This window comes from Onychostoma macrolepis, chromosome 14 (assembly GCF_012432095.1).
Source record: "Onychostoma macrolepis isolate SWU-2019 chromosome 14, ASM1243209v1, whole genome shotgun sequence".
In the NCBI taxonomy this organism is placed as follows: Eukaryota; Metazoa; Chordata; class Actinopteri; order Cypriniformes; family Cyprinidae; genus Onychostoma; species Onychostoma macrolepis.
In genome coordinates, this window is record NC_081168.1 from 30,580,746 (window position 1) to 30,652,834 (window position 72,089).

Below are 72,089 nucleotides of genomic sequence, written 5' to 3' on the forward strand. Positions count from 1 at the left end.
GTAATCAACCTTTTCCCTTCTTTAACTGTTTTGTTCTTAAATTTGATCTTAGTTTAGTTATTCAACACTTTGAACATTTACCCATAAACCTTAAACAACTTCTGAAAAAAACACCCAATAAAACAAAATTACATTCAGTCTGAACACTTCAAAATTGATCAAGAGTCCAATGCCTGTGATGAACACTCAGAATGATTCTTTGAGGAAAACAAAATAAAAATAAAAATAAAAGTGAGTTCATGAATTCAGTCCAGGAATCCAGGAATTGATGAAATCTGCAGTCTCTAAAGTCTATGCCGAAATAAGAAGTGTGATATGAAATTCCACTCCTACCATTTGAAGATGTACAAGTTCAATTTCTGTGTTCTTTCAAAACAGGAATGTTCACAGGCTCCAGTTAACGGACAGCTTGCCAGTCCAACTCCACCGTTACAGACACAGAAGACAGTTGAGACAATTCCAGGACACTTCACTCGATTCACATCCAGAGCAGACCACGTTCAGCAGCTGAACGTCAAAAGAACATCACACGGAACCAAAACAAGGAGGACAAAATAATAATAATCTGGCCAAGGAAACTCATTCAAATGTACATATGAAGCAGGAAAACTCCTGATGGTACACGTTTGAAGATATCACTCTCAGACACGATCTGCTTTTCTCTCAATCGTCTTTTATATTAAATTCTGAAACACTGAAGGACATCTGCTCTCATCTCAAGTTCACAGAGAAAAGAAAGATCTAGAACGCACTGCGTTGTAAAATTGCAGCGATAGCAGAAAGCGCAATGATGTCATTCAAAACGCGATTTCATTGGATGTGATTATAACCCTCAATACTTTACATTTATATATATTTATGTTCATAAATAATGTATTAAATCACAGGTACATATTTATTCTGGCAGTACTTTTCATCCTTTTGATGTTTTTATTTGCTCTATTATTCTGTCTCTGCTACTACCCACTAGTAACCTGGGTTACACAAGCATTTCTGCAGACTCTGTTGATCTTCTCCTTCATTCCTTTAACTCAAAAGTTAAGAATGTTATTGATGAGATTACTCCCGTGAAAGTCTGCAAGAAGAAATGGCAGACAAAAATCAGCTTGGAGAAAATCAACAGCAGTTCAGAGTATGAAAAGACAATGTAGAAAAGCTGAGCAGATGTGGTGGAAGATGAAACTCGAAATTCACTATAGCATCTACGAAGACAGCCTTCATGCTTTCAATGTGAAACTAGCCACAGCTAGACAGACTTTCTTCTCAAACCTTATAAACAGTAACTTAAACAACACACTCACTCTTTTTGCTACTGTTTAGAGACTAAGAGAGATTTACCTAGCCTTATCTCCAAATGACTACAGCCCCATTGACTCCCTCTGCCAATGCATTGATGGAATTAACAGTTGGATGTGCCAGAACTTTCTTCAGTTAAACAAGGAGTTAAACTGAAGTCATTGCATTTGGAAACAAAGATGAAGTTCTCAAGGTAAATGCATACCTTGACTCTAGATGTCAAACAACTTAAAAATCAAGTCAAAAATCTTGGGGTGATTCTGAAGACAGACCTTAGTTTTAGTAGTCATGTCGAAGCAGTAACTAAATCAGCATACTATCATCTCAAAAACATTGCAAGAATTAGATGTTTTTTTTCCAGTCAAGACTTGGAGAAACATATTCATGCCTTTATCACCAGCAGGGTGGATTATGGTAATGGTCTCCTCACCGGCCTTCCAAAGAAGACCATTGGACAGCTGCAGCTCATCCAGAACGCTGCTGCCAGGATTCTGACTAGAACCAGAAAATCTGAGCATCGGACCACACCAGTCCTCAGGTCCTTACACTGGCTTCCAGTTACATTTAGGATTGATTTTAAAGTACTTTTACTCGTATAAATCACGCAATGGCCTAGGACCTAAATACATTGCAAATATGCTCACTGAATATAAACCTAACAGACCACTCAGATCATTAGGATCAAGTCAGTTAGAAATACCAAGAGTTCACACAAAACAAGGGGAGTCCGCTTTTATCTATTATGCCGCCCGCAGTTGGAACCAGCTTCCAGAAGAGATCAGATGTGCTAAAACATTAGCCACATTTAAATCCAGACTCAAAACTCATCTGTTTAGCTGTGCATTTGTTGAATGAGCACTGTGCTACGTCCGAACTGATTGCGCTACGTATAATAATTTTCTATTCTTAAATATTTTAAATTCTTTTTAAATAAATTTTTAAATCACTTTGTTTTTATTGTTGATTATTATTATTTTTAATTTCTTGTTATTATTATTATTATTTTTAATGACTACTGCACTTCCTTTTATGTAAAGCACTTTGAATTACCACTGTGTATGAAATGTGCTATATAAATAAACTTGCCTTGCCTTGCCTTGTATGACCATAGCTGGCCCTATATGCTGGACCAGATCGGTTCCACGTCAGCCTCAACAAAACCATAACCAAGCCACTTGATACACACCCCTCCCAGATGAATAGTCACAACAACGACAATATTCTGAACAAATATTTAATCATGTTTAATCAGCAAACCAAGTTGAATGAATCTCATACCTAACATACAACATTATGGTCAGTTCACAAAAACTATAAAAAAACTATTAAAAAAAAACATGCTTATTTGTTTTGCTTGGTCAGTGTGTTCACCCTGGTGGAGTATGGCAGTGTGAATTGGCTTTTAGGTGCTTTGGAAAACAAAACAAAAAATAATAAAATAAATATATATTTGTTTAATGTTCACGCAATTAACACAAAATTCTTAAATAAGGTAGTTTCTCTATTTTTGCAATATTCAAGTGTTCATGTCCCTGAATAATATCTGTATGAACCCAAGTCTGAAGAGTACACATATCTAGTAGACAGCAATCCTTGTGAGTGAGAAGTCTGGTGTGGAGGCTGGATCTTGAACTGACTTCTGTCCAGGTTATCCGTCTTCACGAACTGCCCTGAAATACAATTCAAACAAACAAACAATGTAGTTTGAGGCTCTTACATTCACAATGCTCATTTCGGCCTCGGTGGTGAAGTGTGCAGAAAATTCTACTGGACTGAAATTTAGTCTTTAGTGAACAGTCTTCAAGAATGCAAATAATATTTTAAGTTTTAAGTATCTTTCAGGTTTGCATGAGGTTTCCACAAGCAACAAAGTCTGCTTGAACAAAAACTTCACTACATTTAAAGTTTAGAAAATAATATACATACAGACCGTTACAGTTTGAAGTGAGGTTCGTTCACAGTACTGTGGTTCCATCTTACCGTTATTAATTTTAATTTCAAATAACTTTTTTATTATCATCTGATGAACGAACGACTCAAACCCGAAGACTCGGGATACGAACTAATCAATTCTCTTTCCGGCTCTGACTGCATAGGTTTAGTTTATGATGCTGTCACGTGATGAACGAACGACTCAAACCCGAAGACTTGTCAGATAAGAGGTGAGGTGAGCTAATAATAGACAGACCCAGGTAAACAATTAATTAATCTTTTCTGTTTCTTTTAGCATTAGTTTTGTATTGTTTGTAGTGTGATCAACGTTTGCATAAGTAGTAGATGTGTTAGGGAAGTAGCATGTAACATTTTAATTATATTTTGCTGAAATGAACGAAATGACTCGAAAAAAGATTAGTTAATTTTGCTGAACGACACTCAAAGGTCCGAGTCAGTAAAATGATCCGAACTTCCCATCACTAGTCGGAGCCTGCGCTGTTATCTCCGCCTACTGGAAACTTTTTCAGGCTTCTGATTGGCCAACATGGCCTAAAACACAAAGTTATGTATTTACATAAATAGTACATACAAGTCAATTAAAATGTCCTGAAACTTCATCATGTATCGTTTAGTAGGCCTACATCAAACTGTAAATTGAATGAGAATATGAAAGCAGTGAATGCAAAACATTGTTTGAAGTCAGTTAAATAAAACAACAGGATATATTATTCTATATTATAACATATAATATCATATCATATAATATCATATGAGGCATGAATATAATTTCACATGTAAACACAATTAAACACAATATGAACTTTATGTTACGCATTTTAAAAATATATTTTCAAAATGTATTTCAATATATTTAACAGTGTTTCACCTTTCTGAATGGGAAAACATTGGCATTTTACGCAAAACTATTTGAAATGGATTTTAAATGTGGGTCAAGATCGGCAATACTTATGTGGCCCACATATCTATATTTGACATCTGGCCCATGTCTTGTGTGCCGTCTTAAAACCACATGCTATATGCCAGTGCTGGATGAATGGCAGCTGTGCCAAATGCATGCCAAATCTGGGCCAAATTTGTTTGCTGACTGGGGAGTTGGCTGTATACACCTTTTGTGATTGTTAAGATGATTAGCTGACGAGCTCCACCTGGGCCAGACTGATTATCTGATCATGCTCCTCCCGAACCTTGTTAATAAAACATAATTTAATGTTTTATTGGAGCGTGCTTTAGCAAGCATCAGACGTTTGTCCCTGAGACAACTTTGTATAAGTGTTATGCACTAGCTGTAGTCAAGGCTGTGTTTTTAAATGATGGTAATGTAATACAGGCAAAGCACCAACCACTGCTTGATGCTTTTGTGATGCGTTTCCAAAGAGTGAACACCCACGCTCACATTTCTTTTACTCAAGCCACACACACACACACGCTTGCTGTCTCCGGCCCACACCGCCATCTCTGCGGGGCGGCCATCACACGCTTTCTTCCAGAATTAATAAGGCCACTCTTGGCTCCATTTATCTGTGTGATTATAATGTTCCCTTTGAATGCCATTAGTGTCAGCTTTCCTTTCAGCCAGATTTGACCAGACCAAAGCTAAAAAAAAACAGAACACACACCTATTGAGATCCCAACACATTTAGATCTTTGCAGGAAGCAGTCAACACATTTCCCACCATATGCAATCACAGAAAACATTGTCAGGTTGTTTCAAGACAGCATTTATTGGCATATCGACTGAAAGTCAGGTGCATATTAGTAATTATCCGTCACCTTTTATAACTTGCTGTGAAACAACTAGAAATGTAGATTGTTTTTTTTTTGTTTTTTTTCATCCATCCATCCATCCATCGCTAAGTCTGACTGACTAAATTTTGGATTAAGTTCAGATCCCGTAACAAGAATTTATAGTTTTTGTTGTTGTTGTTGTTGTTTTAATAACTCTGTCAATGCAGATAGTATTTTTATTTATTTATTTGATAATACAAACAATGTATTGAGAAATTTTATTGTACCTATGGTGTAAGCATTGATGAGTCTGTAGTCAGTTGTTCACATCTGGGGCCTGTACCATGATGGTGGCTGAACAAACTCAGTGTTACAGGATTAGTTTTGAGTTGACAAAACCAAATCAGTCCAATCCGGCTTTGTTGGTACCATGAAGCTGATCATCAGCTTTTTCTGTCAACTCAGGCTTGATCCTGAGTTAATGGAGCACATACACATGGAAGTTTGACATCAGTAATGAGTAATGCCTTAAAACTATGATTCACTTCTTGTGAAAGAGTCAGTGCGAAGCCGGTTTGAAGCCGGTTTAGCTGGCTAGCCAGGTAAGTTTAAGTTTAGTTTGCGCCAACTCTGGGTTTTAGGTACCATGAAAGTGGTTTGGCTTTTAGCATTGTTCATCGCCATAGTAACTTACGCTCCACAGCTAACCTGCTCCGGGGCAGGTTATGTTCTGGTTTAGAGAGCTCAAACCGAAATTTGACCAATCAGCTTCAAGCAAAGTTACGCAATAAAGCCACTCCTCCAGTTTCTCTTACTCAAAATTAAAGGACGCTACATAGTAAAACACTTTTAAAAGATAAAATCATCAGATTTTTTAGAGATGATTATTTTTTATAATTATTTTATATTATTTATATAATTATTATACCCTTAATTCATTACACAAGCCAGCTTAGTTTAATAGTAATTATTAAGCTTTTATTTTAAATCAGTGTAAACATATAGGTAATATGCAATATAAATAAGTTTTAGAATCAATAGCTTTAAGCATGACTACATATGAGCTTCGATTTTTAAGTGTTTTTATACCTATAAACATTATCAACTCTATAAACTAACTTTACAACTTTTACTTGCACCTATATGGTAAGATTTGTTCTTTAAGTTTTCCTCATTCATGCATAGATCGTTTCATGATCGTGCTGTGTAAATGTGTTTAAATTCTTCATATTGTTCAATCTTTTAATCTTTGCACTGACTCTCTCACAATAAGTGAATCACAGTTTTAAGGCATGTGATTGGCTGCTCATTACTGATATCACACTTTCATGTGTACATGCTCCATTGACTCAGGATAAAGCCTGAGTTGACAGAGAAAGTTGATGATCAGCTTCATGGTACCAACAAAGCCGGATTGGACTGGTTTGGTTTTGTCAACTCAAAACTAATCTTGTAACCCTGAGTTTGTTTAGCCACCATCATGGTACAGGTCCACATGGTGGAGGGCCACAGCTCTGCACAGTTTAGCTCCAGCCCTAATCAAACACACCTGATCCAGCTAATTTAGGTACATCTTCAAGCTCTTTAGGATTACTAGAAACTTCCAAGCAGGTGAGAGTTGGAGCTAAACTCTGCAGAGCTGTGGCCCTCCAGGAACTGAGTTTGAGACCACTGCTATAAGGTATATTTGATATATCTTAATATCGTAATGCTGAAGGGATCAAAATTGCATCTAAAATGGGCTTTTTATGTGGTTTTGACTGTTTTACGGTTTCACCCTGTTTTAAAAAAACAAAACAAAAAAAACAGCATATGCTGGTAAAGTATGTTTTGAAGAATGGCTGCTGGTTTAAGCTGGTCATGAGCTGATTTAAGCTGGGGCCTGTACCATGAAGCCAGATTAGTTAGCTAGCCAGGTAAGTTTCAGTTTAGCTTGCGCCAACTCTGGGTTTTAGGTACCATGAAAGTAGCTTGGCTTTTAGCTGCGTTCATTGCCATAGTAACTTACACTCCACAGCTAACCTGCTCCGGGGCAGGTTATGTTCTGAGTTAGAGATCTCAAACTGAAATTGGACCAATCAGATGTGAGCTAACTGACACATGTCTGACACAAAAAAAAGTCACTCTCCCAGTTTATCTTGCTCCAAATTAAAGGTCACTAGTACAAAAAAAAAAAAAAAGTTGGTCTGGCCTTAATGATAATTACATTATTTTATATTATTTATTTAATTATATGATTTATATTATTATTAATCCATTACACACAAGCTATTTTAGTTTAACAGTTATTATAAATACTTTATTTTAAATGAATGTTAATAGATACAGATTGTATATAATATAAATAAGTTGTAGAATCAGTAGATAATGCTTTAAAAATGACTGTGACCTTACATGTTCGAGTCTCTATCGCTGTATATTTCCAACAATATAAACTAACTTAAGTTTCACTTGTGACTGCACTGATAAAGCAAGATCATTTATTTTATTTGTCCTCTTTCATGAACAAGTACTTTTTCATTGTAAATGCATTTAAATGAATCATATTTTTCAATCTTTTAACCTTTAGCAAAATCTTTAACTTTTAACCAAGGCTTGTGATTGGCTGTTAGCCACTGATGTCACACATTTATGTGCACATGCTCCACAAACTCAGGATCAAAGCCTGAGTTAACAAAGAAAGTTGATGATCAGCATCATGGTACCAACAAAGCCGGATTGGGGAGGTTTGGTTTTGTCAACTCAAAACTAATCCTGTAACTCTGAATTTGTTCATCTACCATCATGGTACAGGCCCCTGGTCCTTAGCTGTCCGTGTGCTGGTTTAAGCCTCAGCCTCGTCCTCACTTGATTTTACCCAAACACTGTTACAAGTAATTGCACCATTGTTACAGATACAAAGCCGTTGTGTGAAGCCCTCCTCATGTGAAGACTGAAGAGTGTAAAGACCATCGACTCTACCGTGCGACTCCACTGGACGGGAAACTGACAAAGGATACAAGTATCGCTTTTTATTTCGCATCTTTCCTACTACTTGTTTCACTTCTGTTTCAGTTTTTTATAACCATTTCTTACTACGTGTAAGTAAGTTGTTGCTCTTTTTTTTTAGCATGTGTGTTTAGCTCAGTGTTATTTTTTAGGATTACTGATAAACTAATGCAGTTTGATTTGTATTTGTTTTCTGTTTTAGTTTCAGTTGTAGTAATGTTGTCATTTTTATTATTTTATTTTATTTATTTTTTATTTTATTATTTTTTTTTATGTCTGCATAGGTTTTTTATTAAGTTTTAGTTTTATTTAATTTGAGTTATTTTAGTACTTCAACATACTAAATGGGGGGGGGGGGATAATATATGTGTGTGGCTTTTTTGTGTGTGTGTTTGGCTTAGTGTTATGTTAGAATCATTATTATACTCATACCTTTTGTTTTAGTATTTTGAGTTGTTTTTAGCTTCATTTTTTTTTTTCCTTTAAATGTGTAGTTTTGAAATGTTGTTGTATGCATTTGTCACTTTTAATTTATTTTATTTATACATATAAAAATAAATTGGTATTTATAAAGTTTGAACGAACTTTTTCTTATTTGTAAGTCACTTTGGATAAAAACGTCTGTTAAATGATTAAAAGTAAGTAAAGCAAGATACAAATACTGACTTTGCATAACAACATACTGAAAACCAGAAAACATTGTAGCAACTACACACAGCTCTCTAGCATTGTAGCGGTGAGTTTTGCACGGTCAAGCATCACTCACATTTTCTTCAGAAAATATACTCTAGGTTCATGCTTTTATTTTTACCCGGAGGAATATGTATTTTATTGCAACCGCATTCAACACATGCTGTTTAGTTGCCAAAACATCTTGCACCACTGAGAGAAATGTTAATGTTGTTGAGTACACATTTGCTTTGTAAAACAAAAAACCCTCTCAACCAATCTGTGAAGATGAGTTTTTATGGATATTTGAATTACACGTGCAAGAAGTGTTATATGCCAGAGAGCGCAATGACGTTAACAATGCAGCATCCAGCAGAGAGAAGCAAACGATTGCATCAATTCAAACGGAGAAAGTAAAATTAATATTCTTCCAAGGTATGGAAAAGTGGCACTTCGACGCAATCATCCCCAACTGTCTGCTGCACAACTCAGAGAAATGGGCAATGAAACAGTAGATATAAAATGGATCTATAAAGGTGAATTATAATGCACTCTTTCAGGCTTGAGCTGCCATAGTTTGCAGCAAAGAGTCATGGGCTGTCCTGCTGTGTAAATGTTTCTGTGGTGATCAATTAGGAGATGTGATGCCTGTTGTGTTGTTGTCACATCATCCATCAAACAGCTTGCAAGACACGGATGACAGACAAACACTAACAAGATGAACGAGCGGATCTCCATTTGGCATTTATCAGAGATGTGAGACTCTAGCTGTGTGCCCTCTTGTGTCTGAAGCAGATGCTAATATGTTTACCCTGTGATGTGATTAAACCATAAATCTCACACTTCAAACGCTATTTATATGATGGGGTTTAAAGTTCAGTGTGCAGTTTGACGTCACTCAACAGTTTGAACACTCTTACTGTACTTATATGCTTCAATAGTAAATTTTATCCAAATCTTTGCTGATTCAGTCTTAAAGGGGTCATGGCTTTTTTTTCCAACTTATTTTTTATTAAATTATATGAATATAATTCATATATATATATATATATATATATATATATATACACACATACATACATACATACAGTGGGTACGGAAAATATTCAGACCCCCTTAAATTTTTCACTCTTTGTTATATTGCAGCCATTTGCTAAAATCATTTAAGTTCATTTTTTTTCCTCAATGCACACAGCACCCCATATTGCCAGAAAAACACAGAGTTGTTGACATTTTTGCAGATTTATTAAAAAAGAAAAACTGAAATATCACATGGTCCTAAGTATTCAGACCCTTTGCTGTGACACTCATATATTTAACTCAGGTGCTGTCCATTTCTTCTGATCATCCTTGAGATGGTTCTACACCTTCATTTGAGTCCAGCTGTGTTTGATTATACTGATTGGACTTGATTAGGAAAGCCACACACCTATCTATATAAGACCTTACAGCTCACAGTGCATGTCAGAGCAAATGAGAATCATGAGGTCAAAGGAACTGCCTGAAGAGCTCAGAGACAGAATTGTGGCAAGGCACAGATCTGGCCAAGGTTGCAAAAAAAATTCTGCTGCACTTAAGGTTCCTAAGAGCACAGTGGCCTCCATAATCCTTAAATGGAAGACGTTTGGGACGACCAGAACCCTTCCTAGAGCTGGCCGTCCGGCCAAACTGAGCTATCGGGGGAGAAGAGCCTTGGTGAGAGAGGTAAAGAAGAACCCAAAGATCACTGTGGCTGAGCTCCAGAGATGCAGTCGGGAGATGGGAGAAAGTTGTAGAAAATCAACCATCACTGCAGCCCTCCACCAGTCAGGGCTTTATGGCAGAGTGGCCCGACGGAAGCCTCTCCTCAGTGCAAGACACATGAAAGCCGGCATGGAGGACTCCAAGATGGTGAGAAATAAGATTCTCTGGTCTGATGAGACCAAGATAGAACTTTTTGGCCTTAATTCTAAGCGGTATGTGTGGAGAAAACCAGGCACTGCTCATCACCTGTCCAATACAGTCCCAACAGTGAAGCATGGTGGTGGCAGCATCATGCTGTGGGGGTGTTTTTCAGCTGCAGGGACAGGACGACTGGTTGCAATCGAGGGAAAGATGAATGCGGCCAAGTACAGGGATATCCTGGACGAAAACCTTCTCCAGAGTGCTCAGGACCTCAGACTGGGCCAAAGGTTTACCTTCCAACAAGACAATGACCCTAAGCACACAGCTAAAATAATGAAGGAGTGGCTTCACAACAACTCCGTGACTGTTCTTGAATGGCCCAGCCAGAGCCCTGACTTAAACCCAATTGAGCATCTCTGGAGAGACCTAAAAATGGCTGTCCACCAACGTTTACCATCCAACCTGACAGAACTGGAGAGGATCTGCAAGGAGGAATGGCAGAGGATCCCCAAATCCAGGTGTGAAAAACTTGTTGCATCTTTCCCAAAAGACTCATGGCTGTATTAGATCAAAAGGGTGCTTCTACTAAATACTGAGCAAAGGGTCTGAATACTTAGGACCATGTGATATTTCAGTTTTTCTTTTTTAATAAATCTGCAAAAATGTCAACAATTCTGTGTTTTTCTGTCAATATGGGGTGCTGTGTGTACATTGAGGAAAAAAAAAATAACTTAAATGATTTTAGCAAATGGCTGCAATATAACAAAGAGTGAGAAATTTAAGGGGGTCTGAATAATTTCCGCACCCTCTCTGTGTGTATATATATATATATATATATATATATATATTCATCTTTTTTTTTTTTTTTTTTTTTGTAATTACAAAGTATTTCGAGTATATATTTCCCCTCCGTAGATTTCACTTTTTTTTTTTTTTTTATACTGAACAATCTTTTCTCTGCAGTATCAAATACCACATTCCAAAAACTGTCTAGTTTAGGGAAAGTCCGAAATATACTGTACGTGTGTGATTGGCCAAAGCCTCTCAACAGTCTCTCCAGCAATGATCCGTTTGGTTGAGGTTCATCATGGGTACCACTGCTGCTGTGCTAAAAAATCAGACTGACCCTTTCCAGCTGAATTCCCTCCATTTAACTGAACTTTTGACTTTATGCAAGTCAATGAAAATATTTTTCCAAGCTTCCTCATTTATTTCCTTATTAAGCTCATTTTCGCATTTGTGCCTAACATGCTCAATTTGATCTATTCTCATGTGAGACAAGGCCTGGTAGATAGTAGATACCAGTTTACCTGTAAACTCCTTAAGGTGAATTGTTTTTAAATGTTCTATTGGTGATAATTGTTTAGGTTTAGAATTCCATTTGAATTTAGGTGTTTGAAAAGAAAATTTCTGAATGGAAGATATCGGTAAAAGTTGGCTCCTGGTAAACCAAACTCTAGTACCATCTGTTTTAAATGTATTACGAGCAAGAAGCTGATGAATAAAATGTACATTATACAGTTCTTTAAGTATGACATGTCTGACAGGGCAGCGTCTCCAGTTTCGCTGCACTTCTCTCCATGCTAAAAGAGTAATCATTGTCCGTCTCTCTAGACTGCTATTCCAGGTCTTTTCTTGACAAAAGGGGATAGCTGACAATGGCACACAAGAGCACTTTGTTTTCCTTTCAAGCAAGGGCGACCACAAAAGAAGATAGTCGTAGACTTATATCACAAAAATAAATGTATTAATACAAATAAACCAATAGAACGAAATGAATACAAACAAAATACATCTTATAACAAAACATTAATTTCCCCTCAAAAAGGATATTAATAGCCAGCCAACCCTCCATAAACCCCAACACAATCCAAGCTTCTCCACACAAAATAATCCAAAAAAGAAAGAAATTACATAAACCCCTTCCAATTCTTGCTACATGTAAAAGACACCTCACTCAAAAAAAAGTACTCCAAATCAACGGTTAATTTCACTGCAAACATAACTCTCATGCAAATAAATAATTTATGTGTTCTAAAGCATCAACAGGTATAACGGGTACAAAGGTTGGCTGGCAACATGAGGCTGGGAAGTGTTATACAAACAAAAAAACAGAAATAGAAAAATAAAAACACTCTGCTAGCCAGTCCAGTTCACAATAGTCATCCAAATCTTAATGGCACTCGAGGCATACAGCGCACATGTACAAGAACCAGCTAGCTGAAGACATGCAACATAACAAACAGCGATCAACTAAACCTAATACAAAAACACAATTAACAATCCATTCAAAGGAAAAATGACTCCAATGCTTAATTTTAATAGAATTAAAATAATAAAAACAAAACGCTTACAAATCCCGCAAAGAAACGCTGCAATTACCTGCAACACCGCCATCAATCCCAAACTACTTTCCAAAGGTTTTCTGGATCAAAAAAGAATGAACGTGACCATCAGCAAACAAATCCACGATGCTTACATCTACATTAAAAACATAATACCCTACTTTAATAAAACAAGGCTTTGTTAGCAAAACAACCTATGTTCGTTTAGCCTACCTGCTCACCCGGACCATGTGCACAATCAAACACAGGGGTACTACACGTACAGAGGACAGCACAATGTTTGTGTCTGCATTAAAAACAGAATAACCTAATTTAATAAAAAGCCTTGTGAATATGACTCAAAGCAATCGATATTCACTTAGCCTACCTACTCACCCAGACCATGTCTGTGCACCAACGAACAGGGAAGTGCTTCCATACAAAGAGATCAGACCCCGTCTCTAGGCATCCTTTCAGGTGCCTGCTTAAAAGCTCATATCGTATCAGACCTATCTGATACCCTCACTGTCATGGCTCTCAATTGACATGCTAACCAGTAACCTATATAATTGTGAAGAGTCCAGCCTCCCTGCGATTTTTGTAGCTGCAGAACTTTGTATCTCATTCTGGGACGTCTTCCCTGCCAGATAAATCAGGAAGTTAATCTGTCCAACAGTGAAAACATGTACTTTGGAAGTGTGAGGGGTGATACCTGGAATAGAAACAGCAATCTGGGAAGGATATTCATTCTTCCAGCCATAGAAAGGGGCAGCACCACCTGTCCAAATTACTTAAAGAGGTGGTTTACTGCTTTTTTCCTTTGCTTGATTGTGCTTATGGGGTGCAATATAACATGTCTTCGTGTTTCGTTTGTTAAAAAACGCCTTATTTTTCATATATTTCACCTTTATTGTAAGCCGCTTTCTCCTCTGTCATTTGAACGACCGGTTGACTTCCTGATTCTATGAAACCACTCCCTCAGAAACAGGTGATGGGCTCAGATTGGTTATGTAGGGTTTGATACATAAATATAATTTAATTTAGCTCAAAGGGAATCATTTATGATTTTATAGGGAATTTGAACAGAATCACTGTTTTGCAGCTGATCACTGAGTCGGCAGCGATTCACTGAACGAGCCGTATAACATTAATTCTGCACTGGATATTAAAATCCAAAATATAGTGAAAACACTAATAAGCACAGTAACAAGATCGGCAGATTAAGACATTAACTTGTAAGCACAAAACACAAGATACTTCTCTTTTCAATATAAATAAGACTTTATTTATATAAACCTAAGACATAAACTAATCTAACATGAACACACGTATTCACACATTCACACGTTGCAGAAAGAGAGAAAGGATGAGTTTAAGAGAATGAGAATGTGAAATCCCAAGTTTATAGCAATATGTGCTATTGCATAGACCTGAACAAACCATCAATCACTTAATTAACCCTCGCATTGAGTTTCTCAATGAGGCTAACATTTATATTAAATGCACCAGTTCAGTTAGAATCTGGAGTTGTTTTACTTGCGTTGCCTTTGTGTTACAGGGATTCCGTTCTGTCGTCGTCGTTGCAGGAAAGGGGTTTTCCCGAGTTGGTGATTGGCTGGATGTTCAGTAGTCTTTGAAGTGATGTCTTGGGAAGCCAATGGTTGGGCGTTGGCTGAGGATGGTTTGAGTCGGTTGCTGGTTGAAGTTTGAAGCGGGTGCAGTCGGAGCTGGACTTTGCGGCAAACTTAACTTTTGAACACGAGACTCAACGGAAAGAAAAGAAACTAAAGTAAAAGAATAAAATGAGTAACGAGACTAGGTGGGTTTTCTTCTCATCGTGGTGTTAAGTGGCAACTAGCCTGTAGGCCAGAGCACGCTCAAAGAGCGCTAAAACAGCGTCAAAACGCGGTGGCGAGAAGAAGAAGGGAGAAGGGAAGAAGGGGACAAAAGAGGAGAGATTTGATGCTGTCCTGAGATTTTAAACTCGGCTTTTTGGACACATCCCATCTGGTGTCTTGACCAATTAGATAGGCTATTATCTTAGCTAGGGTTGTTCCTTCCATCATAAATCAGCATGTTATCAGTCACATGGTCTGAATTTTACACACTCTGGCAAAGTACACTTTTGGATGTGATTTCTATAACCAGAATATGATACATTTGACAAAGAATCAATTGGAAGAAACGTTTCAAGCTAGAATTGTCAAGCTCATACATACCAAACACGAATAAACCTTAAAGTCATTCAATAGTTATTAAAAAGACATACATAATATGTGCTTAAAACATGATAATCTAATGTGTGGGTTACATACATAATATAGTGTTATGCCTAGAAATGTCCTTTTAGGATGATTTTATGTGCATATGGAAAAGAAAGTCTCTGTGTATTTCTGTGGAGACCTAAAGACATGTTCTTTGGACAAAGGAATTTCAGTCTCAGTCTTTGTCTTGTATGTGTGGGGGAAAAGTCAATCTAAAGAAGCTCGTGATTTCTCTTGTGGAACACATGTGATGGCCATCTCTTTGACCATTAATCTTGATTACTTGTCCCAAATTTGACGATCTCCTTCCTGCATTGTACTTATCAATAAGTGTTCTTTTGTCTTAATGTTGCAAGCTGTTCTGTGAAAGAGGCTTGTTGGTTAGGCTTGCTCCAGAGGTCAGAGATAGGCATCTTTACGACGTTGTCCTGTTTCCTTGGGCCTCTCCGGAATTTCGGCTCCTCATGTTTCGATGTTCTGATCGAATCTTAGTTTTGTCTGACTCGTTCTGATGCTAAAGTTAGTTGGGCCGGTGTGTTGTGATTGGCTAAACTGCGTACTGCACATTGTCCGGAAACTTCACGCCCATTACCTTTACGTGCGACAGTTGCATGTGCTGCGGTCAAATGTAAATAATGGTGTCAATATTGCCGTATCAGTTTGAGCCAGAATCAGACTCAGAAAGCGTTAATGAAGAGAGTCAAGCAGAACTTCCGCAAGCACGACTCTTACAAACGTTTCTGAATGGAAGTTTGCTGTCGTGATTACATATAATTGTTTGAAGTTTGTACACGTTTGTTTATGCACACAAAATAGCATCGAACTAACTGGCTACTATAACCAAACAGCGTTGGCTTGTGTTTACGTTCTTGATCAAATCGAAAAATTACATTAGAAAATATACATGGAAAGTACATTTACAAAATTAGTACATAATTACAAATTCGGGTCCAAAATGTTTGTACGCGTTTGTCATAGACACACGAAATAGCAATTAACTAACTGGCTAAAGCCAGCGTTGGCATTTGTTTACGTCCTTGATAAAACTAAAACATTACGTCTGAATTTATACATGCAAATACATTTAAAATTATGAAATCTTACTTACAGGTTGTGGCTCTACAACTGCTGCCTCTGGTTTTAAAGTTGGAACTGCTCCATGTTTTAGTAATAGTTTCTGTGTGAATCCGGCATTGAACTCGTGTAGATTCTGGAAGCTGTCTTCCGTAAAATGCGCAGCACAGAGAGCTAAATTAGGATTGTAATTGTCAGGAACATAATCAAACATTCATTTTAACCATTGTTGACGAACTACAGCGTCCGTAGGAAGCCCGAACACAGAAGACCTGACAGCTGGGTGAAAATAACACCGTTTCGACGGCATGGCTACAACTCTCCACTATAACTCTTCCTCTTCGACAAAGCCACAGAACATGGCCTTGCCCCCTCTTTGGCATGTTCCGGAGGGAGGGGTTGATGCAAATTTATGGGTTTTTTACGTATGCAACCCGGGAAGTATCTCGTTGTAGTCCCATATGAGTCGTTTTTGTAGGCATTAAACTTCCTGATTTTTAAAAGACGATATCTCCGCTTACGTTGAACTTTCAGCGCAGCAACTTTGCAGATACTGTTCATGCACCAACAGCAACATTACACACTATTTAAAATGAAAAAAGTGAAATCGCAGTAAACCACCCCTTTAATGTTGTTGGCCTCATATACAGTATAGCTTATTTAAATGTGGGGGGGATTTTTGTTCCCAAGTACGTTATGCCTTCTTTTGGCCATCAAAAATGAAAAGATGCTTTAATATAAGGGGGAAATGTGTGCATTTAGAGCTTGTGCTTCAGTATTATTCACATTAGTTCTGTATCCAGATAACTTTCCATATTGTTCAATTTCCTCCATTAATATGCACTTAGTGGATCTGAAACATATGCTGTGAAACGTATCACTCTGACTATATTCTGTGGGCCTGTGTTCATGAATTTAGGGCCAAATCCAAATTTCTCTAACACCCTAAACAAAAAAGATACGTGATTGGATGTTTTCTCCGCATCTAACGTTAGTGCCATACAGGGGAGATGTTGAGAGGAAGTATGTGTCATAATATTGAGTAGCCTATGGATATTATCCTGTAAATGCCATCGTAGATTAGGTTTGTTCTAGATTTATCAGATGTGCATCTATTCTCTTTATATGCTTAGCCAGTTTAGAAGTTAGCAATTTGAAATCAGTGTTAAGGAGGGCAACTGTAGGGTGCTTCCCCTCTTTAAAAATGACTGAAATTATTGCCTCCTATTTCACCTGTTTCTGTAATATGGGCATATGTCCTTTCTAATAAAGGACTTACATTGTCACTAAATGCTTAATAAAACTAATTTGTGTACAAATCTGTCCCGGGCCTCTTATTTTACTTACGTTTTTTAATGACTTCCTTTATTCCTTCCATTGTTATGGGGTTCTCAGTTACCTTCTGTAACGCATGATCAAAAGAGAAGAAAATCCAAGTGCTGTAGTAAAGATTTATTTAAACAAACACAAAGTACAGCCTGGCATGGCAAGAAACAAGACAAATGACATGGGCACACATGACAGGCATTAAGGACAACATCAGACAAAGAACCAGGCAAACACAGGGTATTAAATACACAGGTTAACAAGCTAACAACGGGGGAGGAGTAAATGAATCACCATGACAACTATCAAGGGTAACCATGGGAAGTAACAAGCCAGGCAAAGGAACAAGAGCTAAACCCGGAGAGAACATAGAAACAATGGGAACAGAAAATACACTTCAACATAAAAGTCCTTGAACACATAATGGGGTAGAACAAGACATGAATCGTGATTGGTCATAGAAGTCCAGGACGGAGGCGAAGTGGAGGCGGAACAGGGGGAGGGACGGAGGGCCATGTCCATGTGGCAGACCGTGGAGCTGTGGAGGAACTGGACCATAGACCAGTGGCAGGTCAAGACCATGGAGCAGAGGGCCATGGTACAGTCGTGGACCTGGAGCTGGCATAGTAGGAAGCCATGGCAGAGCTGGCAGAGCAGGAAGCAGGAACATAGTGGAGTAGAGACATGGACAGACCACTTGACTGTGACCGAACAGGCAGAGAGTTCTTGAACAGCCTCCATAGCTGCAACAGATCAGACTGAGAGTTAAAAAGTTGGCACCACCTCTGGAGGTTCTGCAGCATACGCTGACACCTCTGGAGGCACTGGAGCAGACTCAATGACTTGAGCAGGCTCTGGAGTGAATTCATGAACTGGAGCAAGCTCTGGATGAGATTCATGGACAGGAGAGGCCTCTGAAGTGCAGTGTGCAGCCCACACACTCAAAATGGCGACCACCAGCATGGGCAGTGCGGTAGATAGTGGGATGCCTGTTGGACTTGAGAGTGTTAAGACCACTGGGATGCCAGCTGCTCGCACTGACATCAGTGGTGGGTTCATCACACTGGCAATCAATCTTGTCTGTCCTGGACCAAGCTCCCCATCCACAGGAGCTTTGGTACTATAGTCTGCAGGCCAGAGTTTTCCAGCCCTAATGTAAATCCTTTGTTTCTTTAGTCTGGAGTTACACATGGCATTGCAGAAAAGAAATGCTGCATCTTTGCTTTTGCAAGCTGCTTTGCCAGTATTTTCATTGTAAAACTTTCAGCAATTACGGAAATGGAATCCAGGGATAAGTTCTAACTTAGCGATCTACTGCAAGTATCATTGAAATCTGACTTTTTATTATCCATTAACTATAAATAGGGGCATTACATTTTCGTATGTTTTTGTTTTTAATTGTTTTTTGTTATACTGTTTTATTTAATGAATAATTACGATGTTTGTGGGTCAAACTGGTTTTAAAATAATTCACCAAAAGTCACACTGTAAAATATGTTAAATAGTAACCAATGCAAATAGCAAACATATCAAAACAATATTATATTATAGCAAAATTGTGACTTAAAATATGAAAGTTGCATATAACATTTATTTATTTATTTATTTATTTATTTATTTATTTATTTATTTATTTATTTATTTATTTATTGTAATCATAAATATTTTCATATTCACAAACTGAATGTATACAGCAATCCAACTGTGAAAGTAACTCATGCAGTATTACTTGAACATGAACTGTTTGTCTAGGAGTATGATTCTTGATTTAGGTGTGACAAATAACGGGGGCAGAGGGTTGGGTGTTTGTTGAGGGCTCAGTCAGGACCTACCCTATCGAAACCTAAAATACTATCTGCAAGAAAATTCAATAATTATAGTATGACCACATTGTGTTGTTGGCAAGATAAAATGACAGAGAAAAGAAAACCAGACAATTTTTCAGTGCACTAAAATTCCAAGTTAAAAAAAAAAAAAAAAAAGTCCCCATATTAAAGCAATATGGCCTTAATTAACGCAAAACATCTTTGTGTCAAATTGCTCTTGAGAAATTTTGTTTATTGTCCCCTCCAACTGTTAGATGAAATTTATGCCCATGGGTGTGAGATGTCCTGGATTCAAATTCTAAACAAGCCCCCTTTCTACTTTGAATCTGATAATGACAAAATGCTCAAGAAGACTTTTTAAACATGCTAGGCCTAAAATAAAGAAAGTGAAACACTAATATGGCATACACTGTAAGACATTTAGCATATATGGCTTTTCGCACACTGAAAGCTGTATAAGTGACTGCTAGATGTTTTGCAGATGTCTGTCGCTGTGCTGAGTTTGACCGAATCGCTCACGGCTCTCACCGACAGATAAATGTCACCTATATTTGCACCTAAAAATCTTCACAACAGATGGAATACTGGTTCTATTTCTATTTAGTATTTAAAATTAAATGCAATATTTTAAATCACAAATATTTAAATTAGTGCTGTCAATCGATTAAAAAATTTAATCGCGTTAATCACGGTCATGGACTGTGATTAATCATGATTAATCGCAATTTTTAAATACTAGGATTTACCTGTAAATGTGTTGAAAAAGAAATGCATGACAAACTAGTTTAAGGAAACAGAACCTTTCACACTTCCGCCAGGTATGAGACATAATCCTTATTATTCTTTTGTTTTTATTCAGCCATTATCAGCCTTTATACTGGCAATAAAACGTTTACAAGCCACATCGCTTCAGTCCCAGTATACATTTACCCAACTATTATCAAAAGTATTTCTAAATAAATACAGAAAAACATTTCTTGCGACCTTACATGAAGTATTATGACAAAATGCATTATGAAGAAGATTTAGACCTGTTCTGCAGCTGCATTAGAGCTAATATTAGCATCATGCTTCATAAGTCAGTTTATGAGATTAATAGTACACTTTTACTCAGAACTCACTTCAAACCACCATCGATAGTTTGTAATAACTTCCTTTTGCGATCACATGTTGAATTTGGTCGTTTACTGTTGTTAAAATATGCTATTTATAGCCTTTTATATCGCTGGACAAATTAGCATTTCAGATGTACACATTAAACTCAAGAAAATCACATACAAATATCCTTTCGTAATCGTGTGTTTATTATCTTATATAATATATAGTGGCTGTTGTCATGTTTATTTCTGCTGTGTAAAAGCCTTAACATGTATGCTCTGCTGAAACTCACGTTGTGATGTTACAACCGCCTCTCCATTCTTAAGTTGCCAGGGATACATTCCAAGTATAATACACATTAGTAAAAGGATCTATTTTAATTTAAATTTGTCTATATACACTTTGGGCAGCCGCGGTACATTATAAAAGTAGCACAAAAAACCGCAACCCACGGCTCTGTAATTTTACCCGCAACTGTATTTTCAAAATAGCCCACTGGTGCTGTACCCTTATCACTCAATGATAGATAACCTTCCGCGCTGCGATGATGGGAAGAACCTGGGGTAAAACCTTATCAAATGATTAATGTGCGTTAAAAAAATATTAACGCGTAAAAAATTTTTGATTAATCGCATGCATTAACACGTTAACGTTGACACCCCTAATTTAAACAAAATGTCAAGAAAAGTAACAAAATTGTACTTTTACATTCCAAAAAAAAAAAAAATTCCAAAGGAATTGAGACATTACAACATCCTTCTGGAAAAAAAAAAAAAAAAAATATATATATATATATATATATATATATTTGAAGGTGAAAACAAAGCTTCACAACACAATTTGTATTTCCCACAAGTTGTTCCACGATGTGGTTTATCAAAACTCCAGCATGCTTACGGAAGCACATCAGACCATGAAAGCGAGCTTTCGCGGCCATCGTGTTTCAATGGGTCTATTTTTACGAGTGGATTCCAATCCTTCAGGACAGTTGAAATGCCTAACTGTGAGGCTCTGTGCATTCTTAATGTTGATATGTCAAAGAGCAGATTGAAAGGAGCTGCTCTACTCACGGCTCAGCGGCTAAAATTAGCCTCCATCTCAATCACGCCAGCAGATCCAGTCTGCCCGCTAGCACAAACACGTTATCATGTGCTTCTGGCTGTTCCTGGCCTGTCCAATCATGAAAACACACGGTACACAGGGAATAGATGATACTATAACTTTTGCTTTTATAACTTTTATGTGAGGGATAATCTACATGACTGCTATTTCCGGCATCTGATTCTGAAGTATGCATCTGATGAACACTTTACTGTTCCATGAGGCCATGGCAGAGAAGATTTGGCAGTGAAGCGAAGTCACATGTCAGTGACAACATGAAGAATGTATGTCCGAATTACATTCGTATTATACAGCACATCCTTTTTTAAATGGTGGCTACTTATTAAAAAGAAATAGCAAGGGCCTGTCCAAATACCCACACTTGTGCTCTTGGCCACTTGTGCAACAGGAAGTGAGTGCTTGAGACAGGTCTTAAAAACGCTTCTTGAAAATCTTGAATAATGTTTCAGAGGCTAAGCATATCCCATAAAGCATATCCCATAATTTTTGATAAATTGTGAGTTCTTGCAAGATGTCATGGAAACCTTTCCGGTGTAAGTTCAATATTAATGGGAATTAGATATGACATATAATTTGGCTGTAAAACATGGTGTTGCACATTTTATTGGTGCAGAATGTTTACAACATTTGCAAATGCTTTTTATCACTTAATTAGAAGCACCACAATTACTACATTGTGTCATCTGTTATAGGGACCAGTAAACAGATATTTAGAAGTTTATTTTAAAATGCAAAGTTTTGAAAATCAGAATAAAGATTTGGAAACACTATAAGAAAGTCCTTTATTATTTCCCTTTTGTGATAGTATTTAAAAAAATAATAATAATAATTTACAGCTAATTTAATAATGTATATAATTTTATTCATGATAATTTATTATTAAGGACATTTTTAGCATTTACTGGGTGTCCAAGGTGTGGCGGTTATCATACCCTGGCATACACACGGATGCCCCTGCATACAAAATAAATGGATATAACATTAAGTTGAAACTAGTTTATTATGTAAGAAAAAAAAAAGAAGAAAGAATGGAGTGTTCAGGAACATTGAACTCTCTTTCATGTGGGATCGAGCCGTCTTTATGACAGGTGGTGTTCACTGAGAGATGAGAGTAACTTATGCATGCTATGACCTCTGGTGCTTGTCACAAATTTACCTATGAAAACAGCTAAAAAATAGATATATAAAAAATCAATCATAGAACTTTTTGGTAACACTTTATAATAACTGCACACTATGAATCATTAGTTAAGCATTATAGTCAATTCATCCTTTATAAAGCATTGTTCCAACATTAATAGGCATTAGTAAGCAGTTTACTTGAGCATATCTATAATGGTTTAATAATTGTATTTTCATACTTTATTAATGATCAATTTATCATTTCTAAATTATTATGTTATTTACAAACCAGTTATTTAGGAGTTGTCAGTGGTTCATGATATCCTTTAGAAAGTGTAAGTAAATAATTAATAAATTATTTAAATGTACATTTAGAAATCTTATTATGTAGACACATGATAATAATTTTTCAGTGTGTTAATAAATGCTTTATTAACACATATTCCTGCTGTAATTCATGATTAAGTCAGGTAGTTATAAAACATTTAGTAGTTGCCAGCCATCTATTTTTGTGAGCTCATCTAAAGTGAGGACACTTTATTCCTTGTAAAGCATTTACAAAGCAGATTTAAAGGCTTGATCATATCCCAAACAGAAAAGTTAAACAAACACAACACAGAGGGATACAGAACACAGAAATATTTATTTTTTCAAGATGCAAAAAAATGAAACCGTACAACTGTACACTTCATAAAAAATAAACCTCTGCAATTTCATAGGGGGAAAAAAATAATAAAATAAAAAGTGTACAGTTGTACAGGTTTTTTTTTTTAATCTTGAAATAAATATTTCTGAGTTCTGTTTTCCTCTGTGTTGTGTTTAATTTTTTTTTTTTCTGTTAGGAAGATAACTGAGCCTTTAAATCTCCTTTGTAATAGATATGCTTATAAATCAAGAACAAGGCATTTATAGCTGTATTTATAAACTGCTTACTAATGACTATTAATGTTGGGACAATGCTTTATAAAGGATGAACTGACTATTTACGAATGCTTACCTAATGATTCATAGCGTGCAGTTATTATAAAGTGTTACCAGATAACTGAGCCTTTAAATCTCCTTTGTAATAGATATGCTTATAAATCAAGAACAGGGCATTTATAGCTGTATTTATAAACTGCTTACTAATGACTATTAATGTTGGGACAATGCTTTATAAAGGATGAACTGACTATTTACGAATGCTTACCTAATGATTCATAGCGTGCAGTTATTATAAAGTGCTACCAGATAACTGAGCCTTTAAATCTCCTTTGTAATAGATATGCTTATAAATCAAGAACAGGGCATTTATAGCTGTATTTATAAACTGCTTACTAATGACTATTAATGTTGGGACAATGCTTTATAAAGGATGAACTGACTATTTACGAATGCTTACCTAATGATTCATAGCGTGCAGTTATTATAAAGTGTTACCAACTTTTTTTTTTTTTTTTTTTTTGTTAATTCTTAACAGGTGCAGCAAAATAGTTTTAATTTAATCTTGGACCCTGTTGTCATGTAACTGCAGAGCAGGTACTAGTTCCAGCTCATCTTGTTCCTGACTGACATTTTAGCCATCACGTCTCAGTTTAGCACAGAAAATAGGACAGATGAGCATTCCCTCCAACACAATCGGGGCCCTTTCTCTGGCGGTCTCTCTTTTTGTTTCTTTTTCAGCGGACCTTCTTCCATTAAAGGTTATCCATGAAAGACAGAGCTATTACCACTTTTGAACACACTATGTTTATTGAATTTCAAAACCTTCTGCTCTGACAGGCTCTTGCTCAGTGAAACTTGCAATCCTTCATTGAGAGACACATGGCAAAGCCTTAAATTCTATTTACATGTTACTTACGGAGTTCACGGCTCCACAAGTGATTATTATGATTCTGGATGCACCTGTCAAAAAGAGAACAGGTTGCTCTGGCCAGCCAGATCAGGCCTGAGTTATTACACTGATGGATCTCCATGGGCTTCTCCTTACAGTATAATGCTTCATTCTTCTGTTAAGATTATCACAGTGTGACTCCATTATCTCAGCTAATTACCCAATCATTCATACCCAGCTATCTTAGCTGTACCAGTCCATAAAACCATTATAATCATACAGCTGAAACAAGACAGGGGACATGTTAACACTCATGTCCTTCAAAAATGTGAGGAACGAGAAAAAGTAAAAAAAAAAAAAACTGATGGTTATTATTATCATTCATATTCTTCAAAAAAAAAAAAAATGTTGCAATAGTTGCTTTATACAGGTGCATCTCAATAAATTAGAATGTGGTGGAAAAGTTCATTTATTTCAGTAATTCAACTCAAATTGTGAAACTCGTGTATTAAATAAAATCAGTGCACACAGACTGAAGTAGTTTAAGTCTTTGGTTCTTTTAATTGTGATGATTTTGGCTCACATTTAACAAAAAGCCCAGGTTTCTTTGACAGTGGCCTTCAGCTCATCTGCATTTTTTGGTCTCTTGTTTCTCATTTTCCTCTTGACAATACCCCATATATTCTCTGTGGGGTTCAGGTCTGGTGAGTTTGCTGGCAAGTCAAGCACACCAACACGATGGTCATTTAACCCACTTTTGGTGCTTTTGTCAGTGTGGGCAGGTGCCAAATCCTGCTGGAAAATGAAATCAGCATCTTTAAAAAGCTGGTCAGCAGAAGGAAGCATGAAGTGCTCCAAAATTTCTTGGTAAACAGGTGCAATGATTTTGGTTTTCAAAAAACACAATGGACCAAATCATCACAGACTGTGGAAACTTAACACTAGACTTCAAGCAACTTGGGCTATGAGCTTCTCCACCCTTCCTCCAGACTCTAGGACTTTGGTTTCCAAATGAAATATAAAACTTTCTCTCATCTGAAAAGAAGACTTTGGACCACTGGGCAACAGTCCAGTTCTTCTTCTCCTTAGCCCAGTTAAGACGCCTCTGACGTTGTCTGTGGTTCAGGAGTGGCTTAACAAGAGGAATACGACAACTGTAGCCAAATTCCTTGACACGTCTGTGTGTCGAGGAACCACAGCCTCAGTCCATTCCTTGTGAAGTTCACCCAAATTCTTGAATGGATTTTGCTTGACAATCCTCATAAGGCTGCGGTTCTCTCGGTTGGTTGTGCATCTTTTTCTTCCACACTTTTTCCTTCCACTAATCTTTCTGTAAACATGCTTGGATACAGCACTCTGTGAACAGCCAGCTTCTTTGGCAATGAATGTTTGTGGCTTACCCTCCTTGTGAAGGGTGTCAATGATTGTCTTCTGGACAACTGTCAGATCAGCAGTCTTCCCCATGATTGTGTAGCCTAGTGAACCAAACTGAGAGACCATTTTGAAGGCTCAGGAAACCTTTGCAGGTGTTTTGAGTTGATTAGCTGATTGGCATGTCACCATATTCTAATTTGTTGAGATAGTGAATTGGTGGGTTTTTGTTAAATGTGAGCCAAAATCATCACAATTAAAAGAACCAAAGACTTAAACTACTTCAGTCTGTGTGCATTGAATTTATTTAATACACGAGTTTCACAATTTGAGTTGAATTACTGAAATAAATTAACTTTTCCATGACATTCTAATTTATTGAGATGTGATATGTGATGAGATTTGTGACTGACACTGCAAAACCTTTTAAGATTCTAATATATATATATATATATATATATATATATTTATATTAAAAATATTTTACAAATATTAGCTTCTTTTAACCATATTCAATTCAACCATTCTGCATATTTATTTAGGCAATAGGGCTAAAAGACAATTTATGAACAAAATTGATTTACTTACATTATTTAATCGTTCATCCGTGCATAATTACCTGCACATAAATACTGATTAATAGTGTTAGCAGTATCTCTTGGACAACATAAAAAGGTTTTATTAGCACCACTAGAGTGGAGACAAAACATGTATAGCAGCTCTTATGTGACTGACATTTTGTGTGTCCTAAACAGATAACTTGTGAGTTTGTGTGGAAGATCTAATGAATTCTACAGATAGATGAGATTCAGCAGATAACGCCAGTCCTGATTTAAGACTCTCTAATAAAGCTGGTGTAAATATATGATATACCACTGATCAAATCATACAGACATGCTTGTGTCTGTGGTCAGAAAGATTGCAAGATTCTTATGGCTCATAAGTCATTAACCTTCATTAAATCTCACTGAACAAAAACTGATTCAAAAGTAAAGAAAATATTTTGCATAAAACTTGTGTAATAAAAAAAAAAAAGGAGTGACAATGAACAAGGTAAACACATAGATATACTGTATATGCACAGGATAACGAGGAAACAAGAAGAAGCGAACCAAAAGGCAAACAGGATGGGAACACAGAAACAAAAATGTGCAAATAAGAGTACAAAACACAGGATGGGGGAACCCAGGCTGGGAATCAATAATTACTGGAGGGCACTGGATATGATGAAGACATATAATGTTTCACAGCTAAACATCAGCAGTAGCTTGCATAATTATTTTTTTAACGAATGAAGAAGCGTCGATTGCAAATTTATTTTTGCTGGAGTTTTTCCCAGTCTTGGCCCTTCATTAGCCACAGACTCTAATATGTTTTCATTATGGGGGAGTTTGTAGAATCATGTACAGTAGTAAAAAGGCATACTTTTGCCAAAAAGTAAAACGTCTGGGCTCTTTACGACTACTTGAGAAGGAAAACAAAAATGCAGAAGTTCAATCTGTAGCTTCACAAAAGCCCTTGAACTGTCAGAAGTCTTGCTTTGCTGACAAATAAACAGGGATATTTTGGCACAGGTAGCATGGAGAACACACTGGTTGGAAATCGACACAGTTACTTGTACTGTATGTGTGATGACAGTGTTACCTTATATTCTCTAATGTTAAAAATAATAAAAATAGACAAGTGATTGGACCTTATTACATCTTGTCTGTCATTCTTAATAGGCAGATTAATTGGAGAATTGTCTGAATTGTCTTTGTGTGTGAGTGTGAGGTTAAATGTGTGTGTGCGTCATGTGATGGACTGGCCGTTCATCCAGAGTGATTCCCCGCCTGTGGCTGAAGATGCTGCGAAAGCCACCAGGCCTCCTGTGAGCTACAGAGAGTAAGGGGTTAGGAGGATGGAGGGACATAGTCATTTTTGGTGTATGCCTAGAATGCAAAAATAATATACAAAGAGTAAGCTAAAGGAAGATTCCAAGCATACTTGCAGTATAAAACAATTAAACTAGTAGTTTTACTGAGAGTATACCACAGAGTGTACTATAAACTAAAAAAAAAAGTGGGCTAAAAGTATATAACTCGTAAACTAGCTGTATAGCTTAAGTTAATCTGTATAGCTGTCATACTAAAGAAAAATGTAAACTAATTTACATTTAAATGTTTACTTTTATAAACCAAAAAGTGGGCCAATTTAGTCCCAGGAAGTATTGAAATAGCACACGTACAAGTATACTATATCACATACATTTTGTGATCATTTATGAGTTCATAATTGTAGTTTTGGTGTCTGCAGGAATACATTTACATGATTTAAAGTTCAAAAACCATACTTTTCATATTTCATACAGTACATTGCTGTAGCACCTCTTTTCACTCTCTGCCTGAAGCACTTGTTATAGTACCTGTCTTTTTAAAGCACGCCTTTTTAAAAAAACAAGTCTGCTCTTACTGGTCTGCTGGCCCAGTCTGTTGCGATTGGTCAGCTGTTAAGAGTGTGTGTCAGCTTCATGAGCAGCTGTAAATATTTTTTATATCTATGGTAACTATGGCATTGGAGGGTTTTATTTTTTTATTTTCTCCTCAACACAGTAAAAATTACTATGTAAAATGATGTACACAGGTATAATGGCAGGACTACAAACAAGGCATTTCAGGCAAGTGTTTTCAGTTGGAGAGATGAACTCCCTGTGGCGTGGAATTTGTGCTTTGTAACTTGCAGACTGAATACACACACAAGCAGCTATATTACATACTAGGTACAATGCAAGGTACAATCAATCAATCAATCAATCAATCACATAAATAAACAATTAAATAAAAAATACAATAACATAAAGCAAAGTAGGTTCCTTTAAGTTGTCCAAGTTTCCCAAAAATGGAAATTCTGTCATCATTTACTCACCCTCAAGCTGTTCCAAACCTGTATGATTTTCTTTTTTCTTCTGAGCACAAAAGAAGATATTGTAAAGAATGCTGGTAACCAAACGGTTTCTGTTCTGTATTGACATTCATTTATTTTTAATTAATTATTTATTTACTTACTTACTTACTTATACTTATACTTACAGTAGGTGGCCAACCAGAACGTGCTTTTTACTGCCGTGAGCGCCGCCATGTCTGCAAAAAGCATTTGAAGCTTTTGACTGCTGAGTGGCGCTTTAACCACAAGTTATCAAGTGAAAGCTTCAAAGTGCATTTTCACAAATAGCCGTCAGCTTTGCCTCGCTGATGTGTTACCTTTGACGGATGCAGTTGGCTGAAAATAAATTTGTCACTAATACATTTTTTAATTTATATATTAAAATTCCTTTAATAAAACAGCATGCATTTTTGTCACGCACATACTTTGATATTCGTTACCTGTCCTTTATTTTGACAAATAACTACGTGGGAAAAAGATGTTCACTAATTAAAGATTGTCATCTCATTCTTCTGTTATATTCTTAGAACTCTCTCAAGAAACCCTCCACTGTAATGATCTCCTTTGCGCGTATACTGGCTTTCAACCAGCAATGTTTCCCTGGTCCGATGACCAATAACATCATCCTGCTGGCAGTCAGTGGATACAAACGAGCAATCATGTCTGGGATGTGGCCTATGTCCATCTTGAGAAAGCCATACAACTACAAAAAATCCAGAGTGACCAGCGATGTCTGCCATTTGTGACTGCATCCAGGGCAAAAAGTCTGGCTCTCTTCCCAGGACCTCCGACTCAGTCCCTGGAACATTGGTCCCTTCAAAATTCTCAGACAAATTACTCCTGTAAGATATAAACTCTTACTCCCTGCTCATTATCACATTTCTCCCACCTTTCATGTTTCTTTGCTAAAACCTGTCAGAGGTATTGGCCGTCAACCTCTGCCTCCACCACCTCTCGAGTCTTGAGGGACCAATGAATGTTCGAGTTGACTGGGAAGGTTATGAGCCAAATTGACTCTCCAGATTATTTGCCAATGACAACCTTTACCCTGCCCTCATTACTCAGTTCCACCCTGGTCATCCGGATCGTCCAAGTCCCAGAAGCAGACCATGAGTGACTCTTGTTGGTCCTCGAAGGGGGCAGTTCATTACCGTCCTAGCACACAAGGGTGCCATCACCTGCATTTATTTATTTATTTTGTGGAGGTAGATACTTTGGACCTTGGAGTTAAGGAAATGCTATCGCAATCAAGAGAGGACAACAAACTCTATCTATGGTGCTGCCTTCTCACATTGCCTCAGATATGATATGGGAGATTGTGAGCTCTTAGTTGTCAAATTGGCACTCTAGGAGTGGAGATTTTAAAATCATACTTTCTAAGTTCTTATTGAACATCAGCCGTTGAATGACCTCTTCATGGACTTCATCACAGGACTCCCACTATCCCAAGATAACACCCCTGCTGAACGTGCTATAAACCATGATTTTTTGAGTCTTCGGTATTCCCAAGGACATTGTTTATAGTCTTCAGTTTTCCTCCCGGTTCTGTCAGCTGTCAGGGTCAACTGCGAGTCTGTCTTCTGGTTTTTCTATCCAGATTCCAATGGACTGATGTAGAGGGTGAACCAGAAGCTGAAGTCCACCCTCAGGTGCATGGCTGCCAATGACATGGTCCTCCTTTATTTTATGAATAAGCTCACAACACTGCACTTGTCAGCTACTGGGATGCCTAATTTCAAGTGTCAGTTTGGCTTTTGTTCCCCAATCAGGAGGCTGAATTTGGATTCCCTTCAACTCAGAGGTTCACCAAGCACTACTGGCTAACCTGGATGATGGCTCGGCTCAAATTTCAGTGTCGACCTGATCCGCCTACATGCCACCAACCTGTTCCCTATCAAAAGCCACTCTCGATGCTGCGTTTCAATAACGCATATGAGAAGATTCTTTGTTTGACCAGTTGTAAAGCATGTGTCAAACACGTCAAAAATTGGCTTAAATAACCTTGGTGGGTGATGTCATTTGATTACATGCACCTGTGGGGTTATAAATAGAGGTTTAATGGACAGAACTTCAAGTTTTCTTGTCTTCAGAGATCGCATTTTGTGTGTGTGCATTGTGTCCAGTGTTTCACTGTTGTGGAAAGACAAAAATAAATATAAATAAGTAACCATGTCTGTCAGGAGTAGCTTGACATCCTCGCTAGTGGGGAAGGTGTTCCAAGCAGCGGGTCAGGTGGTTTTGCAAGTGCACCAGGCTAACCTGCTGAAAGACCTTAGTGAGGATGTTATTTCAGAGATGCGCCGAGCCACGGAACTGTCTCTTTGCGCAACCAAGCAGACGGCCCGAGCCATCGGCCGTTCTATGGCTGCTATGGTTGCCATTGAGAGACATCTGTGGATCAAACTCACGGACATCATGGAGAGGGACATTTTTGGCCTATTTGGCGGCTCCGTGAATACGGTCGTCAGTAGGTTCCAGGAAGCCCAAGGACACGCAGAATCTTTTGATAAGTTTCTCCCCCGCCATTCTCAAGTGTCTGGGCTGTTGGCCACCCAGCCCGGACCCAGTCCGGATCTTCTGTGGCAAGAATTGCAGAGGCAGAGAGTGGCGAGTCGTGTGCCACCTTGTAGGGACTGGGGAGTGGCTTGCCCCTCTCAGCAGCCCAGCAACAGGCCAGATCTGAGGACGATCATTTCCAAGAAGAAATCCTAAGGGTTGTGTTCCCGGGATCATGGGGGTGTGTCCCCCTGGGGAGGGGCGCAACAAATTCCAACAGAGAGTAGAGGTTCCTGTCCCTCAGGGTGATTTACATTCTGGGGCGTACGAATGTGGGAGCAGATTTGCTGTCCAGACAAGCTGTGACACACGGGGAAAGGAAACTCCACCCCGAAGTAGCCAGTCAAATTTGAGAAATATTTTACGAAGCAGAGGTGGAACTCTTTGCTTCACAGGAGACGGCACAATGTCCCTTCTACTTCTCTCGGAGTCCTCCAGTCTGGTGTCTGGATGCGATGGCCCATAAGACTCCTATGTTAGAATGCTGTTCATCAACTTCAGCTCAGCATTCAACACAATAATCCCACAACAGCTCATCAACAAACTAAACCTGCTGGGCCTAAACACCTCCCTCTGTAATTGGATCCTGGACTTTCTAACCGGAAGAACTTAGTCAGTGCATGTCAGCTACAAGACCTCGAGCACTACCACACTGAGCACAGGTGCCCCACAAGGCTGTGTGCTCAGCCCGCTGCTCTTCACACTGCTGACCCACGACTGCACTGCCAAGTACAGCTCCAACCACATCATCAAGTTTGCTTATGACACAACAGTGGTAGGTCTCATCAGCAACAACAATGAAACGCACTACAGAGAGGAAGTGGTGCAACTGGCTGAATAGTGTGGCACTAACAACCTGTCCCTCAATGTGGGAAAGACAAAGGAGGTTGTGATGGACTTCAGGAGAAACTCCATTGACCACCCCCCACCGACCATTACAAGCTCGACTGTGGAGAGAGTCAGCAGCACTAAATTCCTGGGGGTGCACATCACAGAGGATCTCACCTGGACTACCAACACCATGTCACTCTCCAAGAAGGCACAACAGTGTCTACACTTTCTCCGCCGGCTGAAAAGCGCAAGACTCCCTCCTCCCATCCTCACCACATTCTACAGGGAACCATTGAGAGCGTGCTGACCAGCTGCATCACTGTCTGGTATGGGAACTGTAGTGCAGTAGACCACAAGACCCTCCAGCAGACAGTGAACACAGCGGCAAAGATCATCAGTGCCCCTCTCGCCTCCATCCTGAACATTTTCCTTACACGATGCTCCAGCAAAGCCAACAGTATCGTAAAGGACCCCACCTATCCCTCCCACAGTCTCTTCCAGCTCCTACAATCAGGAAGACAGTACCGGAGCATCAGAGCCCGCTCCGCCAGACTGCTCAACAGCTTTTTCCCCCTGGCTGTTAGAGCCCTGAACTAAAATCACCCCACCCCCCTATGAAACCACACACAAACCCACTACCTCCTGAAACATGGACCACCCCCCCTTCCAACCCCCCACCAAACACTACCCAACCTTACCACATCAAAGGAAACATAAAAACTGGAAACTTTTTTTGTGCAATTCGAAGTGTGCTACACACAGGTCAGTGGGCCTGTATAAACCACCTGTAGTAACACACTCTCCTCTATGCACACTAGACACTTTTCACACACACTGCTGGGTGTACATAATCCCACAAAAGACTCAGTAAGCTCAACTTGAACTTGGCCCAGACTGCGTCTTTACGCATTTCCCCCGATCGTTCTGCTTCCGGGAGTCCTGGCCATGGTCCATCAACAATGGTTTCGCCTCTTACTGATACGCCCCGTTGGCCGAGCAGAGTGTGGTTCTCAGATCTAATATCCCTCTAATATCGCCATGGGCGATTCTGGTCAAGAGAGTTCTCCTCTCTCAGGTGCAAGGGACAGTGTTTCATCACCGGCCCGAGCTCTGGATCCTTCATGTCTGGCCTAGGTGATGCTGGGCTTCCAGCTGACATTGTACAGACTATTTTAAGTGCTAGGGCTCCTTCCACTAGAATAAGTTATACCCTCAGATGGCGTGTTTTCGAAAGTTGGTGTATGAAAACCAGGTAGGCCCAGTTCACTGCCGGGTTGTTTCAGTGCTGGGGTTCCTGCAAAAAAAAAAAATAAAACTGTTCACAGGCACATGTTCTGGTACTCTCAGAGTCTATGTGGCTGCCATTTCGGCTTACCATGCTCTGGTTGATTGGGTCTCTGTGGGAAAGCACCTTCTGGTCGCCCACTATTCATGGAGCTAAACGGTTAAGGCTGCCCACCAGAGCAACAGTCCCTTCACGGGACTTAATGGCTATTCTCTGAGGATTTTTTTAATGGCTTAAATTTTTTAAACCTTTTATGTGTTTCACATAACTTGTGTTGCTATATCTGCTCTGCATTCATGGTTTGGTTGTTCGGCACGCATATTGCTGAGTGCGACGCTCAAGAAATGAATGAATGAATGAATGTTTGTTTTTATTTTGTATCATTGCATGTAAAAAAAATAAATAAATAAAAAATCACTTTGTTATGCATATGCACAATGGATTTATTATTATTATTATTTTTATTTTTTGCATTCTTCTTCTTTTTCTTCTTAAAAAAACTTAACTGAAGTGCTGCGTTTGTCTTCCTTTCCGGTTCCACCACCTGCTCTGTGGCTCATGGTATAAGAGGGTGTCTCTTATACTGGAGACCCAAGTACAGCTCCATAACTTGACAATTTTAGCATTGCCCGAAGATGTTCATTTGCTGCCTGAGGTATAAATTTAGTACCGGAGATTGGTTCCATAGAGAAGGCAAGAACTTGGTATCAATCCAACCCTACACTCTAACCTCAAAAAAGTGTTTGTTTTATTAAGATGATTTGGCTGCATTTTCTTGGTCGAGTTTTCTTCTCCATTTATTTATTTTAGGCCAAAAAAGAACATAATCATTATTTGGACGTAGATTTGGCTGTGGTGTCTTGCCCTTATGGCCATGAATTTATCTTGTCAAACAGTAGACTTGCATTCTGAATTGTAATGCATACATTACTTTAGGACTTTATTGGATACTGATTCAGCAAAGCTTAAGTCTATGTCACATTTCACAGCAATACATTGATTTTATGTCAGCTTTGTTCATAAATTTCACTATAGTTGTCTAATATAATGATATTGTATCAAAGGCAATGTGAGGAAACCTCTGAAAGACAGTTTTGTTTCTGAATCAATACAAGTAACACAGATCTTTTTAGAACAAAAATACAAGTTTTTGGAAATATATAGATAATTTATGAATTTGAGGTAATTAAATGGACATGATTTTAAACTGGAATTAGTCTGTGTGTTCATTGATTTGCTACTGTGCAGAAAATAAGCAGCACTTTTCAACTAAAAAAGTAATGAAGTACATAGCACCCCCCCCCAAAAAAGAAAGAAAAAAGAATATATGGCCGAGAAGTGCAAAACAATTCACAATTCTGAAAACAAAATAACAAATTACAAATGAAAACCTAAAAAAAAAAAAAAAACTAAATAACGATTCAGAAAACACTACAACAATTCAGGAAACATTATAACAAGTCAGAAAACACAAAAATCCGAAAACAAAATAAGTCATAAAACAACGACAGTGAAATGAGATGCAGCTCTCTGTTTGCAGCGCGTCAGTCACGCTCGTCGGGAAAGTGAGTGAAACACACAAAAACGCACATTTTATTCATTTTTTTTTTTTTTTCAAATAATGCGTCATTAATAGCGGTTCACTTCCGTGATTTGTTACGATTGCATTCACATTAGCAGCGAATCGTACCGGAGTTCACATGAACCGTAGCCTACCCCATAATAGAGCACATTTATTTTAGATTAACGCTACAGTATGGGATCCACATTAAAATAAATCTCCACAAGTCCACAGCCGAGACAGGTGCAGTTATAACCTGTAACTTCAAGGCTATTAGACATTTTAAAATGATCTGCCAATTCGGTGATCATTAGTGTTCTTGATCAAGCATAAAGGAATGTCGCAGTCATAAACATGTGTTAATGACTCTCATAAAATTGTTTTAATAAATCGCTTATGCATTAGGCTAATAATAAAGATACAAAGCAGGTTAAATTAAATTGTACAAATAATTATAAAATGCTATAGACTGCAAAGAAGATAGCAGTTTCACATTTTGCATAAGCATAACAAAATGATTTTATTATTATTATTATTATTATTACATGCAATGATACAAAATAAAAACAAACATTCATTAATCTCTTGAGCGTCGCACTCAGCAGCACGCGCGCCGAACAACCAAACCATGAATGCAGAGCAGATACAGCGACACAAGTTATGTGAAACACGTGAAAGGTTAAAATAAGACAATAGTACAATGAACATTATATTACATTTTAATTCGTTTTGACGATTTGTCCTTCAGTCCGCCTGTGCATAATGCGATTCTCGTTGAGAATGAGATTGGTTTCAAGTAAACGCACAAAATGCATTAGGCTATTTGGGTAACACTTTACAATAATTCACTAACACTTAAATTAAACAGAAAAGCAAGCGGGTGCATGATTTGCAATGGCAGCCAATACAATTAATTAATAACCGTTTCCTAAATCCTGCGTCGGTTGCCGAATCACAAAACACATTTGTGCTTCTGAAATTATTATCTTGATCTATATAGTGTAGTAGTTAGCTATCTCTGTGTCGTATGTGGTCGCTTTTTAAGCATGAAAAACAAGTTTTATTTAAATTCTGAATATATTATCGTATAGGCCTACAGCATGCAAAGAGCGCTCCCTTTAAATTTATTAAAAACTGTCACTCATTCATCACGATCTTACAAAGTTTCGTTTTAACCAATGAATGTGACCACACAATTAAACTTTTTTTTTTTTTAATGAAGTTACGAGCATGATAGAACTCAGCGCAAGACAAAAAGCTGTGAGTGCTTCGATTACAACCTAAACACCTCTGATTGGCCATTGCGTTGTAGAAATCAACAAACAGGTCTGTGATTGGCTACTTTGCTCCCCTCTTTGAAAATGCATTGTAAAACCATTTGACGCTTTCCAAAGCAGAAGATACTACGGTGGCCGAGAGAGCTCAACGCGCTGCAACTTCAAAAAACACATGCAAATAGAAAAAGCACCAGCAAATCAAGAAAACATCTTCATCAGTTTGACAGCAGGTGCAAATGCTCACAACACAACCAAATAAAGAATTTTATTTGCAGTGCGTTCCTTTATTTGGTTGTGTTGTGAGCATTTGCAGCACGTGTGTTGTCAAATTGATGAAGTTGTTTTCTTAATTTGCAGGTGTTTTTTTTCTATTTGCAGCGTGTTGAGCTCTCTCGGCCACCGTAAGATACACTGGATTGCCAAATCTATTTTGTTATGCTATTATTACGAAGAAACCATCCTATACCAGGAGTTATGGACAGTTTTTCCATCTAAAAGCAATCAGTTAGACTATTATACATGCTGAACTAAAGTCCGGCCGTCCCCCTCGGTCCGGAGGGGGTGCACAGGGATGCCTCTGGCGCCGGGCCTAGTAGGACCGTTGATGAGCAGATGAGCTGACAGGAATCTTTACACTTCAAAATCTTTCCCCTCTCTAGGAGACTGCAGAATTGTGTGTTACCGGCCATGGAAACCCCAGAATCAATGGATTGGTGACAACAATTGAATCATCTGGTACAAGGCCCCACGTGTAGAGAGATGGACTTGGTAACCTCCTGCCCACAGTGGCTGTCCAACTAGCTCTGTAACACACAATGGGAGTAGAGTATCAACAAACAGACTACAACATATCAATGATATTTTGCATCAATATACTTTTCTGCAGAGCCTGAATTAGCCTAAGCCTGTACAATTGCCTGGTTAGTGCCATAGGTAACAATCACACGAAAAGTAAGACATTTATTAGAAACTGAACTCAAAGTGTGTAGAGCAGCAGACGAACCAACAGGGGCAGGAGGGCAGAAAATGACCAGCATTACCACAGTAAATGCAGCCACAAACAAAATCGCCCACTATGTGTGCAAAAGGAAGGGGTTCATGTCCAAATGAGATGTGAATAAACAACTGAATGAAGCATTTTGAGGATAGCTTTTCAAGATGACTATCCAGCTCAGCTTGTAACCTGTGTAAAAGGCCCCAGAGAGGAATATTTTTGAGGGGTATGTTGGGCCAACAGCACTGAGCAGCAAGTATGCACAACAAGAGAGCATAATCTGCCATTGCAGAATTCTCTTGCTGAATTGATAACAGGCAATCCTCCACACTGATTCCTCCCCAGTTTTTTTTTTTTTATTAATTAATTTATTTATTTTTTAGATATCCAACTTTATATTAGGAAGCCTTAACTACTATGTACTTACATTTAAATTAATCATTTGTTACAATGTGCTAATTGTGTACATACATGTTTTTACATTGTACTTAATTAAAAAAAAAAAAATACCTGCATGTAATTACATCTGTAATTAATTTCTGTATTTACATTTATAATTACACTGTTGACCCATCACTTACACCTAAACCCACCCTTAAACCTACCCATACCACCAAACCTGTCCCTAACGTTACCCGTATCCCACCTCAGTAGCAGCAGCAGTGTTTTAAAATACAATATAAACACAAGTACATTGTTCTTATTTTTTGATGTAAGTACATAGTAGTTAAGGCCACCTAATATAAAGGTTATTTGTATAGTGCAAATTGTTCACGATACAAATCATTGCAAAGCAGCTTTACAGAAAATGTAAGTTTCTATTTTAAAGTTTAGTAGTAGCTTATCAGTGGTGGCTATGTCAAGTTGATGTCCATATGGCAGAAATGTAGAGTAAAATTCATGCAGTTAGTTAATGACATGTAATCAAGCAGACGGTGAACACTATTAACTACAATGATTATAAATTGCGATTAAACTTATAGCAAAATTTGGTAGTTTTGTATGTTGGGATTGGCATCATCTGAGGTCTTCTGAGGGGTTGGCGTCATCTCTTCTCAGTGTTCGGTCATCTCAGATCTTCGTAAGGGCTGGATCCAGACTGAAGCTTCTGTAATTCCTAGTTACCTCGGGATGCCAAGCCTGTGGCAGAAACAGAGAAGAATATAGAGACACAATTAGCGTTTCAGCAAAATCTGAAATCTTATATTTTCTTACAGTTAAGAAGAAGAAGATAAAAAGAAAACTTTTCTGCTGTTAATTAGTATAAATATTTAAGCATTTAAAAATTACATTTTATTTAAAGTTTGTACTGTAATTTTACAAAGTGGATCATTAAATGTCAAATTTATATTGTACTTTTTATAGTTTTTTACATTATATCAATTTAAACACATACATTATAAATTACATTTTTAACTTTACAGAATTTGTCTTTTGTCTTCCAAAATAAAACTGTTATTTTGCAATATTTTGTATGTTTTTGGACTTTATTTGAATTAGGAGATTTTACTTTAAATGTATATTTTTGTTTGACAGCCAGTCTTTGTTTTCTGCTAGCCTTTTGAGTGTTTTTAGTGTTTTGAGTGTTCGAGTCATTTTACTGTTAATACTGTATGTTCATATTTATGTAGGTATACAGTATGTACATTCTTGTTGTGAGATGTTTAATTGTGTACCTTTGTATGTCACCTATGCAGTGTGCTTATTCACATTTTATTTATTTTTTTGACATTTTTATGAGTGCATCTGGCCATAATAGATTAATAGCTTTCAAGAAGGTTATATAAAACAGATGACATCTTGGTACAATGGAAATATTTAACAGAAATAGTGTTCACAAACAGTTCTGCAGGATAGAGAGAGACTTCTTTCACATTAACAAATCTTACCACACATAACCTAATCAGCATTTAGCAACTGTTAAGCTGAAAACCTATTTTCACTCTCTTATGTTTAGATGTCCCAGTGGATACCAATCTGAAGCACTTCTCTTTTGAGTGATATGATTTGTGACTTGTTCAGACCACTTTGTGAATCCTTTTTAATAGCTATTTAAATAAATAGCTTTGATCATAAATCGGACAACATCACAGAGCCACCTATTCAGTGCAAGCATTGTCTGTGGTTTGAAATGATGAAAGAAAAGGCTCTGGAGAAACTGAAACAATGACATATTTGTTCATGCCACGTTATGTGTTGTTTGTTTATAGTTACTGAGTTATTTGAGATAATTGTTGCTACTCTCTGATAGTTACAGCAGAATTTATGAAACTGGTATTGCTATGAATTTTTATTGAGGGAGTAATCCGTCAAATGCAACCCGACAAATTGATTGCTTGCTTGCTTGACTGATTGATAAATTAATAATTTTACAAAATACTTTAGCCAAAATAAGATTTAATGTCAAGAAAATGCAGCCAAATCATCTTAAGATTTTTTTTTTTCCTTGTTGGTGCCTTTAAGTACACGTTAGTATCATATTTACCCCTAAAGGGGCGTATAAGTACCTAAATGGTGCCTGTACATTCTGAAACGGTACCGCTCCATTGACAGTTGTTGTACTTTTGTTGTATTTTTTCCTGAGATAAAAATATTTTACATTGTGCTGCTTCCAAATTTTGTGCAAACATGAATCCTGCATAAAAGCTGTACTAAAATATGCCATTTCACAGCAGTCGTGGATAAGGCGTTGATGGATAAGAGCAGCGTAAAACTTTATTGTCAATCAGTTTGCATCTACAGGCACGAAAATCAACAATAGGACAGTTATCTCCAGATGTTTCTGAAGTGATTGGCTGAATGCTTTATCTGGATGTCTGTCCTGATAACACAAACACTGCTGGTCCCATTAAGCATGCGGAGCACTGATAAAGTTCTCACGCACAGGCATCCTGCAAGGACAGCCATTTCATTATAAACATAAACAAAGGGAGATTGTCAGCTCCTGATACATCTTTTGGGCTGCTGCTGTACAGGAAAGCATAACAACAACAGTCAAAAATCTGACAATGCAAAAAATTAGACACTGGGGTGAAATCCAAAGCTAATAGAAAAACATCAACATCACATGAGCAGCATAAAAGCAAAGCTGATTTTTCGTTTTGGAGTATTTTCTTCTTGACTACCCCTAAGGAGAAATGCTTCATGAAAGGAGGCATGGCAAGCTCCGGAACATCTGACAGAATCTGTTTGAGCAGCTTTTTACTGCATTAGGTATGAAGGTTAGCCTGTGGCAAATTGGGAGATGGAATGTAAAATACCGGGACCTTGATCAAATGCTTTCTTTGATTTTCAGATTGTTGATTAGTTATGCTGGAAATGATGGATTTTTGGGATTCATTGGTAATATTTGGTGAACCTGAGCCTGATGTTGGAGTATTATAAGTAATATCAAATATCATCTGAATATCAAATTGAAAAAAAAAAAGAAAAGAAAAAAAAAGAAAAGACAATAGCTTTAAAAGCAAATGTGACTGAATGACACTAAATGTACATGCATATGCATTGACTTTAGCTTTCTTCTTGTTCTTCTTGTATTGTAATCAGAGGGGGGCAGTCCATTTACTCCTGCTTGATTACAGTTTTGGAAAATTTGTAAGATGGGTGCTTCTACTAACTTGAGTATATTTCTAATTAAAATATATACTTTCACTTCATTATGCTGGGCGGCGTTCCTCTCGTTACTTTTTATTGTAATGTTAATACAATATATGTTTTTTTTCCCTTGGGCCTTGAGCAATGCCCATTCATGACTGAATCATTTTTTGAATCAATTTAGTTCAAAGACTTAAAACAAGTTGGTAAATTGGTCTGCATTGCTTTGCAAATCAGTTTGAATTATTTGGCTAAAGCAGTTTCTCACTCGTAATGGAAAATTTAAGAATACAGAGATGTATGTGGCTTTTTTACTGATAATACTAATAATAGTATTTTTAACAATAATACTTATTTTTTACCTAATTATTAAAATATTATCTGGAAATTATTTAATAATATTGAAGTGATTTACTTAGTGATTTAGAGAAATGTATAGTGGTACTCTCGTGAATGGTGGCGGACTGACCCGGAAGAGAATAAATGTTGAATAAAGTCGTTATTTTAGCTTGTTTTGTTTTTTTTGCGCACAAAAAACTCGTAAATTTGTCAAATTACTGTTGAACCACATGGATGTATGGATGGATCTGTGCCTTGATCGTGGTAGTACCCTTGCTGTCTATGCAGGGTCAGAAAGCTCTCGGATTTCATCAAAAATATCTTAATTTGTGTTCCAGACATGAACGAATGCCATAGGGATTTGGAACGACATGAGGGTGAGTAATTAATTAGTTTTTGGGTGAATTTTTGGGTGAACTATCCCTTTAAGCCATGAATGTTAATGTGCTGTTATAATTCTTCATTAACATTTTTGCATTTCCTAACTTTCAGTGAAAGAGAATGATCACACGCTTGTTATCCTCACGCTGTGATGTCACATGGTCTGTCAAAGAGATCTGTTGCGGTGGACTCAAAGAAATTACAAAAGCTGCATATTTCAACACCCATAAGGCTAGGTTTTCTGACCTGGCTTTTGTATTTCATTGAGCTCAATATATCTCTCAGGGGGTTTAATGAATGCGAATACCAGCTTTGGGCATACAATTATTTCTGAACAAAACCGTTCTCTTCATACATATACAGTTATAGATAATGTGTGTAAACCAGGCAATGTGCTTCTGTTAATGATCTCAAGACCTCCAGTCTGTTTGTAGACTTACAGATTATGTTTCTGTTACATGTCATGGCTATTTGCTCTCTGAGCTTTGACTGGCTGGAATCAGCAAGCTATTTTTAGCACTATTCCCATGACAATAGAAAGGAAGTCCTTGACACAGTTCTCTGATGCAGCCCCTATTTGCTTGTGATGTGGTCGAAAGTTACAAAACCAATCAATCATTTAATCAGTCACTTCCAGAGGGAGGAAATTTTTAAAAAATGATAGCGGAGATTCGCGATTCCCCCACCAGAGGTCCCAGGTATCAGGCAATTGTCCATCTGTTTCCATAGTTACAGGCATACCACAGTGGCATCAACATGCATTGCCATGAAATCGCACCCTAGTCACAAAAGCAGAATGGATCTGAAGGTGTTGGAAAAGCCACAGAACACGTTCCTGATGGTGTTGTGAGTCGTATCCAGATGGGAGGATGCCCCGCGGAGTATTCAGATCAGGGTGTCATGCACACCTGTAATGCAAACTGCAGTGAATCCAGATGAACGGTGGCCAGAGGGTGGAAACAATACAAAGAAAAGCCTTTCAAAAGTCCACATGATGCTCTCAGAGAGAGCAGTTGGATTGTAACCCAGCTTCGGCACTGGAAACTGCAGGACGTTTGACACCTTCATCAGAGGTGCTAAATCACACCACATCTGGCATGCTGGCTGCACATTAAGCTCTTTTCCGCTGAAGTCTGGGAAGAGGAGCAGTGCTGAGGACAGGGGTGCTTTCTAAGATCAGGTGCCACCTACAGGGAAATGAAAAGGTAGCTACTGGGGAAGTAGATGAGAGAAGGGCACAGAAATAGACAGGTTGTGATATGCTACGGCAGGGGTCTGCAAGCTCCGGCAACAGTAGTGAAAGATGTGCATGTATTTAATTTAATGTCCCTTACACCTGCATACTAATGCATATTTTCAGATAATCGTTCCCACAGCCTGTTCTATTAAGCAGAAGCTATAAATACTGTTAAAGTGCTAGAATGTTCAGTGTTCCTCATATATAAATCACAATGCGCAAAACACAACATTCACACATGAATGCAGTGGCATTCAGGAGGATCACACTGGAAATCTATTTTTTAAAGTCTAATGTAAACCTAATTGAAAATAAATAAAAATGCAATACTAAAAAAATTTGTATTTTAAAATATTATAAAAAAAAGCATCAGAAATCATCAGGGTTCTGCACTATTTCGGTTACCAATCAATTAAGGTTGTAATTAATCATCTTTGCTGACAAGAATTGGTTACACTTTATTTTCAGGTGTCCTTACAGTGTAATTATACATTTAAAAACTGAGTAATATTTTATTAACTACATGTACTTACTATAGGGTTACTTGCATGTATTTATGCATAATTAATTCTTATTATAATAGTGAGTACATGTAACGTGTAACAAGGACATCTTAAAATAAAGTGTTAACCAAGAATCCACCCACCAGACACTTTATTAGGTACACCTGCTCAACTGCTCATTAATGCAAATATCTAATCAGTCAATCACATGGCAGCAACTCAGTGATTTAGGCATGTAGATGTGGTCAAGACAGTCTGCTGAAGTTCAATCCGAGCATCAGGTTGGTGAAGAAAGGTGATTAACATGACTCTGAACATGGCATGATTAATGGTGCCAGATGATCTGAGTGTTTCAGAACCTGCTGATCTGTTGGGATTTTCACACACAGCCATCATTAGGGTTTAAAGAGAATGGTCCAAAAAAATAACAATAATAATAATAATAATAATAAAATATTTAGTGAGTGGCAGTTCAGTGGGTGAAAATGCCTTGTTGATGTCAAAGTCAGACCAGACTGGTTCGAGCTGAAAGAAAGGCAAGAGTAACTCAAATAACCACTTATTACAAATGAGATATGCAGTAGAGCATCTCTGAACACATAACACATCAAACCATGACCAGATGAGCTTCTACAGCAGCAGAAGACCCCACCGCTGTCACTCCTGTAAGCTAAGAACAACAAACTGAGGCTACAAGTCACACATGCTCACCAAAACAGTACCATAGAAGATTGGAAAAAAGCCTGGTCTGATGAGTCTTGATTTCTGCTATGACATAAGGATAGTAATGACAGAATTTGTCGTAAACAACATGAAACCTTGTATCAAGAGGTCAGGTTTGTGGTGTAATGGTGAGGGAATATTTTTTGGCACATTTTGGGCCCCCTAAGTACCAAATGAGCATTGTTTGAACATCACAGCCTAGAGTATTGTTGCTGACCACATCCATCCCCCTATGACCAGATCTCAATCCAGCAGAGCATCTTTGGGATGGGGAGGAATGAGAAATTCACATCATGGATGTGCAGCTAACAAATCTGTTATCATGTCAATATGGACCATAATCTGTGAGAAATGTTTCCAGCATCTTGTTGAATCTATGCCACGAGGAATTAAGGCAATTCTGAGGTGGTCCAACCCACTACTAGCCAGGTGTACAACACCTAATAAATAGTGCCTGTTTATAAACTGTCAATCCATCCTTGTCTGTACACAATAAGTGCATTGTACCAAATGGTTAATTTAAATGTAAGTACATAGTAGTTAAGTCCACGTAATATAAAGTGGGACCATCCATTCTATATCTCCTTGAGGTGGTTTGTGTTCTATATTTTATTGATTTGTTTATTTCATAATTTAACAACAACAATAATAATAAGGATAAGGGTTCCATTAAAAACAACAGAGTTGAATTTGGCTGTTGGTATTGGTAAATTAAGTTATGCTTTACCCTGACCATACTGACTCAAAGCAAAGCCTGTTGTTTTGACTCTTCACCTGAAAACTAATGCCCATGAAACAGTTCACATATCATCCTTCTGGCTGTTGCAATGAGGGTACAACTAATGTAGTGACATGGCTAACATGCTTTGTTTAATACTAAGAGTTGACATGACGTGTTAGCCTGAGACGAGGGAATTGTTTGACATGGCAACAGAGGGGACGAAGCATGTCAGTTTGGCAGCTTATGGGGAAGATCTTTAGAGTGTGGTGTCATATTCCAGTCCATGCAGACTGTCAGATGAAGAAGAAAGTGTTGAGTTATTTAGTTTGTGTCTAATGGAAAGGTTAGTTGGATCCCTGGCCGAGCAAGTTTGGAGGAGAATTTGGCTTGAAAAAGCTCTGATAAGAGCACAAGTAAAAGGTAAACCTTCACTAATTAATTGTCAGTTTTATCACCATTTTCAAGGTCCTCTATCAACATAATTTCAAGTGCAATGCATGTAAATGAACGATGATTTAAAATGATGTTTGTCACTAGCATTTTAATAACAACATAGACTGGCGTGCAGTATTGTCCTTTCTCACATCTGGTCACGTTTACAGAAAATAATCATCATTAGTCAAGTCTGAAAAGCAAAATGAAAACAACTGATACAAAACCTTCAATTTCTTATGTTTTGTCCATTTTAAACACACAGGCATGTCAACATAATAAGCCTGTGTAAATCAAAACTGCTCTGATAGTATTAGCCTGGCCCAACCTGAGGGGCTGATTGACAAGGGAACCTATTTGCTCACAAGCAGAGTTGGGCGAGCTGCTTTGAATCCTGTCACATGCCTCTGTAAATGTCTCCTGTCTTGCATTTTGTCTCAAGCTTTCTCATTTCTCCTGCACACACATTTATTTATGCCTTGAGTGTCACACTCTTGCAATCACATGAATTTAAAACAGCACATTTTTATTTTCTTAAAGCACATTTCTGATCTTATTGTTTGCAATTCATTGTTGGATCTTTTTCCAAAGAAGGTAAATGTATGAATGACTTTCTATTTCAGCTGGCATCACCTAGGTTGAGGGGACTATGTGGTAAAACTTACTCTGTAAATCACCTGGTACAGTGCTATACTTAAAAAAAAAAAAAAAGTATAGCAGAGTAAAGCAGAGCGTTCATGTGCATGAAATACGAGTTATGACACTGAACGGAATAACTCAAAGCCATGTAGAAGCATAAAGAATTTAATGTATTCTAATGTTTGCTTTTGCTCTTAGTTTGATTTATAGTGTTTTTTTGTTTTTTTTTTACTTCTTAAATCAGCTTTTTAAAGTTACCCTTTAGATAGAAAAAAAATAAGAAAATGAGAGAGTGAAAGTAACAGTAAAATTAATATTTTATAGCTGCAATGGTGAAATTGCAAACATGAAATACAAATTCTGAAGACATGAAATAAATAACTAGGAATTTTATTAACAGCAAATTGTTGTATTTTACACTTCAACATTTTGAGTAGGCTGTGCCTCCCTTGCCTCCTCTGACAAGTCCCCACTGGTTTAGGGTAAGTTTTGGTGACATTTTATTTCCAAACTACCATAATATGTGCATTAATCAACAAATGTTGCCACAGTTATGTTGATCCATTTAGGAGAAATAAACATCAACACTGAGATACACTGAAATGCTGTCAAGGTTGAACTTGACCTTCAGCTTTCATGTCCAGATCAAAAAGCTTCCCCAAAAGGTACTAGCGGTGTTTCTGAAGAGTAGTAAACCTCCATAACTCAGTGCTATTAACAATCCAATCAATTCTCAATAGATAAAATCTATCAATATCTCATTCAATACCCATTTCGCTCATAAAAACGTCACTCTCCAGAAGTAAAACGGCTTGTGAATGCCATTTAATGTTGGCTTCAAGGTCCCGGCCAAATGGGAAACCCCAGATCACCTTGCTCAGAGAGCATCTTCACTTTGTAATCCTGCACTGGTTTGAGTATTTAACGATGCTACTTTGCTGGGTTATTTGATTAGCAATCCAGTGTTCCTTCTGTCCTCTCCCAGGAGGTTTTCAAAGAGCAGCCTGCAGGATAGCTCACATCCGTCCCATATTCCCTGCGGAAGTCTGTAATGTAAATTTTCTCCTGGGGAGACGCATACAGCCTCTTTGCCTTCCCTGCATGCTCGTGTACGTGATTGATCGCCTGGTCTTGGCACGTATATATGAGTTTTGTTAGTGCAAGCGGTGTCACGGCACAAGGACAGACAGGGAAACCCAGCATGCAGTGATATCAAAGCAACATTACCCATAATCACACATGTCCAGAGAGCATCTCTTGGGACGTGCACACACGCTCTAATGTGGACGTGACTGACATGTACTGTAGTCTCTCCACAGACCCTCCTCTTCTCTCCCCTCCTGATTTATGCCAATAAATGAAGCATCTCTCTCCTGCGCCTCCTCTCTCTCTCTCTCTCTCTCTCCCTCCCTTTCTCTCCTCCTCTCCTGCGTTCACGCTCTATCCCTCCCTGCATCTCAGTCACACTCGTTGGATCTCACAAAAGGAAGGGAAATGCATGCAAACCCAGCGAGGTGGAGAATACGGGGGAAAGTTGCATCCAGCAGTCGCTGAGAGCAAACGCACGCCGCAGGGATCCGTCGGAGATGTGAGAGGTCCGAGCGGCCGCCCATCCCCCTGTCTGCTCAAGAAGACACCGGGGCCAGCTGCAATGACCTGGGTGAATGGGAAAGCGCTATCTGTGAACCTCCACCTGTGCAACTGCCAGCAAGCACTCGAGCTGCCCAAATAGGAGGGCATGACTGGTTGGGCTGAAAGCGGCTTCCGCATGCTTCAGACACAGGTAAGGTGCCATCTAATTCAACAGATTTAACCTCTGAAAGGATCAATGTAATCCTCCGTTGGGGATGTCAGGCTAATGCGAGCTGTCGTTCTTGGTTTTTGTTTGCTTTTCTCTCTCGGGGAAACTGTGCATATTGTTGTCAGATTGGCATGTTTGAGCGAGAACGTGGTTCCAACGAAGTTTGAAAATACAAAAGAGATGCGTGTAATCAAAACTCATGCCTTGGAGATGCTGGGAAAGATCCTCATTAAAATTCAGTGTGTGTGGCAAAGCAGACAGTAAAATGAAAAAGGAACTGTGCCTCAAGCAGTCATATCTACTTTATTCTCAAATGAACAGCAGTGCCAGCCGTAGTCTTCCTCTTGCATAATCGTAATTAAAACTCACGAACCCGTCAATGAACTCTGACTATGCCGACCAAAGGACGTCAACAACATCATCTGGTGGCTTTGACAAGTGGACATCACCTTTCGCTTGTGCTTGCCTTGCATTATAGAACTGGAATATTGGGTTAGCAAGCATTAAATGCACTATTGACTGAGGCGATGCTTAATTTGCAGTGGGCTCGGGATCTGTGAAAGCCCTCGTGGGTGGGGGTGAGGGGTCTCTCAGCTGCAGGTTTAGTGCCGGTGATTGATTTGCATATGTGTATATTGTACCTCGGCTCTCAATATCAATGCAGCCATTCTGTGCTAATGAGCTAAATAACCGCATTCAGTACACAAAATCAGCTGTGTTTACATCGCATGCCTTTTTCTTGCGTCATTATGAATAATAATGATGCTTGATTTTTTAAAGATGAATCTCTGGAAATCTTTCGGGAAAACCTCCTTGTTTGTAACTGGATGAGTTGCAGTATTTTACGGTGGGGAAAATGTTGATCCCTGACATAGATTAATGACGTGTTTAGTGAAGAGTGGAAATCTCATTTTGTGATCGTTAAGAATGACCAAGAAGGTATGACTATCTGATTTTACTTTTCTCTTTAATTTGCTATAACCATCAAATGCGGGATTTGCTCGGGGACCCAAAGCTTTGAAAACTGCACCATCATGTCCTCTATATTCAGTGACTGATTTTCTCTCAGGCCCGCTGTTCTGCTTCACGTTTACTCACATGTCCAATGCAATCTAATTTGAAAAGATTAAAGCTGTCATATGGTCTCCTGAGGAATACACAGTTATATGATCTTCAGTGTCTCGTTAACGCAATAGTTGGCCGGCATCCCGAGTCAGACACAGCAGCTCATATGCATGCAAATGCATACTCCGAACCAGTGTAATTTTCAGTTACAGCACAACACGATAAAAGTTTACGACGGCATGAGGAAGCACCATAGTGCATTTCTGAGATTGAACCTGCATAGAAATGTTGCATTTAGAGGTGACTTGGACTGCGCAACATGCATCACACTGCTGAGCTGTATACTGTACAATAGCCATGCCACCTGCTTTAAGGGGACAAACAGCAGGTTTGCACAAAGGTACAGTAATGGGATCTAATGTTAATGGCATGGCACTTTGATATATACCATGGTACTAAATGATTACCATGTACTATGTTATTCACATAGTACTCTACAATACTCAGACAATAGCAAACAACCATGGTATTCCTTTGATAGAATAGCATTTATTTAAACTTTGTGTCTTTATGGACTTTATCATTAACGATCACTATCCAATTTGATCATTTACACAGGAAACAATGTTTCTTGTTTCACCTGGCATTCTGTTCTCACATAATTTCACCTCTAGGCCATATATTTCATGTCCACTTATTTACAATTATTCATGAAGTAATCTCTACCACAGCAATCTCTATCACAAAGCCAGTTTACGCGGCTAGTCAAGTAAGTTTAACAGTAGTTTCACCAATTTTCGATATCTTACCTTTCTGTAACACTTTACAATAGTTACATTTGTTATAACATTAGTTAACATAAACTAACAATGAAAAATACTAATAAAGCATTTATTAACCTTACTTAATGTTGATTAATAATAATGTTGCTAATAAATTATGTAACAAATGTATTGTTCATTGTTAGTTAATGCATTAAATATCTGTTTGGTTTGGTTTTCTCAAACCATTTTTACAACTCTGGTCACATCTTTGAGGTACAGGCCCCATCACTTGCCTGGGTTTATTTTACATTTACATTTAGTCATTTATCAGACACTTTTATCCAAAGTGGCTTACAAATTAATTTTGTGATAATAACCCACTGACTGTACATTAGCTCTTACGCAAGTTACAAGATGATAGGATGACAGTAAGACTTTGTATGTGACTTCAGAAGGGTCCCGCTGGCTTGGCAATCTGGGCACGTTCTGGGTCTTTATTGGGTCCTACATGACACAAAGGAGGTCAGAGGCTGGGTTAAAATTAGAAACATGACTCAAGCCTTTCAGCTGTAGGTGCTGAAGGAGTCAAAGGACAGATGATAATAAACCGAAGGTGATGTTCTAGACAAACAGGCTTCTGCTGACTGGAAAACATGTACTGTATCTGAACACAGAATTTAATTTTACAGTTTGATATGGATAACTAAATGTTCTGTATTTTAAAATGTGTTGTTTTACTTTTACCATTAAAATGCTTTAATTATTGTAACCATATTGCTCATTTAGATCGTATTTAGATTGTAGTGGAGCCCAGCTCATTCAAGTCTGAGTCCAGGCTGAAACCGGAGTAGGTTGAGTCCGAGTCAAGACCGAGACCAGAAGAGAGTCTGAGTGATTCAGACAGGGTAAATATGCTTTCCTTTGGGATGAATGAAGCCTGGTTTTGTGTCAGTGTCACACGAACCTTCGCAGTGTGCTCCGTTCCAGAGACACGATAACACAGAGTCGACAAGAGACACAGATTATAAAACACATCCACAGAGCTGGAGCACTTCAGACTGAAGTCGAGCCAGGTCCACATGCTTCCTAGTCCATGACAAGACCTAGAATATGAGAATTTGGTCTTGTCTCGAACTGTGAGAGCGAGTCAGGTCTCGAGTGCAACACTGTGAAGTTCACTTTTAAAGGGAACAATTCTGATGAAATATTCAGGCAAAAACAGCTAGCTTATCATTGGAAAATGTGATCCACCTTAAAAGGTCAAAACAACATTTTACCCAAACAGCCACTCTTTCAGCATAGCAGGTGTATGTACACAGAACACGACAGGCATATCAATAAGTCAGTGTGTCATGTAGTGTTGATTGCAGACTTAAGTTGATGTGAATGCAGCAGACACAAAGGGCTATTACACAAAACACATCCACTCCAGTCAATATTTCACCAATTAACCACCATGGCATCTGAAATTAGCCATAACAATTGAGATGTGATATCACTGCAAATAAGACTTAAATCAGAACCCATGCATTATATTTCACACAAAGAAAATAAAGATATATATATACTGTACTGTACTCTTAGCGCGTGCTGTAGCCTGTATCCTGTATCCTTTCATATCAAAGCGCAAAATAAACTACGAGCATGCAATGTCGTGGTCAGTTAAGTCATGAAGTTACCAAAAAGGCGATTAAAGCTGCCTTAAAACTGTGCATGCATGTAATATATATTTATATGAGTCACATTTAAGAACAAGTCTCTGAAATGGTTTTCAAAACTGTCCTGGAGCAGCCCAGCACTGTCTCACTCATCTAACACAACTCCTCAGCTCATTAATAGAGACTTTTAAGACCTGAAGTGGATCAGAAATGGTAAAAAGAGTTGAGAGAAAATATGATGCATGTCAGATCCGCGTCATGTTCAGCAGTGACAGCTCTTAAATACATAACAGCCAAAATAACCTAATAACCACCTGCTGTGATGTCCGTTAATCAAAGGACAAAGGGGGGAAAAAAAGAAGAGGAAAACAGACCTTTTATAGCTTTAAGGATTCATTTAGAATTTAGTGTTTGAAAGCTCAGTTTCAATTTTTGTATATTTCTGCTGAAGGGCACAGGTAAATATGACATTTATTATAATGGGTTTATGTGAATATTGTTTTAAGTTCACGTAAATTAGAAGTTTTTTAAGTCTAATAAATTTTCAAAATTGATAGCTCTCAATTATACTGTAATGTTGAATTTTATAGAGAAATGAGTATTGGTATCAGTGATACTGGCCTTCAGTCATACAAAAAGTTGCCATTAAACAAATATTAAAAAATATACTGTCTTTACGTTGTTTGTACAGTAATTTGAAGATCGAATGTGAAATTATGGCAATATAAAAGTATATTTAAAAACTTGGTTTCACTTTATTTTGATGGTCCCTTTAACACATTCTATTGACTATAAGCAGGGGTGCACATAAGTTTTTCAGCCTGGTTCTCATATGAGAACCTGGAGATTTGGTTTGGTCCTCACACAGGCCATGGAAAAATTAATTAATAATAGTGATAATAATATTATTGCACTTCATTTAGTTATATATATATATATATATATATATATACAATAACTAACTAAAAATAATAAACTAAATAATCAAGTGTTATAATACTATTTTATTTCAAAATGAAAAGACAGTATTACATACAAATGCAATTATTTTATAGTAAACTTAAAAATAAAATGTTAATATTTTATTATTATCATTATTTTCATTTTAATTTTCATCATTTTCAAACGTAAAATCAGCGAGCTTTTATTTTGGCGGGTTACTGACAAGTAAGTATTATGCGCTTCCGGGTTTAGCGCTGCTGATGGAATTGCGTCAGTGAATGAAATGTCACAGACAGTTTTGCTTTGAAAGGGGCAGCGGGTAGCCTAGATTATGCTTTCAGTTTGCATAGAACTCTTATACAGTACAGTTTGTCGATCTAAAATGGTAATTGTGCATTAACAGCTGTCAACCATGTCGGTACGCAAATGCGCTGTCAGAACTTATTTATACAGCGCATTTTTAATTTTGGTCGCGCAAGCGGACCTGCGAACCGCTTATGTGCACCCCTGACTATAAATAATGTTGCACCTACACTTCTACTAACTCTCATTAGACTGTTAGTAGTGTATTAGTTGACTGGTAGGGTTAGGGTTAGATTAAGTTGATATATAATATAATATATACATTATGCTTTCATATACAAATGTTTGTATGAAAGGGTGTTTTCAAACATCAAAACAATAGGTTTAATACAGCTTACATGTTTTTTTTTTCTCATACATTGTCCTGTTTTGTTTAATTTTTCTGAACAAAAATAATGACTATCATACAGTCATACTATGATTTATTGTAGACACCCACTAAAATGTCATTCAGTGTAACAACAGTTTATATACCAAAAAACAAAAAATCTTTAGATATTATTTAGATATAATATTAAGAACAAGAATCATTAATGACATTAAAGGCTGTCTTTAAACATCACAGTGCATCCCAAAATACAAATTAATTAATTTTAATTTTATACAAATCCTTGCCGTTTCACTTGTTTGTCAACAAAATGTTTTCATTAATTTAAGATATAGTCAAATTTAGTATTATCAGTTTTTATTTCTATACATTTTACTAAGTACAGGACAGAATAAGTATATTGATTCATTTTTACATAATTATATCTGTTACACTGAATAATAATGGAACATTATTTCACGCATTAGTTGACATTTAATAATAATAACTATTATTATTATTATTATTATTATTATTATTATTATTATTAAAAATGTTATTTGAAACATTAAAGTAAACACTTTACTTGCATTTTACATGCTTTCTATGTATATACAATCCCTTTTAAAGAACAATTCTCACTATTAACTACAGTAACTATTAACTATGACTTTTGCCTCAACAAACTCCTAATTTGCTGCTTATTAATAGTTAGTTAGGTAGTTGTTAAATTTAGGTATGAGGTTGGATTAAGGGATCTAATGTATGGTCCTGCAGAATAAGACATTAATATGTGCTCTGTAAGCATTAATAAACAGCCAATATGCTAGTAATATTCATGCTAGATAATAGTGAAAATTGGTCCTTAAAATAAAGTATTATCCACATGTTTCAATTTAATTTGATGCTGTATTTCTATATTTTCCTGTAGTGTGTAAATAGGAAATATCAGGTTACATTTCCAAACTTTCATTTAGCCGATAATTGTAATAATCCAGTGAGATGTTTGAGATCTGATCTGATCATCATCAGTCTGTCTAGAATGACGTGAAGAAACAGAACAAACTGAGACTAAATCCAGAAGAACTGTGGCAACGTCTCCAAAATGCTTAAAAACAACAAATGAATATTACAATTAATTGCATTCACAAACCATACAATTTAATCACATAATAATATAACATTGTTAGTTTTGTTTTTTTCATATTACAATAATGAGATATATCTATAATGAGATATTTATGATAATTAATTTCATAATTTAGTTTGATCTTTGGGTTAAACGTAATGTGGACATGTTTTGGGATTTTACAATATTCACCAGATTGCTTTCCAAATACTTTTTTGGAGTCTCATTCATTTATCGTGTTTAAATGCAAAGTAACAGTTTTGGTGACCACATTGTGTATGACATTATAATCAGCAGTTCAGGGAATGATCTGAAGCAGGTGGTCATGGCTGGTTCCTTATCTGTGGAGCAATCATCTACAAACTCCAATTAGTGACGTAGCAAAGCCCCTGGCTATCACCACATCACATGCAGAGCCTTAACTACTGATTTTTTTTTTTTTTTTTTTTTTGAGTGATCTCCATTTAGTTCCCATGGAAACCTTTTGTAACTCGTAGCAGGATAGATGAAAACAAAGATCCTGTGCACAGACGGAGAGAAAGAGAGGGAACTGTGGATGAGAGTCCACCTACTCACGGAGCTGGAACAGAACAGCTCTTAGCGCGGTCAGAGAGCACTGCCACATCAACACTGCCGCTCTCACGCTCCACCTGCTATAAATACAGCACCGCAACGGCAGAGAATTCACACGCAAACTCACTGCGCATGATTCATTCATCGGTGCATGCTGTTCTAATGAAAATAATGCCTGCATGCATCATCCAGGATCAACAAGTCCCACCCTGCACTGTTTACTGCTGAATGTACATTTTATTGGGATGGTTGGTATTCTTCTCATTATTTGTTAAATATCTGTGGAGGAGCACATCTTCAATTTACCAAACTAGATGCAAATTAAAGCTTAAATCCTTTGATGAGAAACACATTTCATGCAACAAATTGTTATTGTTCCATACAGTGCTGGTCAAAAGTGATGTCTGGCTTGAAAGTGACTTTGAATATCATGTGTCTGATGTTATGCTGATGTAGATTTCTAAGCATATTGCGTAGGTGTGTTTGGGGAGAGTAAAGCCTTTCTATGTGCTCCGCATTACAATCCTTTCATTTGTGATCCGCTTATTGAGCAATACCAATGAGAATGGCTGCTAATCAAATACAAGCGAGAGCGAGCCAATGAAATATTAATAACCAATGTTGTCAATGTACACATCATTATTCTGTTTTTGTTTGTTTGTTTGTTTGCTTTTCTATGCATTTTTTCACATAGTAAAATAAACCCAAATGTGTTTTTCCCAAATAGTTTTGTCAGCCAAGTAGTGTTTTCCTCTTCCAACAAGTTAATTATATTTTGATGGTTTAATTGAACTTAATCATCAACTCTTTCCCTGTCAGCATTAAAAAAAAAAAAAAAAAAATGAATGTGCATGTGTTTCATTAAAAAAGCAATTTTAAACAAAAAGCTGTGTTTTTGTAAAGATTTGGAACGATGATCAAAACATAGATGAAGTCGATCGTTTCCATCAAGACATCCAAAGCTTCGACAGTCATTCTGTAACATTATTTATATGCTGTTTAATGATCACATTTTTACAAATGCATCTGCTTATGTGATCGCTTGTTTCTGCTGCTTCTTCACTGTGTTTTGATCTGGAGATTCAGTAGTCTATCTGAAGATGTGTAATAGCGCCTCCTACCATATAACAGCGAAAACACAGAGAGACAGAAAATTCTGTCCATGGTGGGAAAGAGTTAAAAGCAAATATTGTGCAAATGACATCACTTTTGGCCACTGCTGTATGTGAGTATAAGACTGTATGTTCACAGATTATTGCTCATATGCAGTTTTTGCCGAATAACACTGAAATGATTAACTTGAGATCTGTGCAGTCGTATAATACTCTGCTTAGATTCAGTCCGCTCTTCTAGACAGTAACTTTCCATTTTAGAGAAGGCAGCTGAGGAATGAGGTGGAGATGGGGAGCGTGTCCTCAGGTTAACATCGCGCTGAAGCACTTAAGTGTTCTCCAGATGAGGAACTACTGTAATACAGACTCTGAGAGCGCAGACCTCACTTACAGCAGATGCCATTTTTATTCCACACAGAGGGAAATTAGGTCTCTCTGATATGCTGTTCTGTCTTATGTCATGTCTAATTTTCACAACTCATGTTTTAGTCCACTGGAGATCTGTGGAAACATGTGTTTTCAGTGTTTTGTCAGCTGAATGTTTGACACTCAGTGCTGCAACATATTAAATGAACTGTACTTCATCCCTCACAGCCACAGTTTTGTTCCTGTCAAATTAAACATGATGTTTACTCTGACTGAGCTCTATTCTTTGGAAACCTGTGAGAAGTAATTTCTCAGCTGCAAACAGAACACCAAGGCCATGTCGGGGCAGGACAGGGCAGCTTTATTTCAGTGAGGTTCCAGAGGAGCGGCATATCAGATTTATGCCCCTTTGAGCTGCAGTGTTTGTCTTTTTTAGAGGTGGTTGATGGAATTTGTTTTTATTTTGACTTATTTTAAATATGCCTGCATTTGCTACTGAAGAATGTTCTGTTTCAGTAAATCTGTAAATAGATCTGCTCTACGTCACAGACATCTTATCAGAGCCAAGTGTGCACTCGAATGCAGAACTTGTGTGAAAATACAGCATTTTTGAAGGAAATGGATTGCAAATTTCATTGCTTGAAGATGTGTAAAAATAACAGCAAGAGCTATAATGCTGATTAGACAATTAATTAACGCTGCATGAGCCCTTTTCAATCACTGTCAGTCTCGGCTTGAGATATTTGCATGATTCACTGCCACAGCCAGCCGTGTGTGTGTGTGTGTGTGTGTGTGTGTTTATCACTCGGGGGACGTGTCAACCACCCTCCCCCCTCCCCCTACTTTTAATATAATGCAAATTTGTCCCCCGCACTTTTTCGGGCAAGTGTGTTCGCATAGAGGTTTCCAAAAGCCAGTGTGAATATCTATAGATTTAAATTCAAAGAGACAGGATAGTCTGTGCATGACCTGATGTTTTATTCGGACCCAGAATACAGCGAGATGAACATCGCGGAGCGCTAAACACTCAGTGCAGTGTATGTTTCATTCATACTCGAAGCCAGAGGGCGCTCTCCCGCGGAAAGTTGTACCAGGAAATTCTTAATATGGACAAAAGCTTCCAGCTATCGGTGTATGATTGAAAACAGTTGTTTTCACAGGAAAACAGAAACGTTTGGAAACATGAAGACATTAAACATACGATTGCGACAAATATATGGTTTGTGTTTTTCAAGTCATCTCCAGGTAATAAATAAAGCAAATGAACAATGCAGTGCTAATTGACATAACATTTATTACAGTATATAAACTATTCTGCCTTATTATGTGATAAAAAGTGTTTGAAGTATATAAACAAATCATTATTACTGGTTATTGTCCAGCAGTGTATCTGATGTCTAAGCCAATTAAAAACTAGAAATAAGAGAAAAAGTTGCCTATACGCTAGGCCTACCAATCAAAAGTTTTTGAACAGTAAGATTGTTAATGCTTTTTAAAGAAGTCTCTTCTGTTCATCAAGCCTGCTTTGATCCAAAGTTTAGCAAAACAGTAAAATTTTGAAATATCTTTACTATTTAAATAACTGTTTTCTATTTGAATATATTTTAAAATGTAATTTATTGTGATATATATACATACATACATATTACATTTCTGTCCCCCTCGCTTCTGAAATGATGGCTACGCCCCTGATGGGAGCATTTCGGTTTGTGTCTTCAATCTTTAAGACAATTGAAGCAAATAAAGCATTATTTTCCATTTATTGTCGAGTGTTAATCATGATGTTTAATGTATGTATAGTGGGGTCCAAAAGTTCAGACAAAGTGCAGATGGATTTCTGCACACTGAAATTGAAGCTCATGAAGAATCTTAAAAAGTATTTATTACAAGCAGGCAGAATGTGGCTGAAGTAAAGAGGTGTTTTTGACCGAGCTCAGTGAACTGCAGAATCATTGGAGATCACACTGAACAACTTGTGCTCCAATGCACTGAACAAATTGTTCCTGAGGCCTGAACAAAACCTATAGGTTGAAACATTGTGCTTAGTTGTAAATGGAACATTAATTTCTGTGTGCAGACATTCATCTTCCTTGTTTATATATATATTTTGTTTGTTTTTGTTTTTAGTATTATTATTATTTTTGTTTTTCACCTGAGCCACTTATTTGACTTTTTTTTCTTTTTTCTTTTTTTGCCAAAAAACAATACAAAAAATGTGCATGAATTACATATATTATTTAATATGGTTAATGTTTGAATTTTTATGGTACTTGATTGTTTTTTATTTTATTTTATTTTATTTTATTTTATTTTTTTTATTTTTTTTATTTTATTTATTATTATTTTTTTTAAATGCTATAAGTGAACCTGGAAAAAACACATAAATGTTGAAAGGTTTGAAAGGGACAACGGGATGATTCAGTCTCACCATGCCTTTTACTGAGACACAATCCAATACTAGTTTAATCTTTCATAAGGTTTTTATAAAATAAAAACGGGGAAAAAAACATATAGATATATTCACTCAATATTTCAACAGAATTTAATGGATTTCTCTCTGTTTTTTTTTTTGTTTTTTTTTCTCAGAGCAATGTTCATTTCTTCTCTATCTGTCCATGTAAGACTTTTGCACTTCAGTAACAGCTACAAAAACATTTTCAAGACATATCTGCACAAGGACAAAAAAGAAAAAAAAAGTAGAAAAAAAAAATCCCTGAAATGTGTAACACTGTGATTCTATCAAAACATTTGTTTGATCCTATATATAACCAAAAATCATTAAAAATATAGACTAAACTTTATTTTAAGGTGTCCTTGTTACAGTGTAATTATACAGTTAAGTACTGAGTACTATTAATTAACTCCATGTATTTTCTATAAGGTTAAGCTTAGGAATAGGGTTCAGTGTAGTTGCATGTAATTATGTATAATTTTCTGCTATTATAGGCAGTACATGTGACGTCTAAAATAAAGTATAAAACAATTTCTTAATCTCATTAAAATATCTTATTATCATTAAAAAATCTTATGTTTCAGTTTATATTCGCACACATTTACACAAGAAGCAGAGGTATCTATTTTGTCTAAATCTATAAGTGGATTTGATGATTACTGAGGATGGAGATTGTTAAAGGCTTGAATTTGGGTGTGTTCCTCAAAAAAAAAAAAAGAAATCATATGGATTCTGAAGACTTGAATCACAGGGCACCAATAAAACAGATTACTTTTATGATCGTTTTATTTTATATTTTGTTGTTTTTTATGGTCACTTTTTGAGTGACAGCACAATGAGAAAATGAATTCTGTGTCCAACAGCAAACAAAATAAACATTACATAAGTCATGGTTAAACCATTACAGAGATGTTATTCAGAATGTTATTTTATATATCCACAGCCATATCACCCTGCAGCCCAAGACTGGTTGCCCACTGAAGCTAAGCAGGGCTGAGCCTGGGCAGTACCTGGATGGGAGACCTCCTGGGAAAACTAGGTTGCTGCTGGTAGAGGTGTTAATGAGGCCAGCAGGGGGTGCTCACCCTGTGGTCTGTGTGGGTCCTAACGCCCCAGTACAGTGACGGGGACACTATACTGTAAAAAAGCACCGTCTTTCAGATGAGACGTTAAACCGAGGTCCTGACTCTCTGTGGTCATTAAAAATCCCATGACACTCATTGTAAAGAGTAAGGGTGTAACCCCGGTGTCATGGCCAGATTCCCTCCACTGGCCCCTGTCTATCATGGCCTCCTAATAAACCCCATCCACTTGATTGGCTCTATCTCTCTCTCCTCTCCACCTGTAGCTGGTGTGTGGTGAGCGCACTGGCGCCGTTGCCCTGTGGCTGCCGTCGCATCATCCAAGTGGATGCTGCACACTGGTGGTGGTTGAGGAGAGACCCCCCACATGATTGTAAAGCGCTTTGGGTGTATTGCAATACACAATAAAGCTCTATATAAATGCCTCATTCATTCATTCATTCATTTTAAAGTATATTCAGTTACACTTTATAATAACTGCATGCTATGAATCATCATTTATAAAGAATTATCCCTACATTAATAGACAGTAATAAGCAGTTTATAAATGCAGCTTTAAATGCTTTGATCTTGATTTATAAGCACACATATATATATATAAAGTTTTAATAGTATTTTCATAATTTATTAATGATCAATATATCATTTAAGTATTGCATTATTTACAAACCAGTTATTTAGTTGTTGTCAGTGGTTCATAAGATCATTTACAAGTAAAGGGTTAATAAACTATTTAAATGATACATATTTAGAAAAATAGTAATAGTGTTTTAATAAATGCTTTATTGACATGTATTCCTACTGTAATTCATGATTAATTCAGGTAGTACTTGTCAGTTAACTGTTTTAGTGAGTTCATCTAAAGTGAAGACTATTTATACCTCGTAAAGCTTTTACAAATATCATATAAAAATAAAAAAAGGAACTACAAAAAAAGCAAGAAAGTAAATAAAAATAAAAAGTAAGCAACAAAATGAATATATGTCAGCAAAATAAGCAACAAAACTAACAAAAACCAACAAAATAAAGAAAATAAGCAGAATATTTTGGTGTAGTAAGGTTTTCTTGTTTCAGTTGTATGGTGTAAAACAGTGAGTCACAAAGAAGTGCCAAGTGTGTCAAATTTCAAATAAATTCTGAAGACTCATAATTAGCAGAAAAAATAAATAAATAAATAAATAAATATTAAAAAAACATATATATATATATATATATATATATACACACAGTGGGGCAAAAAGGTATTTAGTCAGCCACCAATTGTGCAAGTTCTCCCACTTAAAAAGATGAGAGAGGCCTGTAATTTTCATCATAGGTATACCTCAACTATGAGAGACAAAATGAGAAAAAAAAATCCAGAAAATCACATTGTAGGATTTTTAAAGAATTTATTTGCAAATTATGGTGGAAAATAAGTATTTGGTCAATAACAAAATTTCATCTCAATACTTTGTTATATACCCTTTGTTGGCAATGACAGAGGTCAAACGTTTTCTGTAAGTCTTCACAAGGTTTTCACGCACTGTTGCTGGTATTTTGGCCCATTCCTCCATGCAGATCTCCTCTAGAGCAGTAATGTTTTGGGGCTGTCTCTGGGCAACGCGGACTTTCAACTCCCTCCAAAGATTTTTGATGGGGTTGAGATCTGGAGACTGGCTAGGCCACTCCAGGACCTTGAAATGCTTCTTACGAAGCCATTCCTTCGTTGCCCGGGCGGTGTGTTTGGGATCGTTGTCATGCTGAAAGACCCAGCCTCGTTTCATCTTCAATGCCCTTGCTGATGGAAGGAGGTTTTCACTCAAAATCTCACGATACATGGCCCCATTCATTCTTTCGTTTACACGGATCAGTCTTCCTGGTCCCTTTGCAGAAAAACAGCCCCAAAGCATGATGTTTCCACCCCCATGCTTCACAGTAGGTATGGTGTTCTTTCTCCTCAAAACACGACAAGTTGAGTTTTTACCAAAAAGTTCTATTTTGGTTTCATCTGACCATATGATCATCCAAATGCTCTCTAGCAAACTCCAGACGGGCCGGACATCTACTGGCTTAAGCAGGGGGACACGTCTGGCACTGCAGGATTTGAGTCCCTGGCGGCGCAGTGTGTTACTGATGGTAGCCTTTGTTACTTTGGTCCCAGCTCTCTGCAGGTCATTCACTAGGTCCCCCGTGTGGTTCTGGGATTTTTGCTCACAGTTCTTGTGATCATTTTGACCCCACGGGGTGAGATCTTGCGTGGAGCCCCAGATCGAGGGAGATTATCAGTGGTCTTGTATGTCTTCCATTTTCTAATAATTGCTCCCACAGTTGATTTCTTCACACCAAGCTGCTTACCTATTGCAGATTCAGTCTTCCCAGCCTGGTGCATGTCTACAAATTTGTTTCTGGTGTCCTTTGACAACTCTTTGGTCTTGGCCATGGTGGAGTTTGGAGTTGGACTGTTTGAGGTTGTGGACAGGTGTCTTTTATACTGATAACGAGTTCAAACAGATGCCATTAATACAGGTAACGAGTGGAGGACAGAGGAGCCTCTTAAAGAAGAAGTTACAGGTCTGTGAGAGCCAGAAATCTTGCTTGTTTATAGGTGACCAAATACTTATTTTACCGAGGAATTTACTAATTAATTCTTTAAAAATCCTACAATGTGATTTTCTGGATTTTTTTTTTTCTCATTTTGTCTCTCATAGTTGAGGTATACCTATGATGAAAATTACAGGCCTCTCTCATATTTTTAAGTGGGAGAACTTGCACAATTGGTGGCTGACTAAATACTTTTTTGCCCCACTGTATATATATATATATATATATATATATATATATGAGGCTTAGTTTCATGTTACTGCTATGTTTTCTGGAGGTGTACAGGAATTTTTATATTTCTATGACATTGCAGAGGTTTATTTTTCATTTTTATATCAAGTGTGCAGTTGTACAGTTGTTGTTTTTTTTTTTGCATCTTGAAATAAACATTTCTATGTCCTGTATCACTCTGTTGTTTGTTTCCTTTTCTGTTTAGAAGAAACAGAAATAATCACCTGAATTAATAGTGAATTACGTGTTAATAAAGTAATAAAGTAAGAATACGTGTTAATAAAGAGTAAAACAGTAACTATTACTATATGTCTAAATAATATGTATAAATGTACATTTAAATAGTTTATTAATCATTTAGTTACACTTTCTAAATTATCTTATGAACCACTGAAACTCCTAAATAACTGGTTTGTTAATAATATTATACTAAATTTAGAAACGATAAATTGATTATTAATAAATTATGAAAATACAATTATTAAAAACATTATCGATATGTTTTTAAATCAGGAACAAATCATTTAGCTGCATTTATAAACTGCTTACTACTGTCTATATTAATGTAGGGATAATGCTTTATAAATGATGAATTGACTATTTACTAATGCTTAATGATTCATAGCATGCAGTTATTATAAAGTGTTCCAGTATATATACTTTTTTTAACATTAAGTATTTCTATAGAAACAAGAATAGAAATGTCATTTCAAATGAAGCTGCATTAAAACAAATGTCATTGATAAAATGCTAACGATTATTAATAAATAAGGATTTCTAAACATAATGTAAGTTGTTAAAACATAAGTATTGTATGTTTTATTGTCTGTGCAAATGTGAGTCAATATATGAGTGGTAGAAACACACTTGGCGTAAAATACAAATACTCATGAGAAAAAAAATCTGATGATAAAACAACAATTCTATGTTGTCTGCTTTGAATCTTCTCAGCAGGTCCATGTTTAAAAATACCTTTCTTGTGTGTGAAACCCGTGTCACTGTGAGCTCTGGGGCTAAAACAGAAGTGCTGATAAAGTTTATGTATTCCAGCGGGCAAACACTCAGCTCGGAGCACGCAAGCACTGTTTTCTGCTGGCCCTTCATTTCACTGAGTACACCAATTAGAGTAATGACATTAAGCAAATTACAACACTAAAACAGACACTAGGTACGTGAGCGCCATGCATCTCAGCTATACGTGGAGCTCATACTAGAGGCAGCATGAAAATGATCGATAGGTTTGCGTGAATAAGATGAAGCAGGAGCGTTAATAACGTTCAGTCGTATACCTGATGCTTGCCATCCAAACTAGACATCTGCTCATAAATACTCAAGATTTCTGCAGCGCCTCCGTCTTGGAGATGGAAAATCAGATGTGTGTGGCGTGCGGTGAGGCTGACTCCAGGACTGGCGTGATTGATTGCACCAACCTTTTCCAGTGCTGCCATTTTGTGTTTGTGTTGGGAGGCACAAAATTCCCTGGACCATTGGGGAAAGCGTTGCATGACATTGCATAAAGCATGCATAACAACGTATGGGAGCTCACGCTAGCCGCCTGCATGCATTTCCATTTATTTGCTGCTTTACTTAGGATGTCTTATTGCATCATTTCTACAGCACAGTCTATTTTCTGACTAGTTCAGCCTACAAATCCTGTAATTTGCTCACTCATGTTATTCCAGTCCAAATGACTTTTATGAAACACAAGAGAAATATGCATTACAGATGCTTTCCATACAATTACAATGAAGAGTCATCATAAACGGTAGCACAAATGATGCATAAAGACCATTAAAATATCATGAAATACTCCTTAAGACACAAGGGCATGTTCTTCTAATAAAAACAGACTGAAATTTAACCTGCGACTAGATTATTGAGTCAATGAGTTAAAATCCTGGTTTGTGAACAAATCATCTAGACTGGCATTGTGAATTGGGTAAACAGGTTTATTGAATGGAACCCGACCTAATAAATTGCTTATTTTTTTTAAGGATTGGACATTGATGCTTCTCTCACAGAATCATGAATCTCATCAGTGCTGGGTAGTAACTGGTTACATGTAATCTGGTTTACATAATCAGATTCCAAAAATTACTTATAATTGAATTATATTACATTTTGAAATGCTCATGATCAGATTTTATTGATTACATGATTACATACCATTCTCACGATATCAAGTTATTCAAAATATATTGATTATCCATAATACTTAATTTTCATCTTTTAAATTGTCCACCACAAAGCTGCTTATGACTATAGTGCATACATTTACTAGTTTAAAGTCCCCATTCACTGTAGTTGCATGAGAGCATTCTTCGTGTGTGTGTTGTAGATGAACAAAAGTGGTTCAGGTACAACATGAGGGTGAATAAATGATTATTTTTGGATGAACTCTGGCTTTAAGAGTCACATGTGTGAATCTGGCTGCCGTCTGTCAGTAACATCTGTCAGTGTTTACAGTCCATATTGAGCCAGTGCTCTGGGATGTTTTCAGATGAAAGGACACTCCTCATCATTACTACATGAAATGTGTGGAAATATGCTCATGCATTCGGTTGGAATGAGCCCTGTATGGTATACTGTCTTGTTACCTTCAAGTGAAGTCAAGTCAGTTTTATTTGTAAAACCAAGACATAAAATACTCGCCAAGTGCCAAATGCGAGTAAAACTTGTGAGCACATGAAACAGTGTTACTCAGAAGACAGCCAGTAACTATTTTATGAATTCTGACCATGTCTGAGAACACGATATGGCTGTGCACAATTATCAAATAATACAGACATTGTAATTACATAAATATATAATATGATGTGATCTGTTTCTCTGCAAATGCTATGCATTTGAGTCACTTATCATGTGCATTTGAAATTACAACATGCACAAAACATCTTATAAATCTGTTGTCAACCAAAAGAAGCATTTCAAAAAGTGTTTCTCTGTGGTTTTCCATCAAGGCATATGGTTTAATTTTTGAAAGCATAGAAAAAACAACAAGACATTAGTATTCTAATTGTACTGTTGTTATATAATAATAATAAGATTTATCATTATTATTATTATTATTTATATTATAAAAAATAAAAAAAATCACATAATAATATTAGTTGTGAGTTCCCCAATTTGTTCTGCATGCTTTTAATATAATCAACCTGGTCTTATAAAAATAAGTACCTCTGCGCACTTTTTGTGCGACACCGTTTTACGTACCTTGCTGCACGTTTCGCCGCAGTTTCAAATAGAAATGTCCACTGAGTGGCGCTAAAACACATGTTCAATATGTGAACCCTGGCACGTTTTTATTACGTAGATACTGGTACGTATTGCTGTTTTTTTATTACACTGCTTCAGATACATGCTTCAGAATTCAAATATCCGGGGACTGTCGCTAAAGGTTAATGCTCTATCGTGTTGGAAATATGCCCTACGCCAAATCCAGCCCTAAACCTACCCGACAGTGTTAACAAATGCAAAACTGATATAAAAATGTATTAGCTGATGCAACTGTGCCATCTGAACTTCCTTTTACGCAGATTTTAACTGCTTTGTCGAACTGTAATTACACGGGATTCGAACCGGTGCTTCTCGTCTCTTAAATCTGTCTCCGTACTCCGTGAGCCACTGAACAAACTTAACATCTATGAAAATCCATAGATATGAAGCTGGATGTGTGCGATGCTAACATTCAAAAGTATCAGTTTTCAAATCTCCCAGCATATTAATATTGTTTTGAAGTCATAGCATGATATTCTTGAAGTAATTGTGCGAAAATTACGGTTTGTTAATCGCAACTCTGTAAATTTGTGTGAAAAGTGTATTTCATGTCACGCTAAAAAGTGCACCCAGGTACGTAAATGCCATGAGACCAGGTAGAATATAATACATATACAGTTTCATGGCCAGTAAACATATTTTCTCAATTCACTGGCCATTGGCAGGTGTGTCAAAATGTTAGTTTCAGGCTCTGTGTATAATCGTTTCACAATATTCACTGTTTCAGAGCAGCTTTACAAAAAGTCATGATGTTTATGTTCATAATATCTTTATATTTTCATTCTACAATTATTTATATCAGCTGCAAGTAATAACTATAGCAGAATTAAATTGCCATCAACTAATCTGTTCATCCAGCGAACGTTCTGTGTAAGTTCATATCAACTCTAAGAAAGGATATTTCCGTGGCCACAGAAACTATTTTCCTAAGTATTAATGCATTAGAGCATGTAGTAAGGTTCAAAATTGTAAAGGGACATTTATTTGCAAGGCAGAATCAGAAACTCATGTAATTTGTGCACAAGAGTTTTATTAACTAAACACTAACACAAACTAGTCCAACAAACAAGTAAACATACATACACTTACGCATACATACAAAAGGGGAGCTAAAGTGGATGAATGAAACCATTAGAGAAACCAGAGAATGCAGTTATGGAAAATGAGTCAGAACCACCTGAGTTAAAAAGCATCAGTGCCGTTTTACAATGGGGTCTACCGTTTATACCAAACCTCTGTTTCGTTTAGTTAAATGTACGATACTTGCATTGCCTTGGTCGTTGAACGAGTGTCCGGATGCAGTCTCGGGATGAAAGTTTTTATGGTTTGAAGGTTTGGTGGTGTTCTTCCAGGTTTGAAGGGTGATGAACTCCAAAAGATGTTATTCTGGCTCGGTGGTGATTGGGAGACTTTTCTCCCAGATGAAGGTGATGAGAGAACTAAGAGAGACATCAGATGAATAGAAAGTCAAGGCCGAAGCCTGGCTCAAACTTAAGGTACAGAACACTTCTAGCTCACATCCTCATCTTCTCAGTATCTGGAAGATGCGCAGACTGGAAGGTGGGTCACTGATGTGAGAGCTTTATCTGATATAGAGGTCACTCCTTTCGGGTGTCAAAGAGCCAATGGTGTCTTGAACTTTTGGAGAGAAAGTTTACGACTCTTTGTCTCCAAGCATGGTAATTTGCATATGTAACTGGATCGGAAGTTGATATACAAACTAGTAAAGATTCTTAGAACATTAATATGTTGCATAGGTATCAACATATCATATAAATTCTCAATTAGATCATCTGAAGACAAATTAATAGAGACCAAACATGGTATAAGTGAGGGGATATTAACTAGTGATCTATCATGAGCATGCATAAAACAGTATACAATACACAGGAACATATACAAGAACAGTAATAATATACACAATGACCTGAAGGATATGTGTGTTCATTCAAATAAAGGTTGTTCTATGAATTAATTAGAGAAGAGTCCATTTTTATTGCATAATGTCTTTCCTAAGGTTCAAAGATGGTGAGAGGGAGAATTATCAACATGCCATTAGGTCATAAAGTTTATCTGGTCTGGCTGAAATGTCCTGGTTGTCATGGTAACCGGGGGCCTGGAGTCGTTCACAGACATACTGGCACCCAGTATGTGTATTGGGTGAGGGGTCTGTGATTATTTGTTAATCTAATGACTAATTGATTTGTTAGTTCTAATTAAAAATTGTGTCTGATTGGTCCAAATGCTACAATGGATTGTCGATTCATGTGCTGTTCAAATATTCATAAATTGTGTGTTTAAAAGCAATATTCACTGATAAAATTTGTATATTGGACTATTTGGATTTTTTGTTTTATACCTTTAGTATATTAGAATCTTAGTTTAATTTGAGAGAAACTTCTTGGAAAATAGGATTGAAAAAATCCATGCCAGCCGGCCCCCTCAGAGAACAATCAATGTTTCATGTCTTAAACCTTAAAGAATGTTAGCTACATTACAGCTTTAAATTACAACTTTGAAGCATGACTCACATTATGTGCGAGATCTGACATTAGCTTGGAAAATGAGAGTGCCTATTTGTGTCTTTCCATCCCACATAGAAAAGCTTTTAAAGCTGGAAAGAATCAGACACATCAGGATTAGGATCACCAAAGGTCGGCGTAAAAGTGTTTTGAAATGTCAACGAATTACATAATGAAATAAGAGTGACTGATAATGACAATTTGAAGAAGTCCAAACTTTTGCATATTACACTTCTTATAAACATGAATACACGTACAGTATAAGACATAGCAGCAGTGTCCATTTCCAGTCTTTTTTTTTTTAAGAAAAATGCTAATTACATAAATGCTTGTTTTCTCTAGCTGTGTCGTATGGCACGTCCTGATATTGCTGAGTTAGACGTGTTCCTGGGTCAACATATTTTGTTGACCCTGGAACAACATTTTAATCCAAAAATATAATCTTAACCATATTCCTACGCCTAAACCTAAATTTACCCATGAGTAATCCCTAAAATCAGAGGAACTGATAGATGAATTACACTGATGTACAGGCACCAAACACTGATTGTAATCCTAAACTTTACAAAAATATAAACTGGTTCTTGAAATCTGATTGGTTAATCACAATGTTGTTCCAGGGTCAACAAAGATGTTGACCCAGGAACACATCGCACTCTGCAATATCAGGACGTGCGTGTTGTATGCTGGTTTTAATCACCCTCTTTAATTTTAATAAATAATTATTCAGTTGTATAAATTCTTTAAGACAAAAAGAATGTGTGATAATTTTGTATAATTTTCCCATTTGGGGAAAAAAAAAATCAGGCTAAATTTTAATGACATGAATAATTTTAATAGTTTTAATAACAAATAGTTTTAATAACAAAGAGCAAGAGCGAAACAACGTTTCCAAAACAATATTACATTAAAACAGGACATCAAACAAACGAAACAAGGGACTAAAAGTACTAAACTAAATGAGGACTAATGAGGTAATCAAATGACAACAGGTGAGTGATTAATCAAAAACCATGGCTCAAATGAAGAACTGAAACAGAAGGCAGGAACACAGGGAAAACAAAAAACCAAAACGGGCCATAAACGTAACTAGAAATATTTGAATAAGTTATTTAAGAAAAATCAGTAATAAAGATGTAATAAAATAGCAATGAGGCAATGCAGAGTAGGACACATCACTTCAGAGTGATCAAAATTTCCAATTGTTAACAAAAAATTTTACACTTGTTGAGATTTCAGGGAGAGTTGGAGTGTAGATTGGTTGCTATTAGACCATCACTTCACACCAAACATACAAGGCTGATTATAGTCAAAAATAACTGAGAATGTGACCTACATGCCCACCTAGAAAACTGAATCAAAACCACAGGCTGACACACACACGTCAGTCAATGTAAGCTGTAGTAGCAGGAGGGCTGCTTTACCCATCAGAAACAACTAATGATAACATATTTATCTGAGCACTGCACATGTTTTACAATGATTAACAGAGGGAAACCATACCATTAATATGACTAGCATTCTGGCAACACTGCTAGTGTGCAAATGCAAGTGAAACAGAATGAGCGCCACACCTTCACAAGTATCATTCCCATTCATTTTCTCCCTACGGAATTAAAGAAAAAAATTTAAATCAATAAAGTGTGAAAATCACAAATAAACAAACAATGTTACAAAGCTGTGAACAATGTATTTTATGAAGCACAGTTTTTTATTACCACTTTGCCACTAATTTGGGGGTGGTGGGGGACCCCGAGGACACCACACGCTATAGGAGCAAATCTAGGATTTTTTTTTTTTCCCCTCATGTTTGTGGTCTCTCACATTTTGAAAATTGAAGATTTTAAAAATAGTTTAGTGTGTACCCAGCATAAGTACTGGGAAATATGAATTCACTACATGTATAAGGTTACACTGTAAAAAATGGAACGAGCGATCTACCTTTAAAAAATAAATGGTCACACTTTATATTAGGTGGCCTTAACTACTATGTACCTGCATCAAAAAATATGTACAATTACTTATTGTGTTCATATTGTATTGCAAAACAGGTTTGCTGCTATTGAGGAGGGATATGGGTAAGGTTAGGGACAGGTTTGGTGCTGTGGGTAAGTTTAAGAGTGGGTTAAGGTGTAAGTGATGGGTCAACAGTGTAATTATAAATGTAATTACAGAAATTAATTACAGATGTAATTACATATAGGTATTTTAAAAAATATAAGTACAATGTAAAAACATGTATGTACACAATAAGTGCATTGTACCAAATTATTAATTCAAACGTAAGTACATATTAGTTAAGGCCACCTAATATAAAGTGGGACCAAATAAATAAATAAATAATATGGTAATAATATTACCCTTACCAAAAAGTAGTATACTTCAAGTTTATTTTATTAAGTATACTTAAGTAAAGTTCAAGTATATTTTTAAGTATACTTTATGTAGTAAGTATACAAATATCAGTGTACTAGAAGTATATTTGTAAGTGTACTATTTCAATACTCCTTGGGACTAAATTGGCCCAATTTTCTAGTATATAAAAGTATGCATTTAAGTATACTTTAAGTATATCGGTAGTCAACTTTGAGTACACAACTAGTTTACATCTATGTTTTTAGTTTGTACTGCAACTATACTAAAAGTTAACTTAAAGGTATACTGATAGTTTACTAATTAAATACTTGTAGTAGCATTTTTAGTACATTTTGAAGTATAGTCAAAGTAAACTACTAGTTTAGTAGTTTTATACTGAAAGTATACTCGTAAGTTTTTATTAAGTGAACTTTACATCATACTTTAAGTATACTACTATGTCCCTATTTAGGTATGAATGTGTATATATTTTGTTAGATGAATATCTGAACATACAAAACATCAACACAAAGAACAGGGTATCTCCTTGTAAACAAAAACATTTTATTCTAGCTTCATGCATTTTTTTTTTTTTTTAAACACTTGAATGTGGGTAAGTTTCATGAATAAAAAATAAAGAAATAAACAACATTTTGAACAAAAAGCTGAAAAAAGACTATGAATTGGATTCAGAATGATAATCAAAACATAGATGGAGTCGATCAACACCCCAAAGCTTGACAGTTATTATTACCTCTTCATTGGTGACATTTTAATCCACAACGTTACACAGTTTTGATGCTGTTTTATGTCTGATGATCGTGTCAGATTACATGTTGAAGCATCTGTTGTTTCGGTTTCTTCTTCACTTGTGTTTTTTTGGATATTCTGTACAGATTCTAGGAACACAAGTATAGCTCAAATATATTTAGACATAGATAAGTATAAGTGAAGTACTGTATACTCGAATGTCATTTTAAGTATATTTCTGAGAAGTACATAAAAAGTAGACTAAAAGTATACTTTCCTATTTTTAAGTTTAAATGAAGTATACTAATAGAACACTTGAATAAACTTATTTTTCGTAAGGGTACACATAATACTTTTGAGTAGTTTTTAATGCTTGTTTTTTTAATGGAATCTACCTGAATAAATCATGTAAAATCTCCTAAATGAATTAATCTATAACACAATGAATTTAATATAATTAGTGAAATGTGCTCATTTATTTTAAGTTGATTCTCAAAAGTCTGTGATTTTGAGTGAGGCCTGTTTGTTTTTGACTTTGAGTTATTTTATACATTTAAAAGACTGCATACAGCCAAACGGCTCAAATAGGAAAATACTTGAGAAATACTGGTAATACTGCAATAGCACTAGCAAAGCTACTGCTCACTGAACAAGGCTTAATGCCTTATAGGAGTAGTATCCATGACCATAAGCTCTACTCTTCTGCACAATGGAAACTTCAACATAACAGAAACTCTTTCAATTATTACAGATTCTTCCCTTCACTCAAAAACACATAACATAGCATTTAATTTCAAAATTTACTCTCCATATCCAGCCATATGCAAAGCATGCTGGGAACTAACAATCACCACTAAAATAAAACTACAAAATTGTAGTTAATTCTCTTAAAATAAATAGGTAGCCTT